This window comes from Anthonomus grandis, chromosome 8 (assembly GCF_022605725.1).
Source record: "Anthonomus grandis grandis chromosome 8, icAntGran1.3, whole genome shotgun sequence".
Taxonomy (NCBI): domain Eukaryota; kingdom Metazoa; phylum Arthropoda; class Insecta; order Coleoptera; family Curculionidae; genus Anthonomus; species Anthonomus grandis.
The window spans coordinates 31,101,094-31,165,972 of record NC_065553.1 but is presented as its reverse complement, the minus strand read 5'-3'; the positions used below and the strand labels follow the sequence as shown (position 1 = coordinate 31,165,972).

General features: G+C 32.1%; 1 protein-coding gene and 1 long non-coding RNA gene across 3 annotated transcripts; both read left to right on the top strand.

Annotated features, from left to right (window-relative positions):
• The first annotated feature begins 35,141 nt into the window (after positions 1 to 35,141).
• LOC126739945 (sorting nexin-12) lies at positions 35,142 to 63,659 on the top strand. Its single transcript, XM_050445779.1, has 3 exons — positions 35,142 to 35,530; positions 52,624 to 52,844; positions 63,474 to 63,659. The coding sequence occupies exons 1-3, from the start codon at positions 35,354 to 35,356 to the stop codon at positions 63,577 to 63,579; spliced, it is 504 nt and encodes a 167-aa protein (XP_050301736.1). The 5' UTR covers positions 35,142 to 35,353; the 3' UTR covers positions 63,580 to 63,659.
• On the top strand, positions 52,865 to 59,992 carry LOC126739946 (uncharacterized). Of its 2 annotated transcripts, XR_007661740.1 has the most exons (4): positions 52,865 to 58,299; positions 58,527 to 58,716; positions 58,797 to 58,886; positions 59,075 to 59,992. It is a non-coding gene; the product is annotated as an uncharacterized LOC126739946 (long non-coding RNA). The 2 variants fall into 2 exon arrangements; XR_007661739.1 differs by lacking the exon at positions 52,865 to 58,299 and having other exon boundaries at positions 58,319 to 58,716.
• Positions 63,660 to 64,879: the final 1,220 nt, after the last annotated feature.

The following is a 64,879-nucleotide window of genomic DNA, read 5'->3' as shown; positions in this document are numbered from 1 at the left end:
TGCCTAGACATTAAATGTTTGTACAGGGTTATTCACTATAAATAGACACCCCCTTATCTTTTTTTGACAAATTCGGGCAAAATATTTATTATAAAAGTTGTAGGAAATAATACATAGTTTTTACTGTATGTATTTTCTTTTATACAGGGTGTCCCAAAAAACCGTGACATGATTCGTCGTGGAAAAAGACGATTTCCACTTTCCTCTCTTAGTTTATTCTGTGATGCTAATTTGCCATTCGACCGGAACTAGACTTCCAATAGAAGTGACAGAAGCATGACAGAACCAGAAATTAGCATCACAGAATAGATAGTAGAAGTAAAAAGTAAGTTAGAAAAACAGAAACCGTTTTTCTCTAGGACGCACCATTTGGATTTTACAGCATTTCAAAGTAAAAAAAAAAAAACTTTTTCAAATGCCTAGATCTCCAAAGCAAATGAAAATCAGGACATAGTAATGATGAAAAAAGTAGTTGAAATAAACAGGGAATACAAAAATGTAATAATTAATATACAGGGTGTTCCACTTTGAAAATATGCCATCACGGTCTTTTGGAACACCCTGTAAAAGAAACTACGTATGTACATGCAAAAAAACTACGTATTGAAACCGAAATTGTCAAATAAAAAATAAGATAAGAGGGATGTCCATTTATAGTGAATAACCCTGTACCTACATATAACATCAAATTATATTTTAGTGACACATTTAGTACCATTTGGAAAAAAATGTTATTTTGAAGTTTCAGACTTTTAAGAAAAATATTATTCATTTATTATTTCATTATAAGATACCTCAATAGTTACCAATACTTGGAGAACCATAATTTAATTATTTATCGTCTCACACGTAAAAAAAAACACTTTTAATGCCTTAGCCTCTACTTCGGTCTTCGTTTCACCGCGGCATTGAATTCGTGATTTTTTTGCCTTGTTTAACAAATTAATTTCACATTGCCCACAAAATTCTTGCTTTTTCTTTCAAACGTCAGTGCCAACACCTTAAATCCACGTAATACTGACGACATTCCCACTAAAAGCCTATTCGATATATTTTTGTTTTATTTTCTTTTTAACTAGTTTTGCATCTCGACGACTGATCCAAGTTCATTTTAAATACAGATTGCAGAATATGCACAATACTTTTAAAAACAACAAAGTCGATGAATCTGTAAGCTTCTAAAACCTAACCTTAAATTTTTAGGTTACAAATTTCTTTTATTTATTTTACTATATACTTATCACAAATGCTTATTTATAAACCTACCTCGATTTGGGTTTCTGTGCTAAATTTAGTTCGAACACAACCATCTTCTTGATTATAATAGTCTACACTTCCTGGCAAATCCATTGTAGGAAAATATACCAATTCTTCAATTCTGTTGCTTCGTGGAATTAGCCAAACAAATACAATAATCGAATAATCATTTATATATCGGACGTGTGGTAGCGCATTCTTTATTCAATATCGTTCGTCCGATATAAAAGTGATATTCATTTTTCCGATTTTATCCGAAGTTGCGCTAAGGTACGTCCGATATGAATATGCCACCCGGTCATCAGTTTAACAAAACGGTTGTGGTAAAAGTAAAAAAGATTTTTTTAAGTTATTAATAAATAAGTAGTTAGTGTTATTACCGGTGTTTTATTCTAGTTTATTAATAACCCGGAACATCACAGTGGCGACGATGATTTTGACTGTTGTTTGTTATTTTTCTTTGAAAAATATAGTGTTTTAAAATACTTGCAAAGAAAAACGTTTGAAATTCCACGGGCAGTACTTGAGTGCGTTAGGGCAAAAGTTACAATAATTTAAACTATGGTGACAGAAAATGTAGGTCATTTACGCAAATTTGATCCAGCAAGTTTTGATTGGTCGACTTTCAGAACAAGAATAGAAAATTGTTTTGTAGCTAATGATATTAGATCCGAACATTTTAAGCTAAATGTCTCAGTATTCGCGGGACGTTATAAATTTTATACCGCTCGAAAATTAGTGCCTGAACGTGCTAAAGAGTGGGCAGCCAAGCTTCGAAATTTAGTTTCAGTGTGTGATTTCGAGGCAAGTGTTTTAAAAGTCGTATTAAGGGATCTTTTTATCATTGGATATGATCATGGCGCAACTCAAGATCGCTTACTCGAAGAGAAGAAGTGGACAACGCTATGGGAGAGTATAAATATAGCAGCGGGTAAGTCATCTGCACACTGCACAGCCTTTTATGGTGCACGATAGTCCAGGTACGTTATCTGAAAAGGAGGCAGAATTGCATTTTACTGAAAACAGGCCGGGTAAGTCCTTTCAACATTTTACTAACCCTGCCATGACTCAAAATTCGTGTGAGGGAATCAACAAAGCTAATCTACGTCAGTGCTTACTTTGTGGACGTAAAAATCACAAATCAGAATTTTATTCTTTTAGAGAGTGTTTTGCCATATTTGTGAAAAGAGGCATTAGTTCCTAGACATTTAGCTCTTAAAATAAATCACCTTAAATTAAATTATAAAAAGCCAAGCGTTACTCGAAGCAGTCAAAATTATTTGGAATCTGAAGAATATTCTTTATATAATCTGGATTTTAAATATAATCAATTTTTAAATGAATTACTTGATAATAAAAAAATTATTTCTAATTTGGACACAGGAGCAAGTTTTAGCATTATTTCTGAAAAAATATATCTAGAAAATTTTAGTAATAGGATTGTACAAAAAACTAATCATGTTTTTAACCGCTATAATGGAGATCAAATTATGCCTTTAGGTTTTATTAAATGCAATGTATTTTATGATAGTCAGGGACATGATTTGGTTTTTTATATAATTAGAAACGCAGCTGGACCTGTTAGGACGTGTTTTATTTAATGCTTTTAATTTAAAAATTTCTAATTTCAATTTTATTGATGTGCCATTTGATATTAATAAGTTAATGAAGCACTATTCTAACGCTTTTCCTCCTGGAATTGGAACTTTTACTAGAAGTGGTATATCAATCAAATTAAAAAATCAAGACGTATCCCCCAAGTTTTTTAGTACAACTCCAGTTGTACCGGTGCTTAAAAAATATGGCTTGATGATTTTGTGGTGATTTTAAAGTTACAACTAATCCAGTTATTAAGGTTGATCAGTGCCCACGAATCAATGAACGTTTTGTGAAATTACAGGGAGAGGTGGAATCCAGTAAGTTAAATTTATCTAGCGCATATCAGCAAATTTGCTTAGATAGCAGTTCAAAAAACCTAAACACGATTTCGACACATAAAAGACTGCACCAATTTAATAGAGCACCATTTGGTATAGCAAATTTGGTATTCCCTCAAAATTTCAGAAAATCATGAAATCTCTTTTTGAAGGCATAGAGGGGGTAGTTGTGTTCATCGATGACATTTTAATTACGGGAAAAGATCGTTTGCAACATTTGGAACGTTTAGGTGTACTGTTTTAAAAATATTGGATAGGGCAGGTCTAAAAATGTCTTTGGAAAAATGCCTGTTTTTTATGAAACAAGTTTCATATCTGGGATTTAATATCAATAAAGATGGTCTTACGACGTGTAAAGAAAAGATTGATGCTATTATAAATGCACCCATTCCAACAAATGAAACCCAATTAAAATCATTTTTGGGACTAATAAATTATTATGGCACTTTCGTTCCTAATTTGGCAACAGTGCTGTTACCACTTTACCAGCTTCTTAAAGACGATTTAAAATGGAATTGGACCAATGAATGTTTCTGAAATAAAAAACTTATGACTGATGCTCCAATATTAGTGTATTATAGGTCTAGTTTACCTCTAAAGTTGGTACCAGATGCCAGCGACTATGGGTTGGGTTGGGCGCGGTTACATTTCATGTTTTTCCAGACAACACTGAAAGACCTATTGCTTTTGCGTCGCAGACGTTATCTGCAACAGAAAAAAAAATAGTCAGGTGGAAAAAGACGGTTTAGCCAGAATTTTTGCCTTATGCAAATTCATTCAATACTTATATGGCCGTAAATTTACTCTTTTGACTGATTCGAAAGCACTCACTACAATTTTTCATCCGCAAAAAAATATACCCCAATTTTCAGCAAATCGCTTATGGAGGTGGGCTGTTATTTTAGCAAATTATCAGTGTGAGATTCAATTTGTGAAACCAGATGATAATTTAGCAGATACCCTACCACGTTTGCCTGTCGAAAGCATTGAAAAGTGGGAGGATATGGATATTAATTTTATTAATCATTTTTCAAATAATCCAGAATTTCCATTAAATTTCAAAATAATTAAAAGCGCATCGCGAAAAGATCCCCAAATTTTAGAAATATAAAAATTTGTGTTAAGAATAATAAATGGCCATCTAAGATAATAAACTGTTTAAGATCCTATTATCTCATAAGAAATGAAATAAGTGTAGAGGATGATTGTCTTTTAGGGAACAACCGCGTAATCATTCCAAGAGGTGGTAAAAATGAAATGCTTAGCACGGTCGTATTTTTGGTAGCCTGGACTTACTACAGATATTGAGAGGTTGGCAGGCAATTGTGAAAATTGTTCTTTGTATAAAAAAAAATTTCGTAACAAGGCTAAAATTTACCAGTGGCCATGGCCATCCCGGGTATGGGAGCGTGTACACATTGATTTCATGGGGCCATTTATGAATAAATATTTTTTTGTAATTATAGATGCCTATTCGAAATGGTTAGAAGTTTTTCCTTTTAAATCAATTATCGAAATTCTACGTTCAGTCTTTTCACGATTTGGATTACCTTAATTTTTGATGTCAGATATGCCAAAACATTTTATTCTAAAGAATTTTTCCAGTTTTTAAATAAGAATAATGTTCAACACTTAACATCTCTACCATATCATCCCTCCTCAAATGGAGCAGCTGAAAATGCTGTGAAACGATAAATCATTAAGTAATTTTTTATTTGATTTTCGTAACACTCCACATTGCACGACCGAAGAGACTCCTTCTTTTTTATGTTTAACAGAAAGATTAGAACAAGATTTGATACTCTACTCCCTGATAACTGAACAAATAATACTAAAAGTAGCAAAAACTAAAATATTAAGTAAAATACTAAAGTCAAAAACAAAGTTTTAAGCAATCAAGCTAAACAAACAAATCATGAAGGAGAGCGTTGTGTTGAATTTTCAATCAATGAACAAATTTTTGTTAGGGATTTTCGTTGTATAACAAAGTCCACCTGGATAAAAGGTTGTATTATACAATAAGTGGGAAAGAATATATATATTGTAAACATTCCAACCTTAGGTAATATTAAGTGGGAACGTCATTTAAACCAAATTAAAAAAGGTGCAATTTAGAGAATCCCAAATTTCAAAAAATTTAGGAAAAGATAGTGTAGGTGTTGGTGAGAATTTTTGTGTGGAAAATTCAGAGGAAGGATACACCTCTAGACTCTAATAGTGATCAAACAGTTAATATTAGTGAGGAAATTGAAATTATGGTGCATCCCAAGAGAATAATTAAACCTATAGAAAGATTTAGATTTTAAGGAAAAGGGTGAATTATATCTATATATACAAAGTTATAATTAGGTATATTATAAATTTAAGGTTAAATGAATATGTATTTTCTTTTGTAGGCGAGAAGAATTTAGTATCTTTCAGTTTAAATAAAATTAGTAATGCATCCAGCTAGCGTATTTACTACGACATACCGCGCATTGTAGCGAAAAAGGTTGCAGATTCTTACTAACGAGAACAGTTGTGCTCGGGTCATTAGTTTAACAAAACGTTTGTGGTAAAAGTAAAAAGGAGTTTATTAAGTTATTAATAAATAAGCAGTTAGTGTTATTACCAGTGTGTTATTCTAGTTAAATAATAATTCGGAATATTACAGGAACCAAAACAATTCAAAAACATTTGTACTATAAAACAGTTTTACACTTTTTCTACAGCAAAAAATGTTGTTGGGTAATATTGACACACATATGCCATATGCAAAAAATTATATTTCATCAGTAAACATGTTCAAAGTATAGGTATAAAAATAAAACACACAACTCTATAATTTTATGTAAATAAAAACATAGTATTTATAATCACCTAAAAATAAAAATACAAGATTTCAATTGTATTAGAATCAACACTGTTAATTTATAATGCAGAACAAATTGTAATCTCATAATAACAGTGCAAGTACTGCAATAAATAATGAATTGGTTAACATGCTGCAATTGAAAAGCTTATAGTATCATATTAAATTTTTTTCCTCTTGAGTTAAACATAGAAAAAATATTAACTGAAATGTAGTTTAATAATATAAAATAAAGCTTAAAACTCTCTTAAAAAATAGTAACAACAAATATAATTGTTACACTAATGCAGGAAAACAAAATATAAACTCTGAAAACCAAAACAGAATATACTTCAATATATCTCAAAACCATAAATATAAATAAATATAGGATTTATATAACTGACATAAGGTCTGCATAAAAGAAATTAAATAATTAAAATAAAAATATAAAATTTGTATAGAGTGTATGGCTTATTAATAAGTCGCTGGTATAGTCTGCATTGTTGGCAAGTTCTACATGAAATAATAAAAGATGGACCCGTAAAAGACACTACACATAGAAATTTGTTTGTTCAACTAGTTGCTTAACAACATTATAGTTTAAACTGATATAAGTTGGCTTGTTATTTGGCTATATTAGTACTACCTTTATCACAAATAGTTACACAGACCTTAATCCCAATCGACTACAAATCTCTAATGCAGTTAATTATTAGGGTTTTTTAAAACTTCTACCTTAACTGTATGTTGTGTAAAAAAATAGAACTATGCCAGTGTCCTATTATGTTTTTTAAGCCCTCAAATCATGAATACAAGAGCAGGATTTGCTTGGTCAACATTTTCACCCAGAGAACGCAAGTCTTTAAAGCTTGAAATTGTTTGATTGGATTTTACATAAAAAAGTCCAAGACTTAGAGATATTTCATTAAACATCAAGGCACAACAACAATTTAGTTAAATCATAGACTTTGCCTGATTTTAAGGTATTCTAATATTTATTTGATTTGTTGAGAGTATGAAGAGTTGAGTAGCTTGAAGAAATCTTGGAGACTGGAGTAGATAATAGAAAAAGTTAAATACTTGTAAAGCCATGGAGTGCATTTAAGAATTTAAAGCAGAAAGGCTTTGTCTTTCACTGACGATTGACGAGGTGGACGATTTGCATTTAGCAATTAAGAATTAATGAATTTTTAGTTACCTCATTAGGATTCTCTTCTAGAAACCGAAACCTTCCATGAATATAAAGAGACCTTAAAGAAGCCATATGTGCTTTTTAAACTCGGCTTAGATAACTTCCTCATGGCGGATTTATGGAGATTATATATTGATTTTCAATTTATAACAACAATTTTCTTTTCATGAGTTAAGCTATCTTTTGAAAGATCAGCCTTAGCAAGAATGCCTTTTCTATTCTCTAAGAGAAAAGAATATTTAAAAATAAAATTTTTGGAAAGATTTGGAAGAGCTTACTGATGATATTAATGGTGAACAATTTGAGTGGACATTATCTGACGAGATAGTTGAATTGGACATACCACTAGTGCATACATTCTCTGAACTTGCAACTTGAATTTTATTATTAACAAATTGGTCATCTAAAAATGATTTTCTTGATTTTGGGAAAAATTGAGAATAACTGTGTTCTAACAGAACCTGATATTTTAGCGGAGACCGCTGAATTTTATCAAAATCTAAGCCTTGAATTAAAGTTATAGCAATCCTTTAATGAACTGACCTACCTCCCTCCATCCATGATTTCTTTAAATTGGAGTTTATAAGAAATGTGAAAAAATACTTTTATAAGTTCCTAGACAATAACATAGACATTCTTACACAATATTTACATGATAGTTTTTCCGAGTCTTTTCTAGAACCCTGTGTCTAGAAAACTTATCTCACTCCACATTCTATGCCTTTTTATATTAGAAATTATGGTGAATACCAAAAAAACACAAATATATAGATTGTGGTTGTATACAAACTGATAGAAATTTTTCTGATATATCTGCAGCGTCCTCTTGCGTGGCAACGGAAACTATTGTAACTAACTTGACCGTTTGACGTACCTAATTGGACCAATCAAAAAGATTAAATAATATAATTAAAAGAAACCTTATGATTATATTATTTAATCGCAATATCCAAAGCAAACACCTGATAAAGGTTACTTTTTAAGTAGGTGTTAGTATCAGATATTGGTAGGATAAAATAAAACATTGTGCTCACATTTTGCATTGAATTTGCGGGATAGCACACCTTAAATGTGGTACATCTCAAGGGTCAGTGTTAGGTCTTATTTTATTTTTTTAGTTTGTTAGTGGTTTAGTTTGCCGATGATACTAAAATTCTGTGGCATAACAAAGATCGAACGGTAGTTAGATCTTTCATAGTAGAGGACCTTCACAAAATTAAAGAGTGGTGCATCTGCAATCTGCTTGTATTCAATGTTGATAAGACTTTTATTATGGGCTTTAAGTGTAATGTGGAGGGTTTTTTGTTTGATGAGCAGAGCCCACTACATGGTGGGGATTATTGTCGAATTCTCGGCCTCTTCACTGATGAGAGTTTAAGGTTTGATTTCCTGTTTGTTTGAAGTTTTGAGCCTCGCTGCTAAACTTTCTTCTGGATGTTTTGCAGTCAGGGTTGCCAGGCATGAGTTGAGAGGTTGTTTTCTGTTTGTTTCGCATTATTCGCACATTAATAGACTCTCATATCCGATATGGGTGCCATTTTGGGGTTTGTGCTTGAAGGGACTCCTTAACATCATTTTTACTATTCAGAAAAAAGCAATAAGATATCTGTGTGGTTTTGGTCTGAGAGTCTCTTGTTAACCTCTTTTTGTAACTGAAAGAATTTAAACGCTTTTCTCACACTTTATATTGGACCCTGCTACACTCATACATAAGACGGTTAGTCCACCATCCTACACCAGTCATAATACTCGTCAAGTAAACAACTTATCTCTTCCAATTCCCACCTCCTCACTTACGAGAAACTCTTATATTTATTAGTCGTAAAATATTTAATATGTTCCTTTTTCGATTAGGACTGTAAACTCTACAAGTCTACAGCATTGAAGAGTATTTTAACGACTTATTTTAATTATTAATTATATATCTGTTCATCAGATTCTTTTTTTACTATTCTTGTTTTATAGTAGTTGCCTTTTCTTTTCTTCTTTTTTAGTTTTTTTCTTTGATTATATAAAATATGCTCCTATGTACAATCAAAATCGATTCTTTATCCTGTATAACCAAATAACTACTAGTATTATAAATTCTAGGATTAGGAAGCTTTTAGCACAAGTTTGTAAACTTAGCAAATAAAGTATATTTTGACTTTGACTATCTGAATGAGTTAATGTACTGCGCAATAATCAGTTAACAATAGTGTACAACATATCATGGAAATAAAACAATGTTTTTCTTTAATACATTCATTACTTAATTTTCCTGAAAAATCATTACTTAAAATGATATACATAATATACAATAATTCATTAAAGCAGATATTATATAAATTAGAATTAATCTAAAAATGTTTAAAAGTATTTTGTTAGCACTGAAATATGCCAATCCAAACAGATTAGAAAATATTGAGAAGATTTTTGTGTTATTTTCTTATCATATATGTACAGTCATTACCATTAGGTTAATAATATCCCTATTTTACTAACACAAACAGATTCTAAAGAGGATAATAATATATTAATAAGAAATCTTTATTTATTCGCAAAAATACAATACATAAAATATTTATAAGTGAAATACCAAACTATATATACAAATAAAAGCCGACAAATTCAATTTTTTTTAGTGCAGATTCTAGTCTTTAACACTGTGACACGAAAAAAAATTTATAGAGTAAGTAGCTCAGATAGCAGACAATTAATGTAATGTTTTCGGATAACACTTAAGATAGACAATAGACAATAGAATTTTATTGCTTCTAAGGTATTACAATATTATACTTATAGCGTTGATTGAATATTTGGGAAGATACGCAATCCTGTGTTAAAAAGTGTACCCGGTCGACTATCGGATTGCCGTTCAGTTTCGTGCACCGTGTGGTGCTGCCGCGAAGCGTCAAATCTAGGAACGATTTATTTTAGCTGCGTGGACTGGCTTATGGCTTCTTTGAGTCAGGTTTTCAACGACGCTGGAATCTCCAGTTACGCGGCCGTGTTGGATATTTTTTTAAGACATGGGATGATGCCGCCAACTATGTTTTTATTATTTTTACAACACAGTGGTGTCATTTAGGTGGTGAAGTGATGAGTGATCTACTTAAGGGTGGAGACATTAAAAGTTAAATTTTATAAACAAATAATTACTTACTTAAATAAGTTTTTGAGACAAAAATTAATACAAAAATATATATAAAAAGCTATTTTTACAAAATTACCAACAAAGTTTAATACAAGTTATAATTCCAACAACAAACATTATGTTTTCTCCAATTTGTGTTCACTAGGTTTCACGTAAATATTATAAACAATAATTGGAATAATTCATAAGACTTAATACCTATGGTAATATAACTTCTTGATCAATAATTTTTTGTAATAAGTAGGTAACCTATTTTATCATATGATTCAATATCTGAAAAGTTGCGTAGTGAGATCTGTAAAGTAAGGGTTTTGAGTGAGGATGTTAATAGAAATAGAAAATAGGCCACATCTTAAGTTTTAAGCGACACAGGCAAATTCTCAATTACCATTTGTTACAACTATACTTAAAACTATAAAAAGATACCTAGTAACAACAAAAAAAAAACAAACATTTTGTTTAAAGACCCCGTATCACGGTTATACAGGACGTCAATAGAGGTGGTATAATTAGAGGAAAGTTGAGCAATATAGTTTCCTTTTATAATAAAATCCAAATACTTCCTTAATTTTGCAAAAAACTGAAATTTGGAAAAATTATTTTAATTTTTTTCTGGCGTTATTAAAAAATATACAACAAAAGTATTTATTAAATGAATAAACTATTGTGACCACTTTTTTTCGCCTTTGCGATGACACCATTAAATTTAAAATACGACGTTCTGTTTAAGAGCCATCATCAACTTTGTTTTTCTTTTTCGGCGCTATATTGACCATTTGCAGTTTTGAATAGCCCTTTTAATTACCTTTTTAATGAGGTATCTTGTATTTCGAATGAGGATTTAGGATCACCCCTATAATATTATATACCTATCTCTTTATCGGTGTTTAAAGTTTTAAAATAAAGAGCTGTTTAAAATTTTAAAATTTCAATACGGCGCCCATAAGAAAAACCAACCATTATAATGGAAAATGTATACAGGGTGACCCCTTTGGACAGGCTGAGATACATTCCTGGACAAAATTATCGCACCACTGAATATTTTGTCAAGAAAATTTAAATAAAAATAAATATCAGTTAAAACAGTTATATATCTTTTTTTATACAAAAAGCAGAACTAGAGAAAAACTATGTTTATGTTCTATCATGGAACATTCTGCTTGTGAGGAGTGGGAAAACATTCCTCAGGAAAGTTTTGAAAATTTAATACGAGGAATGTCGCGAAGACTTCAAGCGGTCATTGAGTCACAGTCAAGCAGCTAGAGGTGGCAATACACGATATTAAGAATTCATATGGGTCTATTGTTTTAATTTAGCATCAAAATTGAAGTTAGTGAAAATCGATTTCCTTGTATTGAATTAAGTTACTTAAATTTGGTTTTGTTAAATAAAAGATTTTTTTTTGTTAATAAATAAGTTAACAATGCTTATTATTCATTTTTTTTATCTTAATTAAAAAAAAAATCTGTAAAAATCAAGTGGCTCGATAATTTTGTCCAGGAGTTTATTTCTGGAGAACCTAAGTTGTTATTTATTTTAATGTATTGCTTTCTTGAGAATAAATAACGTTCAACGACTTCCAACACAATACCTTTCACTCCATAATGTTCAAGAACATAACTTTGTGTTAAAAACAATAAAAGGGTGAATTATCAATAAAATCCTGCTGATTATTCCGTGCATCCCTCGACTACTATCTAATTTTAATGATGATATATAATATAAGTTCCATGACTGACACTAGTTTTAAAAATATAGACAAGCTGGGACTTTGGTTTGCAAGAAATTAAAATTAGTTCAAGTAATAAATTTATATAGGTAATAAAAAGAATAGGTCCCATTATATTCCTTTAAGAAACGCAGATTTTAATTATTTCTGGGAAACTTGTTATTTACTTTAGTGTATTGCTTTCTTGAGCATAAATAAGTTTCAACGGGCACTTTTATTTCTTGCTCTAGTTCTGTACAGACATCCACAAAGTATTTGTTGCAAATGTTTGACATCACCAGAGGATCGTTAAAAAGTTGTGTTTAATTGAGGCAGTCAGTCCTCTTGTTATCCATTTCTTCACTCTCTTTTTAGTGTCTTTAAACACTTGTATTCTCTCAGATGCCTTCATAATTTTTGAAGTTTTTTAACATAATTGAATTTCTGTAACAGCGATCAATTTCAGCGAATCATTACTATTCCTAAATCCTCTCCATTATAGTATGTGCTATAACCTTTAATATTAAAATATTCAGAAGATGTTAATTGAAAACACTCAATACACAACTCACGGCAAAAATAAACACATCACAATAATTAAATGTTGCTTGTTGAAATAAAAGTAATAATTATCTTAGAGACTATACAATTAATAAATTTTTGCGAAATATCCAAAAACATTACATTAGAACACCTTGCCAAACTTTAAAACGGTTTTATTTGAATTATTCGATTAAAAAACAATGATTTTCAAAAATCCAAAATTACAAAACATGCATTCGTCATCATTAAATTAATTTTAAAAGAAGTAGATAAATAACCTTTAAACTTTTTGTTATCTTTCAAAACAGTTTGTCAAGCTATTAATCAACCGTGAAATTATATAAGTATTTAAGGTAATTATTAAAAGTATTTAAAGGAAGGAGTTGTAAAGGAAGTATTAACGAGAAATTTAAAAGATAGGTATAATTTGTTAAGATTTTTTGATATTGAAAAAAAACGAGCTCAGAGATTAATAGATTAAACCTCAGCTCCTAGGTATATAAAAAAAATCTATTATACCTTAAGTAAATTATTATATTTAAAACTTAAATGAATTTAGGATTGAACTTAAATTAAATTAAGTATAACGAAAGATATCATTAAAGATTTACGTTCATATTTCTTTTAAATACGTGAATAAGTCTATTTTCTTCATCTTTTCAATTTTTGAGCATGTGAGATAGTATTTTCTAAATTGATTTTTGCTATAAGTGACGTAATACCCAATAAAATAAGTAACTCATAACAGATCTGAGTAATAAAATACAGTAAAAACTATTTTTGCGTGATTACTTGATTGAAAATTAAGACTTTATTTCATTCATGGCACCCTATTTAAAATTAAAAAAAAAAATTATGATTATAATACAAAAAAGTAGCACATCGGGTATCATTGTTTTGTGAATATGATTTTTTATTGAAATACGTACTACCATACCAAGTGTCCCATATAAAATAAGAAAGTTAGTGTCACACATAAAATAACTAAATGTTTAAGTATGTTCTTATTAAAGATTGCTTTGCCTTTCCAAAATTTGGGAACAGCCGCCTTATGCAGCATCGTTCGTCTGCCCTAAAAACTCCTAAGCCTGTTCGTCCGCTCTCCAGACAATGAAATGATACACGAGATTTTTAAACGAGACCGGGACGCACTTCTTGTTGCGCCATCTATCCGCCAGCCGCTTTTAGTGATACGATTTTGCCCGTAAGGTTGAGAATAGACGCCACTAAAAAGCACCCGATTCCCGTCATCATTCGGCTATCTCCGACTGTCCCATTCGGATATTTAAATATGTGAATGGCGGGCAACCAACAAAAGAGCAATGTTTGCTGCTAGAAGCAACGGTTTCTGGCAATAAGAATAATTAATGTAAATAATAATTAATGGAATAATAATTGAATTAAAATAAAAAAAAGCGTTTCTGGAATAATAATAATTATTGATTCTTTAAATAAATTAAATATAAATAAAGGATGCAAACAAGAAAATTGAATTATTAATCTTATACATAATACCCTAATATAAGTATCAAAAAAATGCAGTTTGGTTGAACGATCCAATGGAATGGAAATTGAATTATTTTTTTTTAATAAATATTTTGAAAAATTTCTTTGGGCGGACATGGATTTATTTGATTTTGGATATTATTTAAAATTACTATAGTTTATTTTTGAGGAAGTGTTATTTGAAAAATTTATTTTTCTACTACCTTATAAGAAAATTTTTAATTTTATTTCCCTGCATAATTGAATTTTTTTATTTGACTATATCTTGCTTATTATTTTTTATGAAATTAATGTTTACATTAAATTGTGCTTATTAATAAGAATGAAAGTAGAAAATTGTGCACTGTAGGAGCAGTGTCATTTCCCCACTGTGGATGGTTTTGCTGGATCAAACTTCACCCACTTAAGGAAATTATGCACTTTGCTCCCGTTCGTTATACAAATAACTATTATTTTTTTAAGTTCTCTATATGTGGACATATCAAAAGGAAAAGCCCAACTTAAACAATAGGGTATTGTATATTTAAAAAAAATAAATAAATGGAAAACATAATTTATAAAATATTGTAGTATCGTACTTTAATTTTAATCTTAAATATATAAATGTTATTAATCTTTTTGAAATAAGTACCTATTTTTTTAAATAACTTTTATACCTAGGGAGAGAGGTAATTTTGGTAAGTGAAAACACAACGGATTTAATTAGTTATACTGTTATATAAATGTATCATATATTAACAATTTTTATTTTATAAATGCTGCAAAGACATGTATATGACTGATTTGAAAAGAAAGTTAATTATTTTATGCTAAAATACTAATTTACAATTCGCAGTTTCGATTAATACTCATAAGAAGAAACTGCAAGAAACTTAAAATATTTACTTCAAATATTTGCCTAAAACTTACATAAAAAAATATAATACACATATACATATATATATATAGTTAAACCTATAAAAATATACCTACTATTATATAAAAAAAAATACTGATAAATAGAAAAAATATACATTTAATTATTTTTATTTACTGCTCCTTCTTCTTCTTTGATGGAAAATAAACTTGTTTGTCCATTTTTCGTTTACTTGTATTTGTCTTATTTATCTGTTCCATCATTGATGTCAGTTGTCTCATGCACCTAGACATTTACAGGTATATGTTAATATATTTTATATAATTTTATAAAAAGATAACTTACTTATCATAAGTTTCATCATTTAAAGATCTTAAAAAGTTTGATACACTTTCAATTTCTCTTGTTGATTGCTTGTTCAATCGTTGTACTGCTACTTGTTGATTTTTAGTTGTCTTTTCATTAACAAATGTTTCAATTTCTAGACTATGGCTAGCTTCAATATTATTGAAAGAACATTGCCCGAGGAGTTCACCTAAAACAGAATCGCTTCCCTTCCTTTGCTCACATACCATAATGAACAATTGAAATTGCTACAAATTACCTCTAAAATCACTTCGATTGCAACAATATACTTTTTTAATCTTGTCTTCAATTTTCCTTGTGCGAACAAGTGCATAGTTTGTGCTTATTTTATGCTCTCTTAACCATTCCTCAAATTTTTCTTCGCTGGAAAAATGGAAAGTTGAGGACTCTATTTTGATATCATGACTTAACCTGTAAATGAGCTTCAAGTCTTTAATAAGTCTCACAAGAATACTTAGTCTCTTTGCATAAGGGACAAGAAATGTGTGACTTTGGGTTATCTGGGAGCTGCTGCTTATGAATAACTTTAATATGTTTGTTCAATGCTGAAATGGAAGAAAACATTTTACTGCATAAGTGGCACAAATTTTTGTTGGTAGTTTGGTCCTGATTCTGATAGTTTTGAGTAGGGCCGTCCATCTTTACAGCTAAAATCGCTGAATTGGAATTGATACAGCTTTTCAGGTATTATTTTAAAACACTATAAGCAACAATATGGTCATTATTTCACAAAGAAACAAATTCAGTATAATCGCAATAATTGATCAAATTAGTTGGAACTTTTTTACGTAAGTAAACAACTAACAAACGCGGGAACATTCGTGTCGTTATTCTTGTCATTCACGTCAAACGACCGAATTTTTCTCCGAACATACACGATCATCGCCATGAATCGGGTGCTTTTTATTGGCGTCTGAGAATATGGGAAGATACGCATCCCATATTCTCAATCAACGCTTAGAGCTATATCAGAGAAAAACAAACCACCGAGAAGGGACAAAGCCGGGACCGATTTTTTTTACGCATGTGCGAGCCTATTTGGTATACCTGTCTTATTGCCGGTCCCCTGCCAGCCGTCGGTTAGTCCGGTAATATCAGAGAAACACAAACCATGTGTGGTGGTTTTTTTTGGTGGTTCAGGTGGTTTGTTTTTCTCTGGTTATAAGGCCGACCATATTCCCACAGAAAATGCCTTTCGGTATGTTTGTGGCTATATTATGAAAAGAGCACTTGAAGTTCATATTAACTGTGATACCTGCACCAATTTCGGCAAAATGTGTGATGAAATTGATATAAATAGATTATTTCTTCATTTTAAGGCTTATAATTCCAGTATATGTAATTTTGGTTGCTTACAATCTCCGCCAGAAGGGTTTATTTCATAATATATATTTAAATTAAAGGAAATATTCAATTGTAATTTTGAGAAAATGTGCATAAACCAGGGAATAACTAACAATTTATTTAACATAATGAAAACTATTAATTATGAATACCCTTGTGCACATTTTCCAAAAACCTTTATCTTAAAATTTTTTATGGTTGAAAATAGGTTGAAAATATTGAAAATATTTTACACCATTAAATATAATAATAGGGTCTTAAAAACAAATAAAGATAAAAATGTTTGAAAACTAAAAATTTTGCGGAATGTATAAATGTACCTAGGTTTAATTTAATTATTGCCAATGTATTTTTGTGTTTCATTATACAATGAGCCAATATTATTTCCTCAAAAAATGAAAGTTTTTTTAGAAGATTTTTTGTTTTTTCATTATTTATCCTAAATGGTAATTTTTATAGTTAGCACTATACCGGGTGACACAGGAAAAAGGGAACACGCAATAACTTTTTTATTTTTCAAGATAAACAAATGAAATTTGGTATGTTAATAGAATGGTTATAAAGGCATATTTTGACGTATTCAATTGTTTTTTTATCACTTCCGATTGAACCGGAAATGACAAGAACTTTCTTATTTTAAATGGGACACCCAGTATATTTTTTCATACATTTGTTTATCTTGAAAAATAAAAAAGTTGTTGCGTGTTCCCTTTTTCCTGTGTCACCCGGTATAGTTTAGGTAACTTCACTATACCAACAGTAAAATAATGTAATAGTTTTCATTTCAAATTCCCAATAAAATTTTTAATCTATTAATTGTCGTATTTCTCTCCGTGTACGGAACTATTAAATTGCCAAAACGATTTTTCTCCGTTACTTTATATGTAGCGCTAGTCATTTAAGCCCGCTCAAGGGCACCAAAATTGGACCCCAGAAAATCAACGGTAAATGCGGGTTTTGTCGCTTCTCGGTGGTTTGTTTTTCTCTGGCTATATTTGTGTTCTGTGGCTTAGAGTATGGAAACCCGTTTACGCTACAGGAGATATCATAACGCGCCGGCAGTGAAGCCTAAATGTACACCAAACGACACAGCCAGTGGCGTTTCTTAGGGGTGGGAACAAATAAAGGAAAAATTGTTTTTTTTTTTTGGTTCATTTATTAAAGAATGTTGATAGAATTAATTATTTACCCCCTCACTATTCGAACCTATCTAATTTTTTAGTATGGTTAATATACATTTTAATTTTTATGTGAAGAAAAATTAGTTACTAAAACAACAATTTCCCATGAAAAAATAAAAAACCAAATCTTTTATTGTATTTTTATTATTCAGGATAGGTACCTACCTAAATATTATGAGTTAAGGTCTCGGTTAAGGTATACAAAACATATATGTACTTATCAAATTAGTTTACAAAAGGTATAAATGTAATAGTGAAATAAACTTTGAACATTAAATAATTATTGTCCCGAAAATAATATTAATTTTGTAAATTTGTTTCGAATATTATTATCAAATTGGCTCTACTTTTTGGCAATAAAATGCAGCCTTGCTTTTAAATATTTATCGACTATAGCCTCAATTAAGAAATATATATGATTAGAAGGCATTTCCAAAACATGTTCATTTAGGCATATAAAATATTGCTCAAAATAAATGCAATTAAGCATAATTTTATTTTTTTAAATGTTAATAAAACCTTTTTTTGTTAAATCCATTTCATTCAGAGCATTCAAAAAATTCTGGGTCGTTTTACATATTGAGATCACATCCTTGGATGGGTAGGTCAGGCCATGATTTTTTTTTTATTAAAGAATTTAAAAAATTTAATCTGTCTTCAGTTAAGGCATCAATACAGCTGACACATTTTACAGTGGTTTGCAGTTTTCTCACAACGAATCCTGCAATATATGTTATAATTTGGAGTGAACACTCACTTATAACCGTTGTATTCATTATATAATCATGTTCACTCCAAACATCTCGTAAAGATTTCTCTTCGAGAATTTCTGATGATATACTGAGCCTATTTTCTGGAGATATAATATTATTTTCAGGAATTTTACAACGACTTGATCTATATAAAATTGGAATAACCTCTAAAGAAACGCAATTTCCTAGACCACCCGGTCGAATTTCACTCCGCACTAATAGCCGCTTATAAGCAGCGGTAAACTGCCTAGACGAAGGATTGTTATTCCATCCCCCTTTCGATCGTATACTTGAAAAAAAAGTTCAACATGGTGTTGACTTATTTTGTATATAGGGAAATAACATTTTTTTATTTTCCACTATTAATTTCTAAAGCCCAAGAGCACTTTTCAATGACACAATTAGCCCTACAAATCCCGTGTTAAGTCTTGACTTCACAACTAATTCTCCACTTTCGAATTTTAACTTTGAAATATTAATAAATTCTCTTATTTCACTAACATTATCCTTACACAAAGCATTTTTAAACCTATTTTCTCTTATGGAACGGCTATTTAAAGCGTCAAAAATTTGGTTCATAATTCTAATAAATTTTACAGTAGCTTCACAACCTTCAAATTCCTTTAATTTTAAATTGTGTAAACAGTAGGAAAGAGAGTCTGCAATGGATTTACTTAATACTTGCACCGCTAGAGGCACCTTAATTTTTTGGTTAAAAAATTTAACATGAGCTTTGCGGACCTTCGTTTTCTTGTAAATCTTGTAAATTTTGAATATATTTCCATCTTATAACGTTTCCTTCCTCGTTAATTAGATTATGCCTTGTATCCCCAAAAGTGTTCCTTACCAATTTAATCATGTGGCACGGGTCATAAAATCCAAAATATTTTTCACCTCTTAGTTCGAAAAATGGTTGTGTTCTCGGAATTACTGTCACTTCCTAAAATATTTGCCATTGCGATATTTGAATTTGTCCCATCAAATGTTACTGATATTACCCGCGCACCCGTTTCAGAAATTAAGCGAATAGCTTGTGTAACAAGATTCGCTTTTTGACGGCCATTTACTTCATTAGCAAAAACATATCCTATTGGAATTTTCCAATTTGCGTTAACACTATTAGCCATTATAACCAAAACCTCTTTAGCAATGTCGTTACTTTCAGTTTGTGAATTGGGACCAAAATCAACGTATCCATGAAATTTCTTTCCGTCCCACTCTACATTTTTACGAATTGATATTTCATCAATCGCAAGAGCCAACAAAACGGGGTGTCTGGAGTTTTTTTGGTATTGCTCTATTATGTTAAGGGATTCTTTTGTAAATCCAAGTTCATCGCTAACATTACTAAACCATTTGGCTATTGTCGACTGGTGAGGGAGGCAGGTTTGAAACTTTTCTCTTACGTAATCATATGCCTTAGGCGAAAAGAAACTCAAAGTTATGGCAAACTGTCTCAATTCAGGAGAATATTTTCTTTTTTTGTCCTTTTTCTGGATTGCTAGTAGTTTCCATATATTTGGCATGTGTTGAAATAAAAGTGAGTGGTCCTCTGATAATAAGTTTTGCGATTGTAACTCTTTGACCAGACTCTGTAGAGAACATTTTTTTTTAAATCGTCTTAATTTTGCCTCATCACTCTTATTTTTTTTGTTTTTACAACATTTTTATTCTTTTTATCAAATAACTTACGCTTAAGGGTAAGGGCTTCTTTTTGGTTAATTGGTAAATCAGTAGAACATAATTCCTCTTCAGTTGTAACAGTTCTACTGGTAGATGGTGTGTCCAAGCAAGATAATCTCTTTTTCTGCAACAAAGAATCATGATAACTAAAATTTTCTTATTTGTACTTTTCAATCAATAATGATGACTCTTACCTCTGCACGTATCTCTCGAAGAGTCCTTATTGTTGGCCTAGATTTCGGCTGAAGATATTTCGGAAACTCCTTATATACTGTAGTTACCGTTAACGTCTTGTAAAACCAAATGTCTTCAAAATGTTTAGAGCAGATTCTATGGAATTTTGTTGGGCTAAAATTAAGAATCCTCATATTTATAACCCAACAATTAAGTCTTGTTGGATCACGTAAAGGAAATCTGCAATTAACAATAAGAAGTATAATAATATTTTTTTCATCGTGAAAAAGTATACGTATAGGTATGTATATGTATATACTTTTATTTGAATAAATATAAACAAGTCAAGCAACAATGTCAAGCCACGCCACAACACGCTTAAAAACTCACAAGGTATAAAAATTCATATTACATATTCATACAATATTCTTTTTACTATACATAATCGAGTTTAAAGACATTTAGAATTTTAAAAATATAAACTGAGCTATTAATTATCTTTTACTGGTGCGCCACGGGCGCGACGTCATTATTTTACGCTTTTTTCCAGGAGTTCCTACTTTTAAATAAGGAATTCTTTTTGAATATGACATAAAATAATGTTAAATATTTATCTTTATACTGCTATTTAAATCATATTTAAGACATAGAAGATACCGCACCTGATACCGCAGTAAACACCTGATACCGCAGTAAACATCTGCGGGGGTTTAGCAACCTGTCAGGCGCGTCTCCAGGTGGCGGATAGGAGAACGGCCGGAAAACCAGAAATGGTTCCGGTTAACGGTGACTATAAGGGAAGCCAACGGGCCTACACCCGTCCGAGCCAACTGAAGGTCATCGTCGCGGACCAGCTATACACCGTAAACCATCCATTCGGCGCAACTACTCCCATGATCCTAAAAGGGAGCGTGGGGTACGTGCTGATGAACGGCACGGGGGTCTGGGCTTAACCACCCGGACCGCGTAGTGAGAACACTATAAAATCTCCCAATTCCTAGGGTATGGCGCGCGCCAAAGGATGCAAGACTGGGGGGAAGCCCAGTCACTAGCGGCCAACCCTGGGGAACAAGGCGCACCCCATTGTATACAGCCTTACCCCTGCATGCGGGGCTCTGCAGGGGTGGACCACCCTTTCCCTAGCTACTCGTGGGAACATCTATGATGGACCAAGATAACCAAAAAACCAAAGAAGGGGGCCAAGAGCAACGAAAGTGCTCGACATGAGGAAGGACCAGGACGACAAGGGTTGCCTGGTAACGCTCCTCATGGACGAGAAATCCTGGGCCAAAGTAAGGGAAGCGAATCAATCGCTATACCTCAACTTTGGCAGCATAAAAATCAGACTCCTGGCCGGCAGCCAAGGGAAAGAGAAAAGGGACCAGGCAACCTCTACGGAAACAGAGGGATTGCCGGGAACCTCTTCTTCCTAAAATCGCTCTCCGCAATGGGTGCGAGGCTGATACAAATAAACCTCAAACCAAAATGCATAGCCGACAACAATATTCAGATAGCCCTGATTCAGGAACCTTATACTTATAGGGGCCAGATAAGGGGACTAGGAAACCTCAACGGGAGACTAGTGTCAGACCCAAAAGAGGGACCTAACCTAAGAAGCTGTATCTTTATAAGAAAAGATATAGAGGCCACACCGCTGTGGGAGTTTTGTGACAGGGACACAGCGGCGGTCAAAGTACAAATCAAAACAGCGGAGAGGAGCTACGAGACAATAATAGTATCAGCATACTTTCCGCACGATCAACAAGGGGAACCACCTCCGACAACAGTTCGGAGGTTGACAGACCATCAAAGATTGGAAAACCATATAATAGGCTGTGACGCCAATGCTCACCACACCTGGGGAAGCACTGGAACAAACAAACGAGGCGAATCATTATTAAATTACTGTGCTGCCTCCGGTCTAAATATACTTAATGTGGGGGAGGAACCGACCTTCGTCAACATACTCAGCAGAGAAGTAATTGATCTAACCATTGGCAAGGGACGCATCTGCGACCTCGTTAAAAAATGGCATGTATCTGACGAACCAAGTTTGTCGGATCACAGGTACATAAGATTCGATCTAGAATCTATGGATACAAATCCGGAGACCTACAGGAACGCCAGGAAAACGGACTGGGACCTCTTCAATGAGATACTAGGACGTGAACTGGAGAACTGTCCAACGGAGGCAAAAGACAATGTAGAGCTCGAAGTGCTGACAGAGTCAGTCACTGAGGCTATTAAAGTTGCTTTTGAAAATTCATGTCCACTAAGCAAACCGCGTCAAGCAGGGAACACCTCATGGTGGAACCAAGAATTGGGCGAGCTAAGGAAGACAGTAAGAAAGCTTTTTAACAGAGCCAAAAGAACTGGCGAGTGGAATCTATACAGACAACACTTAACCAGGTACAATGATGCTATAAAAAGAGCAAAGAAAGAAGGGTGGAGGAAGCTATGCCGGGACCTAACAGAGACACCAGCATATGCTAGACTCGACAAGGCAATATCCAAAGGACCACGACAAACCCTAGGCTCTTGTCTAAAACCCGATGGAGAATATACGACAACCGAGGAAGAAACGCTTGGCTTAGTGCTGAACACGCACTTTCCGGGATCGAAAATTCTCCACCAACCAGAACATACCCAGGGACCCAACTCCTATCATTCCGAACAGGGGCAAAAGGGAACACTGGGAACTAGCAAAAAAGGTAGTAACCTACGAGAAGGTTAAATGGGCGATAAATTCCTTCAAACCATTTAAATCTCCCGGAATGGATGGCATAATGCCAGTCATGTCTTACATCATTCCTCCTAAAAACAGAGGAAAAGCTCATAGAAAGGCATATCAGGGACAATGTATTACGGGTCAACCCTCTACATCGACACCAGTATGCCTACCAAACAGGTAAATCTTGCGAATCAACGATTCACGAGATAACCCAGAGGGTCGAACAATCTCTGAACAACAAAGAGATCGCCCTAGGAGCTTTCTTAGACATTGAAGGAGCATTCGACAATACATCATATGACTCAATCAACCGTGCGATAGCAGCACGAGGAATACATCCCATGATTGGCGGCTGGATAACCCAAATGCTAAATCATAGGAAAGTAGCAGCAAATCTCAACAGCACAACGGTTAAGGCCAAAGTGTGCAGGGGAACACCGCAAGGGGGCGTACTGTCACCGCTGCTGTGGAACCTTGTATCGGACAGCTTACTGACACGACTGGAGAGGCAGCTTATCCTCGCTATAGGATATGCTGACGATATAGTCATCCTTACTTAAAAAATGCAAAGAGCCCTGACTATTGTCGAGCACTGGTGTGAGGAAGAACAACTAAGGGTAAATCCCACAAAAACTACTCTGGTTTCCTTTACCAAAAGAAGGAAACTAGAGCCCATTAGAAACATAAAATTTTATGAAGAAAATCTGCGACTTGAAGACGAGGTCAAATATCTAGGTATAACCCTGGTTAAAAAACTCAGCTTCAAGAAACATGTAATCCAGGCTACAAATAAAGCCACGAAAACTCTTATGTACTGTAAGAGAACGTTCGGTAGATCATGGGGACTGTCACCAAAAATGGTACATTGGATGTACACGACAATGGTTAGACCCATCATTACATACGCAGCACCTATATGGTGGCATGCGGCAGAAAAGAGGACTGTAATACAGATACTCAACAAAACACAACGAATAACATGTGGCATAACAGGAGCGATGTCAACAACGCCGACTGCTGCCCTAGAGAACCTGATAGGACTAAGCCCGCTACACTTAGTGGTACGGGCTGAAGCTATAACGGGGGCGAAAAGACTGCTGTCAAATGGCGCAACAATCCTATCGAAAGATGGGCACAATGCCTTATTTGACAAGATACAGGACCTTGGGCGCCTGGCCCTAAGAACAGACAGAACCAAGGTCACATACATAGGCAAACCTTTTGTCATCAAAGAGAAAAGGGGACTACTGGACGCAGAAGCGGACAGGCTCAGACAAAGAGGTTACTCAGTATGGCACACGGCAACCAAACGATCTAAGATCGAGGTAGCTGTGGGCATGGTGGAGGACGAACAACAGGGCAGACAACTTATGCTAAACCTGGGCCTCGAAACAACAAATTTACAGGCAAGCATAATAGGAATACAAACCTGTGTCCAACTGATGAGAGAAGGGCTGCCAAGAGGCAAAACCTTCGCAATTTTCACAGGAGAGCAGGCTGCAACACTTGCACTACAATAGTTCGAGACTAAGTCAAGGACTGTGCAAAGTTGCTGGGAGGATCTCAGGAACCTCGCCGAAGCGCAAAATAGGCCAGAGATAATCCTAGCAGAAAATATGGGCAACAATAAGGCTGCAAGAAGGGCTATCCAACTTGCAACCCAGGGAGCCAGCAACAGCCTGGTAGGCCCTGAACCAACATGTTGTGTCAGCGATAAGACCTGGAAGAGGGAAATCGGCAACTGGCTAACAAACCAGAACAAATTCTACTGGGAGCAGCTGCCAAAGATGGAACAATCCAAACAACTTATAGGCAGCTCACCCTTCAAGAAGGGTGAGAACATACTGGGCCTTTCCAGACAACAACTGCGAAGGGTCGCAGGGCTATTTACAGGCCATGCACCCAGCAAGAAACACCTGCATACGCTAGAGAAATCAGTTACCTCGCTATGTAGGGGATGCAATGAGGAGGACGAAACAACTCTTCACATACTGTGCTTCTGTGAAGCATTTAATCAAACCAGGGCAACATTCCTGGGGGAAGAGAAACCCTCACCAGAGGGTATAAGAAATCTACCACTGGGCACAATCCTGGACTTCCTTGAAGCTACAGAATTGAACCTGTGGGACTAAACATATGGGACACAATAGGACTGCTTCTTAGCAGACCGCAGTGTAGGGAGCCACAAGGCACCACCCAGCGGTGGAGTTTTAGTGGGTATAGGATGAAACAGACTCGACACTGAGTCCCACACTACTGGGGGCGGCGCCGCGTAACCAGTGTTCATAAAGAATTTCTCCACAGACCCAAAAAAAAAAAAAAAAAAAAAGGCAGAGATATTACGACATTACTGAGTAATTTAAAGATATTTCTGTAAATTAATGTATAAATATTTTTTATTTACCTGTGGAATGTAACACCAGCTTCTTTATTTCGCCAATCACTCTTACATCCAAAAGCCACACACTTAACCATTATTATGATGATTAGCTCTTTTCAACTAGCCCAAGTTTAATAAAATCGGCTGAGGCGTTTTTAGTATATAGGGTGTGTTTTAAGCCAACTTTTGAATACCCCCCACCACTTTATTTTTAGAGATACAGCAAAACTATTCAAATAAAAAAGGTTCGGATTAGTCTCTACTTTAATAATCAGCTATTTTTTTGTTAGGTTAATTCAGCAAAATTTACAGAAACATCAGTTTTCTAGATTCAAGATTGCAGTTGCGCCCCCTAGCGGCCATTTTAGAAACTTGAAAATATTTTCCAGGTCATTCTCTTAGCCATTTTAGTAATAAATTTTTTTATTGCAAGCTTCTACGATGAATAGTTTCCCAGATACAGTACCTCGCATTCTTATTTGGCCACCTTGTACAGCCCTATGTTCCTTAAATGAAATATATTGTAAGAACTTATGCTGTACTCTTCCAATAGCTTGAATATTGTAATGGGGGCGCCAAACACATGAATAATGATGAAAGTCTGAGTGTACAAGAGAGCAGAACAATAATTTGATATATGTATGGTAACAAATGTAACTACATATATGTTCCAATGGACTACATGCATGCACTTTTTTATTGTTCTCTTGAATCTTACTTATCCTAATACCATGGAAATGGTAGTTTTCATTTAAATGTTTGCTTGTTTAATTATTAAACTTAGTAGAAAACAAAGATTATTGAAAACCCATTATTTGTTTTTTCTTATATCCTTTCCAACAATTCTAATCTTTGGCACATATGCTTTAATTTAGAATATGGTTTATAACAATGCAATAAAGATGATCAGGTGATGAATAAGACATGAAATGATGTAAATAAAAAGAATGCACTTTCTTGTTTCAATACCAAAACAAAAATATAAAATAAGTTTTGCTATTTGAATGAAAATTTAAAAGGTAAAATTAGTACCTAATTTTGGAGATTGTGATAGAGAAGCTCTATTGGTAAATGTTTTAAACAATTAGAAGGAATAGGGGAGAGGTATAGAAAAAATGTAGATGTTTCAAAATTTTTATTTGGCAATTTTATCTGCGTGGCAACTAGTTTCGCGACCTAATGAATATTATAGTCTTTAGAGTAAACACTCAACTATCTTGCGGTCATAAGTTGAAGATATAAAATTAAGGCTTTTTAAATTTAAGAAGTGTATTTTGGTAAAAATAAAAGTTTAGCTGCTGATAAGGAAATAATAAGTTAAAACCTTTTTCTCTCTGGACAAAAATATACCTAAAAAATCTTCTTTTACAAAGTAGTTTACAAATAAATACTGTTAATATTTAGCATTTGTGTAATATATCTTTTATTCATAATCAAAATTCATAACATCATTGGTCTCTAAATAATACCAGTTTTGACAATCTCTTTCTGATTTTATCTCCCGAAATTGTTTCATTGATATGATTCGCAATACTGTTAATTCTTATAGAACTATAAGTTTTAATAATAGAATTAATTAATTTTTTTTCATGACAATTTTCGTATACTGCATGATCAAATATGCATGGTCTGCCAAAGTTGGAAATAAATTTGGATTTAATAAAAAGTTTGGCGATTCCTTCATTAATAAGTTAATTAAAGTATCCTTTGGTAAAAGCCTTCCAGTAAGTTTCATCGCATTCTGAATCTTTCTTTCAATCCTTCCGCAAATATATAAAACACTATTAGAAGGGTAAGAAAGTCCACCTCTAGTTTTCCTGGCAATAAAGTTAAAATAGATGTTTTGCTCATCTTCACATGAAACCAGAGCATTAATACAAGTTAAGCAAGTGATTATTTTTTTTTTTAACTTTGCGACAACAAATCCTGATATGTATGCAATTACATTATCAGAAAATTCATCAAAATTTGTAGGTAATATTAATTTTTCCTCTTCCTCTATATTGTAGACTCTTTCATATACTTTTCTCTCAACAAACACTTCTTTATATTCTCTGGCGATACAGATAAGATGTTGGTATTATCTAGTATCAAACAGTATCATGTTTTATGTTAATATGTATGAGCATTCTTCTATATATATGATAAAACTCTAAAGAACTAGGGTTGTTATTAGGTCCATTTCTTGATCTAAAAGCCACAAATAGAAAGAAATTCATAAATGCCTAAAAAATATTTCTTACCTAATTCCATTAAAAAATAGTTCTAAGTGGTCTTGGCTGAACTTATATGTTAAAATATATTTTAAGAATTGCTTTTTCCTACATTCAGAATCATAAATATACAATGACTTTGTTGATATAATAAGTCCTAAAATAGGAACTCTCTTTTTTGTTTTGTAGATAAATACTCCATTGGTTTTAAGTTCTTTAAGATATTCGACAATCTCTAAAATCTTAGTCCTCCAATAATGTTCATTTTCAACTCTCTGGAGTATCAACCAAGTCTAGATCCTTACAAAGAAATTCAAGTGCGTCAGCTACACTAGCACTAAGTGTTTGGGCAGCCAACTGTACCTAAAACAAAAAAAGACTAAATTCGATTTTTAATAGGAATAATTTGCAAATGAAATTATATTTATCCATTTTTACAGACTTAAAAAATCGTTTTTTGACATTTTTTAACACTCCCCCAAAAAAAAATGCATTACTAAAATGTTTCCTTAATTTAGCTTTTTTCTATCTTTCCTATTTTTAGAGCAATAACTATAATTACAATTTCATAAAATTGGTGCAAAATACAGGAAGTGTAGAATTAAGAATTTAAAAAGAATGTAGGCAATGTCAGTGGTGCTAAAAAACATTTTGTTTTTTGATTTGTCTTCCTACCCTGTTCTTTATTAACATATACCAATTTTAGTGTGTCAGGTTTCAGACCTGTATGACTTGCATATTTTTCTAATACTCAAAATGCGAAAATCTATACAATTAGAACTAAACAAAAAAGAATAGATTTAACACAGGTTCTCTGTATGAAACTAAGTCATAATCGCTAAAATGCCTAGTTTATTTTCCAAGTGTATATGTATTCTATCAATTAACATCCCCTTTTAGACGGAGCTAGAATGCTCACATAACTTTGGCATAAAGTTTCACATTGTACTTTATTTTTTCAGTATTGAAAACCTGTGCAAATTAATGGAAAAACGTGGTGGATTGACAGCGTCTATCTTAATAAAAAAAAGAAGTAGAAAGATGAAAAAATTTGAATCAAACATGGAACTTACTTAGCATATGACTACAATAATTTATTTTCACTGATATGCCCCACAGAATGTTCTTATTTTTTTTTAACATGTACGTTTCTTATTTTTATTCTTATTCTTTTTTTGCACCCAGTAATTTTTGAAGCAATTTTTTTTAATTTGTATCAAAACACTTAATTCCTAAAGAACAAACTCTCAAGAAAAAAAATAGACATAAATCAAATCATAAATTTACGAAATAAATTACTTTTAAATGGAAGCAAAATTTTAGTGATGCATATAGTTTTTTGGATGAGGGTACTGTGCAATATCAGGTTACATAAGAATGATAATTAAGATTATATTTGACAAATGTGAAACACTCTTCAGTCCAGATCTTACCTTTATTATTGCTTTTTTCCACTCTATGTGTTTCTTTCGTAATTTATTTGCTAGGTAGAGCCCCTTTTCTTCTTGTAGTTCATATAATCTTGTAATATATTCCCATTTTATTTCTTTTCCATCCTTTAGTGTCCAAGCTTTGCTCATTGCCCAATTATTGCGGATTAAATTCAACATGTGACATACATCAAAAATTATATAAACTGGGGAATGATCTACAGGGTTTTCAAAATATATTTTTAAGCTATTAGGATTTTTCACACTACAGCCAAGTTTCTTCATTTTAAAATGAACCTGTGGCCCATCACATGTAATAGCAAGAATTCTGATGCCTGTTTTACCTATTTGGTGTAAAGCTTCTTTAATTAGGTTGACTTTTTCATCTCCACTTAACCCATTAATGAAAAAATACCCAATAGGTATTTTAGTATGGTAATTTACCCCAACCACCATCAGAACTAAAGCTTGTGATGCTTCTTCCTGGTCATCATTAGACATACTAGCTCCTATATCAACATAGCCCCAAATTCTTTGAGTATGTCTTCGCAAAGAGATTTCTTTTTTTATAGACATCTCATCCATCATTAAGCACCCTAATAGAGGAAGACAATTTTTTGATTGAAATGAGTTTGATGCAATTTTTAAAGCGATAAGGGAAGGTTGCGTAAATCCTGGGGTACAATCCACCTTTGCTGACCAAGATCTAATTGTGGAAGGTGCTGGCAAAACCAAGTCAAAAGTTTTTTTAAAATAATTATATGCCTTAGATCTGTAAAACTGGAGAGTCATAGCAAAACTTCTTAACACCTCAGGGTACTTTGTTCTAGTAACTTTTTTTTTCTTATTCTTTCTAGAACTATTTTCAATAATTCTTTTCATCAATTGAAGTGACACACTTGAAAATGTTGACTCCAAGACCTCAATGGCATTATTCGTTAATGAATTTTTTTTTTTTTATTAAGACAACTTGTTTAAGAGACTTGATGGCCAGCTTGCATCTTTTATTTGTTCTTCTAACGACTTGATATCTTGCTTTTAAAGTTTTTAAATTTTTCCTTAAGACTATTATTTCCTTTTTGTCATGTTCTGGTGTTAAACTGAAAAATTTTAAATGTATCCATTAATATTAGTATCAAGTGTTCAATTTATCTTAATCAACATTTTGATCCACCCACTGTAACTTTCTTCTTTTTAGTAATTTTCATCTTATTCTGAATTTTATTCCAAAACAAGCAGAGTAGTTGGTAGCCAAGTTTTTTCCAAGTTATTAGTCAAACAGCAGACTAACAACTTTTGACATATAAAACCAACCTATGTTTTTTTAAATGGCCCCTATGTATTATATATGCATTTATTAGAATATGTTTTTCTGATTATAATGACATACCAGTCTTTATATCTTAATCCACAAGATGCTTAAGGCATATTACTTTTTTTTACAGATGCTAAACTTGCTAAATACCATCTTAATGATAAAAGTTATTACAACAACTTAACGAACAACATTATTTACGTCAATGTCAGTTAGAGCACCCAAAAATGAAGGTCCATAAATTTTCCAATAAATCACATACAGGTGGATGAAAATATAAAGTGTGTTGCATTTTAATAGATATAAGACTTTTAAGTCAAAAAGTTGTCATTTGTGTCACCGAATACTTGGAAAAAACTTGGCTACCATTCATTCTGGTTTTTATTTTACCTTAATAACTTAAAAAACAAAAAAGCTGCAGAGAATCGAAATGTTATCAAGATAAATTAAACACATTGTAGGTGTACATACGACATCAAACTAAAAATGTTCCTTTGCTTACATTTTCAATTAATTTACTTCGAAATATAAATGCACTTACCTATAATTATGGAGAGCTTTTACAAATTTAAATTTTGCAGATGTTACTGAAGCAGTACTAGAAGAATCGGACACTGTACTTCCACAAGGGCTTTTTTCCAAAATGCAGTAGTATGGGCGTTTTAATCTAATATTAAAAAGCAAATAAGCATTGTAATAGTTTTTTTTTTCAATTAGTATTGTATAATTTACCTATTGGGTTTTACTTCAGATTCGCCACCTTTTTGTATTCCCAAGCCCAAGCATACAGCATTTGTATCTGAATCTGGCCAGTTTTCTTTTCGAATGTCCTCAAAATTACTAACATAATGTCTTTTCATAAATTCAGTGAAACAATCTTCAGTGTTCATGCGAGTTTTAATATTGATTAGATTTTTTGATGGAATGGTACCTATTTTCAGTATCCTCTTTTTCTTAATAGGTTTGTAATCATTTATTGAGAAATGATCAGAGCACACTCTCTGGTAAGCAAGATTACTGGTGGTGTCCTTTCTGCCAATTACTGTCAACCATTGGTTTCTAAGTTGCTCATCTTTTGGAAATCTATAGATACATTTATATAATAAATCATAATTGCAAGACAATATTTTTGCAATTAAAATTAAAAAGTGTGTCTACATATTATGCACTATGGAAAAAACTGGATTATAGATAAAAGTAATATTGTACATAATTACATAAAGAATGAAAGATGAAAAATTAAAGTCAGATGCTCGGTCAGATGTAATACTAAACACAACAAACACTAAGAAAATATTTAGGTTTTTTTTTTAAAAATTGGTAGTAGCTGGATGAAAATGGAAATGCATAAGAAGAGATTTTTTTAAGTGAGGATGGACTAATTTTAAGTAAATAGGACCTGAATTAAGAGGAACAGTTTTATTATTGATTACTTTTGTTGCTTAAATCCGAAATTTGCTTACTTAGTTAAAACAAACAATGGAATTATTTTTTCCCTTGATTTAGAGCTAAAACACACGGAGCTGTTTGGGAGCGTTTTGTGCCGAGTCGGCAGCCGACTCGGAGCATCGTTTATGGGCTTTGTGTGTTTCAAAACAGACGAGAAACTTTCAGAGTCGGCGGCAGCGCGTACCCTCGCATCAACCATGTGCCGAACGTGTTTTTATTACTTCAGTCGGCGGATCATTTATGGGTATTCAGTGCTGCGAAAGACACGCAGAGCGTTTTTCGAGCTGTTTGAAAAGGCAATGTTGTCAGTGTGTAAGTTAATTATTAGTAAAAATGGAATTATCCATGCTCGATACCGAGAAACTCATTAATGAGATACAGTTAAGACCCGCGATTTGGAATATGTGTCCTTTCCTTTATTATAGGGTGTATCCAAAACCGCCGCTTTCTTTTCTTTTTAATTGTTTGTGATAATACATTTGCAGTTAATAAAAAAAGAAACTCTTCATCACTACTACTACTGTCGGATGAACTCATTTCGAATGTCTTCGCTATACATCTGACAACAGCGAACTGATTTTTTTTTTCCACAACACGCGCGAGACCAGCGTTAGCGGCCGACTCGGCCCACACCGCTCACAAACAGCTCCGTGTGTTTCGAAGCAGTCGGCTGCCGATCGGCGGCCGACTCGGCACAAAACGCTCCCAAACATCTCCGTGTGTTTTAGCTCTATAATTTGTAGTACTATGATATTAAAAATATTTTTAATTTTATTTAGTTTTTTTAAACCAATTTTTGTTTTCAATTTTCATTTTATTCAACTACATAGATTACTGTCTGTATTAAACAATATCATAATAATGTATACAACTAAATAAAAGGCACTAAAAAGACCTAAAAATTGCCTTTTTAATGAGCAGGCGATTACTTAAAGATTAACAGACATGATTATAATATATAAAATTAAATTATACTTACAGATGATAAGATACGGCGCTTCCACAAAACTTAGTGGAGTTCCTACAATTAGACACAAAAGACTTCATAATTTTCGATCACATGATTTTTTTTTTTATTCAATGTGAAATGAAAGTGAAGAAAGTACACGAGTCCACGAGTCACGACTACATTATCTTCGTGACTCGTGACAGAACAGATCCCATGTCAAACGTTAGCGTCGTAAGCCGTCAACTTCATTACCTTATATTTTTTGTGACCAACATCAAAAGGACACAACCACTATAAAAATGGCGGCCCCCAGGTAGTGGTCATTTTTGGTTATGATGGCCATATGCATTGGCAATCCAGGTATATTTATAAGTTCGTGGGCCTAACCCACAGACTACAGGGTTAGGCCAGTATTGCACTCAGTTATAGGACTAATCAGGAAATGCAATAAGTAACTATAGTGCTGCCATCTATTATCAAAGAGAGAAAGGTGGCTTGGGCACTGTTGCCTTAAAGATCGCGCTATATGGAATATAAATGTGCATAAAACGCAAAATGTCAATTTTGTGGGTTAGGCCACTGTTGCGCTGATAGACTCATTTGATAAATATGATGGGAATTTTTTTCATTTCAAAGTAATATCACTGTAATCACAATGATTTAAATAATTTTCAAATTGTCTTTGGAAACTACTCAGCAAGTAAGCTGCCTCAAAATATTTATGGAATAATTACTTCTTATGGCGACTATGATGATGCCATGGGATTTTATCAAAACAATGCCTAAACAGTTATACAAAAATTAAAATAAACACACATATTTTGTAGGATTATTTGTAATATATATTATATTTTGATTTTAATTGTTGTTAAATAAAAGTTTATGTGTTATTCATATGGTTTTTTTTTTAATTCACATACTTTGAGTTATTCATCGCTAGAAATCTTTATCATATACCCACCTGATATTTTCTGATCCACATATTTTAATTTCCTACGTAATGTATAATTGGATATTTAAATAAACTTCAAACGTTCATTGAAAATTATTATATTATAAAAATTATAAATTATAGATACCTATCATAGGAATATAACATGTAAGAGGTCTTTCACACTAAATTTTAATATAATACCATAAAAACATCTTTAAAACAAGCTAAAATACCTAACAAAAAATACAAACTTTGAAGTATGTATATTATTATTATGCCATAATTTTTGGATTGTTTAATGTGTTTTGTATATACCGTACTCACTCATGCACTTGTACTTATTTACTAAGTAATGCAGCAGCTCCACCGTACTACGTTCCCTATTACCCACGTTTAAACTTCAACTAAAGAAAAAGAACCCTAAAAGTACTTAGTGTCCTGATGATGACTGGTTTTTGTTTTTTTTAATTTCTGACCCCATCCGACAACTATCTCCAGTAATAATGGATATTGCTTTCATAAGAAAATGATTTCATTATGATAGCGATAGAGATATGAAATAAGGTACTACATAGATATCTATAAAAATTAAATTTCGCAACTATTTATAAATTACCTATTTTCATATTCTTAAAAATCTTGATCACACTGTAAATATATATAAAAAAATCATTTATTTACTAATTTATAACAGCTTCAAATATTTCTTTAATGAGCGTCTTTTATATTCATATGGCATTTCTTTTTCCATCTAAAATATAAATGCCTACCTAACAAAACAAATATCTATCTATATTAGCAAATATATAGGTAAGAGATGCCAAATCTGGCTGTTCAACTATATGCATTGAAAAATTCGTATTATGAATTTTGACGGTACGCAAGAAACACCTCCGTGGTGCCGGAATGCTCTCATTGGCAGGGCATATTCGTCTTTTAACGTATGCTCACGACATGCCGCTAGCGCTAGATCACCAGATCAAAAATGTATTAATTGGATTAAAAAATATATTTTATTAGTAGTCTTTTTATTTAGGCGTCTTCTTGTCTTTAATGCAATGGGATTTCTTATTAAATGTAATTTGATTTTACCGCCTTAATTATATTAAATATCAGGTCTTTCTACCATTTTTCATTGCTCAAATACGCCACACCTAAACGTCAAACTGTAAAATGAGTTGTCACACTTTGAACAGCTTACGTTACCAAGCGAGAAGGCTCTATCAGATCTGTCATTAGAATTTCTGTCAGCTTGTATGCAACCATCTTTCTCCATATTTTTGTGTTTTGTGGTAATCCGTGTAGGTGACGTTTGCTATACAAATATTGGGGGGTGTTTTCCAAAAAAATCCAGCTTTTTTGTTTTTTTCTCTGTAAGCTAACTTTGTTTTTTAACTATTTCAGTGATGTTAGATCATTGACCGCTCTAGTCATAATAATTCACAGTAGTTTCTCATTAAATTGGTAATAAAGTTTTCTCCATAATGATGGCTGAATCAGATACAACTGCAGAAGCCATAAAAAGGTTAAATGTAAAAAAGCAGACTTTGGATGATGCATATGCAGCTCCAGCCAATTTTTTAGAAATCGATGTTGTTAACCCTGTGACAACAATTGGAGTGGGCAAGAAGAGATTTACAGATTATGAAGTCAAAATGAGGGTAAGTTAAACTTATGATTATCTATTCTGAATTGAATAATTTGAAAAGCACACAGGTCAAAAAATTTATATTAGAAAAGAGTTTTGCCACTGCCAAAGACATATCAATTCCAAGATTAAGTTTGTTACATTATTTTAATATTAACATAAATTTAATTTTTAAGTAACTTTTATTATCTTGTAATAATAAAATAATTTAAAAAGAGTGCAAAAAATTTTAGTGTTTTGCCTCTTGATAACTTGAAGGCATCAAGTGCACTCAAGCTGAGGAGACAATAAATGGGGACAGCCAAAGGTACACAGTAAAATGTTCAATCTGAAGCCTATTCACAGGCATAGGGTAGGTATAAATAATATTTAGAAATTATTTTACCTACTTACCCTACACAAGCTCTTGTCGCCTAGAAATTGGCAAAGCATTTTTCTGTATTGGCCATTGCTATTTGAGGAGGTAACAATCAAACCGTGTTTTGTCACACTAATCAGAATTTTGGTAAAAGCGGGAAAACATTTTATTTACCTGAATTGTATCAGTAGCAATTAGTTTATTGTCTTAATACATTCTACACTGCATTATTAAGTTATATTTAAAGAACTGCTGATAATTTTTTAAATAAAGTAGTTGAAAAGGCTAATTAAAAAATGGACAAATTGGTTTTTGAATGAAATAAATGGACAAAATTTGTTTTGAATGCTATACAGTTTATTTGTAATAAAAATAGAATAATGTATTAGTTAAATGAGAAACTTAAAAAAAGTTAAATTTTTACTGTCACATCCTTTTCCGAGCAATCACAGATTATCTCATCTTTATCCACACTTGCTGAAGGAGTGTTAAAAAGGATTTTTTTATACCAGTTAAACTGCTCATCACCCAGATTTGTCCAATCTCCATACATTGCCTTTAAAAGATTGTTGACGTCTTTCTTTTTGTCCTCACTAATTGCATGATTAAGAGGAAGTTCCTTAAGCTTCATATGTCTTATTTTACCAGTATTGATTCCTCTTTTTACCAGTGATAGAAACTCTTCATTTTCAGACTCAAAACAAAAGTTCTGCAGTCCTCTAATCACTACATTAAAGCCTTTCTTGGTTTCTTTTCGCTGAATTTGAATTCTTTTCATATCACTGATCATTGGTAAATCTTTATAGTACATGCTTAATTTTTGGTTATTTTGGTTTGGTTATATTATAACAAATTTATTTTTTTTTTTAACTTAATTATACTCAATAATAATAGTTAACAGTCATTGTTTTTAACATACACCTAGATGTTGTAATGTGTGTTAATGACTTTGTATGTAACAATTTCCAATCTTTTCCAATAACCTTTACAACTCCAACTTTACGGAAGACCTCGTGATAGTTTTCTTTGGTTAAAATAGTGGTCTTTATCTTTAGTTGCAATTTTGCCCAAAGACTCTATCTGGTGGAATAAAGCTGTGTCCAGGAACTGGATAAAAGCACTCTATATCATCAAGAGTTTTGTTTTGCCCCAAAAATAACATTAATGTACGTAAAACAATATTATTTTTATTTTGACCCATACTCCCGTTGCTAAATAATCTAAGCTTTCTTTTGCCATTGAAGTCTTTATTTTGCAAGTAGTCATACAATGCTGAAGAAATTTCTGCACTCCCTTTGGCTGCTTCTTCTTCCGTCCATGTATATAAGTGGACATCCTTAGATTGTAGGTCTACAATGCAAAAATTGTAAAGTCCAATTTGCCGCAAATAAAAGGCTTCCTGTATTGCAGTCTTTGGAAGAGGCTAAATTTGCTGTAAATCAAAACAAAGACTAATAGTGTCAGGTACATTTCATGATAGATGTTCTCTAAAAGCTTTTGCTTTAAGCTTGTGGACTCTTTTTTCAATCATATATTTGGTTTTCTCAGCTGCAAGATTATTGCGAGCTGCATTTTTAATTTTAAAACTCATAAGTAAACAATAACTGCAAATGTCTGAAGCAGGAGACTTAAACCCTATATTAAAGTTATTCACAAACACTCTACGGAACATAGATTCATGCACTTTTAAATTATCGGGGACACTACTATTATAAATAGCATGCAGTTTTTAATACTACTTAGCTGACAACTGAGATAAATGCATTTTGATTTTTGACGGCTGTAGTGGCTTTCAGTTTCTTTTAATTTTGCGATAAATTTTCGTACATTGTCTCTTTTTCCAAGACTTTTATGGCTTTTGCGGTCACCACCACGCTTATCTTCGATTGCACTTCCTCTGTGAAGTTTCTCATATTTTTTACTCTTGTTCTCCCTATTTTAGTAATACTTTTTAGAACAATTTTTGGCAAACGGGGATAGTAATGGTACTAGTTTTTAAAAAATATAAAACATTGCAATTATGGCAACCACCAGATCTTTATTTCTTATTTTGGTCATCTGGTCTAGGTCAGCGTCTCTTAACTGGGACCGTGCGTAGAAGCGAAGCCACTATAGTGCCTTGTTGTTTCTCTGGAACAGAGTAAAGTAGAAGCGAAGCCACTATAGTGCCTTGTCGTTTCTCTGGAACAGAGTAAAGTCTTTCTCGAACTTCCTTTACAATTTGTGGATTCACATTGTGACAAGATGATTTTTTATTTAAATGTAGGCATGACATAAAAACATTACATCCTTTTGGAGCGGAATATTTTTCCTTTTTTTTTGAGCTCTCACTCCTCCGGTCGCCGTCCGTTTTCGTCTTCCTGAACTTGCCTCACCAATAATAACATCTGCCCCATCATTGTCCTCTCCATAAAACATAAGAATTTCACTTTGATTTGGTTGTACTCTGTAATATAAAATTTTTATTTGTAATACAAAAAATACCTAAAAATTGCAGGCACCATACATAAAAATGGTTTATTAAAGTAGTACTTATATTGATGTACAAGGCTCTGGATTTTCATTTGCAGCGCGTGTTGGATTAATATGTTCTCTACTTGTGTCCATGCTGCAATGTGTAAATATAATATTTAAAAACAAAATGGTTATGTATAATAACATAACAGATTTAAAATCCTAAGCATTACACAGGGTATTTGATGCATCGTTTGCCAAATTTGAATAGGCGTTAGAAGGTACCCTTCTCTACCCCCCAAGTTACTAAAGAGCATTCTTTGCTCTAAATGCTGTTTAGCTCTAAATGCTGACTTTTTTTCTTTTTCCAAAAAAAAAATCTAAAAGTACCTGTAAAAAAATGCATATAGCAAATAATGCCTTTTAGGGGCTTGGGAGATAGAAAAGGCTCCCTTCTCTATGCTGCTTAAATTTGCCAAATGATTATGGTGTTTGCACCAAACACCATGTATAAAAATTTTGTTTTTGTTTATTTCATTATTAAATTTTTTAATAATGAAATAAACACACAGGGAAGATCTCTACTTACGTTATTTAGCAAGAGTTTATGAGCTGATAATTTGAAACCTTTTGAACACAAACATACACAAAAACTTGTTATTAAATTGGTTTAGCTTACAAACACAAACAACATAAACCTCTTTGCACGACACGTGGAAATGTAATAACATTGTGCCAGCATGTTCATACAGAACGCGTTTTGTCCATCGTCCAAGATGGCGTTCGATCTCCTGATTGGTTGGTTGAACAAAACACGGCTTGAGTGAAAACTGACGAAGGAGAAAACATCTTTTGCCCAGTATGGCAGTTTTTAATTGCCATTTATATGGGAGCTATATTGTTTTGATCGATTTATTTGATTGATTTATTATCTAAAATAGTAATGCAAGATGTATGAAATTGTCTTGCACTTATAACTCCAAAATGATAAAAATGTGACAAAACACGTTTTGATTGTTACCTCCTTATTTATTCTCTTGTTCTTAGCTTGGGAGCACTCTACATATACACACTGAGAGAAATTTTTTGCTATGGTAGCAAAACAAATATTTACCACAAATAAAAACTATCTAAATAGGTGACAGCAAAAGTACTGTGCTATGAATAAAAAAAACTTTTTTTTGAAATAAGTTTTAGTGCTTACTTAAATACCAATTTTTTAGTTTTTTAATCTGTACTTACTTAATGGTTAAAAAAATACAATTTTCTAACTGACAAAAGTTGTTTTTAGCTAGAAAAGAGATTTTTTGATAATTTTTCTTTTAAAAAATAATTTCTTGAACATTTTCATAAAACTTATATTACTAATAATTTTATTGTTTAAATAAACCTAAATTTTAAACTATATGATTTCAATATATCAATTGCTCAAAATATCAAGTGCAAAAAATTGTCTTTCAGTTTTATTTGATGCAGGTTATAATATTGATGTTTCCACTTTCCAAAATGTTCATGAAGAGTTCTTCAATAGATTATTTTACTGACTTGAAGTTAAGTTGATGTTAGTGAAATAGTTAGATTTCTGTATTATCCAAAATTTAAATATTTTAAATGGAAATAAAATTGCAAAAAATAAGATTTTTAAAGGCTGCCATTTTCCTATGGGTAAAAGTAAGGTTAAAAGTAATATTCTAGGACCATAAAGCATTCAGTGGGAGCTTTCAAACAATGTATTGTATGATCCCCCTTTTAATTTAATTTTATTTTTTCACAGTGGCGAGATGTCATTTTGAAGTTTTGCAACATGAGGTAGGGACCAAAAATTGTATTTAGGTTGCTAATGATGTGTGCCAAATGATAAAAGATAATGATCAAAAGATAAGAGTGGGAGGGGAGGGGGGGACAATTAAGAGCCAAACTATATAGTCCCAATGTATCATGTATAATAATTTTTTCTTAGTACAAAGCACATATTATGCATAACATATTGTTCTTTTTCAAGAAAGTCAATTAAAATGTTAATACACAAATAAAGTTAATACTTAAGTACAAGAAATTTCATATTATATCTGATCATATCCATATATACAGGGTCACAATTATATTAAACTTACAAGAAAAAAATTCTGAACAATTTTTATAATATGGGAGCAGGAAATAAATTCACGTAGTACCTAACTGGTTTTCACTTATTCCTTCACCGACAGTCACTTATCTGCCTTAATTTCTTCCTCTGGAGGCATCTAAAATCTGTTTTTAATACACATAATCTTGCTCAAAGGAGCAACTGAAAATAGAGTCTATTATTGTCCTAAAAACAATGGAAATGATTTTGAACATATCTTAATTAAGAATTGTAGAAAATACAATTTTAACTTAAGTAACCTTTGATTTAATAAACAAAAAAACTACTGCATCCAGGGTAGGTTTGTAACTCCCGGTCAGGTGAAGTAATGAATTAAATTCCCATCCAGGATGGTTCAGGTACTTGTAAATGTGAATATTTTGTGATATGAGGTGAGAATAAGTTACAACAAGCATGTAGCAAAAATGGTTTTTGATTCAGCCAAATTGTTTGGTTTTATTTATAACTGACTGATCAATATTATTGAGCGCATTCAGCTTAAGTTTATTATGAAGTATCTTTGGTTTAGAGAGGAAGGTGTCTTTCCATCAAGAGGTTTAGATAATCAATTATACTTAAATAAATTTAATATTACAGCCTGAGTAAAAAGAAGATAAATTCTTCCCATAAAATTCTTATATAACCTTATTCATAACAAGATTGGGTGCCCCAATGGTGGACTTACTTTTCTGATACCAGGAATAAATTCTAGCTTATTTTTATGTAAATCCTGCTAGGACTAATATTATGTTTAAATCCCCTATTAATATAATGTGTCAGAAATATAATATTAATAAGTTACATGAACGGTGTGATATTTTTATTGACAGTTTAAGATCCATTAGGTATAAATTAGATGGGTTTTGGAGGGTCTTTTTGGTATACATTGGTAAAGTAGCAGATAAATTCAATAAAAATTATATGGACCGTTTTTGAAAAAATGCCCGAACCCGTCGATTTTAATATTGGGTTTAGGGTTTTTCTACATGGAAATTTAATATACAAGGTGACTCAAAAAAAAAGATATGACATCATCAATGCGTTTTTAAATGGAAACAGCAATTTTTTAATGCAGAATCAATAAGAACTCATTCTTTTACAAAAGATGGTACAAATGAATAGTGGTTTCATGAGCAGTTTTGAACAAAAAATGATGATAAAATGTAAAATTAAAGAAATACCAAATAAGTTTTTTACGTGTTGTTGTCAGTGTCAACAAGTGAATGTATTTTGGTGCAAGTATTTGAAGTATTTTTACATTTGCAAATGGTGTTTATTCTTTTTGAGAGGAAAGCAGCGTCATCTTGCGTTTTATTAGTTACTACACTTTATTACCTACTGTTATTGTATGAAATATGACTAAATTATCCTACTACCTGATTGGTTGACAATTACCCAAAGCATATTTATTTATGGAATCCATTTACAATAATGTTACATAGCATACGCATACAAACATATATATATATATACAGTTGCAAAGTTATCTATAAATCAATGAAAGGTATAGATGAATTAATTAATTAAAGACCCTATGAAATAATATTTTGTAACAGCCCCTTAAAAGATGTAATCTTAGAGTCACAAAAGCTTATCTGTCTCCACAGGCCATTAGCACTTTGAGCCATTCATTAATACCATAATTGTTAAGGTGGAATGGGACTGAAAATATTTCTGATTGTCTATTCAATCTGGAAGGCACCTTAAGTTTAAAAAGAGACAATAACTCAGAACAACCTATAGTAGCATCTAAAACCTTATGCATAAATGATAAGTCGAGTAATGTTCTTTGTGACTCTAATGTGGGTAAGTTCAGGTTATCCCTGACCCACTGATAGCAACACTCCTGTCTCCTGTAACCACATCTAAAAGCAGCCACCCTTAAAAATTTATTTTGAGTCTTGAATCTGCTCAATGTAGCAGTTTATGAAGGGAACCACATAATTGAGCCATACTCCAAGATGGGCCTAACAAGGTAGCAATCTAAACTAAACAAAGATAAATCAGTTTTAGAACGCTGGATAAAACCCAGCATTTTCATTGCCCTACCGGCCAGCTGATTGATGTGATGCTTAAAAGACAACCTGGAGTCAATAATAGTCCTAAAGAAAAAAAATGAAAACTCTTAAGTCTCGGTCTCAAAATATAATATATATTTCGAGACCGAGAATTAAAGTTTTCATTTTTTTCTCCAGTTACGTAGGTCTCTTTGAGACAATGGACGAGTTCTTTCAAATAGTCCTAAGTCAGAAACCTCGTTTTGACACCAATTGCTGCATTGTTAATTTTTATAAAGAAAAGCAATAAGGTTTCTTTGCTTAGAAAAAGTAATCCTTTGGCACTTATTGATATTAAGGGACATTCTATTCAAGTGGCACCAATCAAAAAAAAAAAATTAAGGTCTTTTTGCAGGAGCACAGAATCATAAAGGGATGTGATAAGCCTAAATCATCAGCAGATCAGTAGATCTGCCTTTTATAAATCCAAATTGATCAGGATTAAATAAATATTTAAAACTACACGCGATCCTACAACTGACCAGGCAGTCAAGCAGCTTTGGCTACTCAGATTGGTTCACACACAGACAGCCTGATAATTGGAAATTTCATTTCTACTACCAGAGTTAAAAATGGGTTTTAGAAAACCTCTTTTCCAGAGAGTGGGATGAGAAACAGTACCCAGAGATTTGTTCAAAATTAACAGTATCGTTTTCGTAAGAACACAAACACATTTCTTTATGAAGAATGCCGGAATCCCATCTGGTCCAGTGCAGAGCTTATTCTTAGAGGAAGTAATAACCTCATAAACATCCTGCGTTGACAAAGTTAAAGTGCTCAGATGAATTGATTTATCAAAATCAAAAGATGGTATGTCATTGACTTGTTCATCCGAGTAGACGGATGAAAAGTATTCATCCGTTCGTAACATATATATCCATATATGTTCGGGATACTCAAAAAGCTAACTAAAGATGATGAGCTTAACGTTCTGTTAATGGTCCAAGATAATCCCAAAGCCACAATCAAAGGCATGTCTTCTAATAAAAAAAGGCATTTATTTCCAACAGGTTTGTTACCCAATCACAGGAAAGAATAAAAAAAAGAAACAATAAAAATATGTTGAAGTTTGTACTTCAGCACATGCAAAGTAGGAAAGAAAATCACAAAATATGTATAAAAATGGAAAATAAAAATGCTCAACATTCTATGTACTTAAATAGACTATATACATACTTGAAAGACTCTGCATCTCCTATGTACTTTATACTTTCTATTATGGACCTTAAAATGTCAACAAAAATATCGCATTGTTCATGTAAATTAATATTAATAAAGTTCTGACATATTATAATAATAGGTGATTTATACAAAATATTAGTCCTAGTGGGATTTACATAAAATAATCTAAGATGCCTAGAATTCTTGCTACTTGAAAATTTAATCTAGCCGAAAGAATGGGACAGTCATTAGAGAGGTATTCCCATAGGTATAGGAGATCCGTAATCTAATTTTGAGCATATGTAAGAGATGAAAAGTAGTTTTAAAGTATTAATATTTTCAAAATGCCAACAGTTTCGATAAATAAAACCCAACGATTTGGCAGAGTCAGAAACTATTTTTGCTACATGCTTGGGGAAATTTAATTTCGCATCATAAGTAATTCCCAGATCGATTGCCTCATCCACTTTGGCTAACACAACAGTATTTGCTCTATAGTCAAAATATATCTATAATCAAAAAAATTTATTAACGTTTAAATATAGTCTATTGACCTTGCACCAATTTCCAACTTTATTAAGATTTACCTGAAGGAATTCGCAACCGTCTTCAGTGTCTATTTTTATAAACAATTTTATATCATCCGCAAACAGTAAACTCTGACAAGACAGTAATTTGGCAAGATCGTTTATAAATAATAAAAAAAGAAGCGGGCCCTAGTTTGATCCTTGCGGATCTCCCGAGCACACTTCATATACAGGAGACTGAAAGCCTTCATATTTCACAAATTGTTTACGACATCGTAAATAAGATTTTATTAAAGCGACTAAATCCTTAGAAAAACCAAAAAATTTTAGCTTCCGAAGAAGTACAAAGTGGTCAATTTGGTCAAAAGGTTTGCAGAAATCAAGGTATATTACATCAATCTGACTTATCCAAATGCTGACACAAATAATCATTTAGGCAAGCCAGGTGTACTGTAGAGGAGCGATTTTTAAGGAAGCCGAATTGAGTAGGTGCTATGTCTAATTTGACATGGGCATATATTCTATTATAAAAAACTATTTCAGAAAGTTTGGAGAAATTACATAAGATATAGCTCTGTAATTTTGAATGTCGTTTTCGGTCCCTTTTTGAATATCGGGTCTTTGCAGTCTTCCATTTATCGGAAAATACTGTTGAAGACAAAATAGAAAGAAAGAAGAAAATGTGCTATATTACGTAAGACAACAAAATCTTGTGTACAAGCATCCTAAAAACTAAAAAAATCCAAATTCACTTTAAATTTCAAATTTCAAACAAACATAACATCTAAAACACTTTACCATAAAATTTACACACATTACCAAAATTAATCGTAACAAAACAGATTGAGAAAAAAAAGCATCTTTTTGATAAATTTCATTAAAAAATAAGTAAAGCTGTCAATAAAACAGAATTTAGAAGAAGTAAATTATATTATTTAACAGGAAACAAAACTAAAATACTAAAATGATGTCAGAGCACAGGTTAAAAGGTATCATTAAATAAATCGTCAAGGCTATAATATGCCCTGGATAATAAAAGTGATTTTAATTCCTTTTTGAATCTCTTAACTTCTAAAATTTGTCTGATACATAGAGGAACATGGTTGTAAATTTTTTTGCAAAGGTATATAAGAGTTCTTGGTGAGGGAGGATGTAGGGATTGGTAAGGGAAAATCGTTAACCTGGCGAGTCATATGACCAGTGTTAGAGGGAGGTTTAGGACATTTATGAATAAGAGTAGGTGTTTCTAAGATAAAAAGAGAAAAAAGAGTTAGGATTTTTTGAGATATAAAGAGAGGTTTACAAGAATCTCTTAACCCAGCAGAACATACCTATGTTCTGTTAGTTACCTATCTAAGTTAGATACCTATCTAACTGCCTTTTTTTGAATCACAAAAATTATGTTTAATAATCCCTTGTTGCTTAAACCCCAAAAAGGCAAGCCATAACGAAGGTGGGACTCAATAAGAGAAAAGTACACTGAACGTGCAACTACCCCTCCCAGCTCATGCCCCGCCATTCTTACTGCAAAGCATCCAGAGGATAATTTTGATGCAAGATTTAGGATATGATCTTCGAAGCGAAGGCGACCATCAATGGTAATACCAAGGAACTTACAGCTTTCTTTGTTTTGCAAGGGGGAGTTTTCACTAAACATAAGGCCCTGAACGTCACACTTAAATCCCATAATAAAGGTTTTGCCCACATTAAATACAAGCCTGTTTGCAGCACACCACTCCGATAAAATCTTAAGATCCTTAAAAACCTGGGCTCTAACATTATCAGAATCTCTATGATTCCATAAAATGGTGGTATCATCAGCAAACTGAACCACTTTGCCCTGCAGTTTTAATGAACCCAAATCATTTACATAGAGCAAAAATAATAGTGGTCCTAACACTGAACCCTGAGGTACTCCAGTTTTAAGGGATCTGGAATCGGATAAACATCCAGATACTGTAACTCTTTGGGTATGATTAGACAGATAGGATTCCAGCCATTGCAATGCCACACCTCTAAAGCCATAATTATTGAGCTTAGACAGCAGTATTCCATGATCTACACAATCAAATGCCTTGAATAAATCGCAAAACACTGCCGCCGCGGACTCTCCAAGCCGAAAACAGCGTCATGAGTCCCTTTTCCCGTTTGAAATCCAAACTGATTTGCAGATAAAATGCAATTATGTTGCAAAAAAGATAAAATTCTGATTTTTGCAATGTTTTTCAACTATCTTGGAGAGGGTAGATAATATAGAAATTGGACGGAAATTACAAGGCTCACTCACATCTCCACCCTTATAAAGAGGGATAACCACTGCCTCCTTCAAACATGCTGGAAAGATGCCATTATGAAAGGAATTGTTTATGGCAGAAGCTAAGGTATTCAATGCTGAGTCAGGCAAAAGGAGTAGTAATTTTAATGATATTCCATCAGCTCCAGCTGATTTATGGTTTTTTAAGCTTTTAATTGCATCTCTAACATCAGTAAGGCTAACAGGATAAAAGAAAAAAGAATTTTGAACTGACACTTGTTGAATATAATGCAAAGGATCAATATTAGTATTCATATCCTTGAGCAATAAATGAGGAATATTACAGTAATAATCATTTAAACTATTTGGTCTTACTTCTGGTTCTGAAACTTTCTTGTGAGAATGCCTGAAGTCATTTATAATTGACCAACATTCTCTCTGCCTATTTGAGGACATATTCAACCGGTCACTATAATATTTAACCTTAGCTGCTTTTATCGTCTTTCTATATAGACTACGATATTTCTGATGATAAAGAATAATGTTTGCATTAGTTGTAAACTTGCACAGCTTAGCCAAAAAACGGAGGTTTTTAGCTGAAGTTCTGAGGCCTGCTGTGACCCATGGTTTTCTATTTTTCATTTTAAGCCTCTTTTTAGAAAAACACTGATTGATCTTGTCACATAGCACATGAAATAACAAAGTAAACGGGTCAGGAGCCATTTCAACTGCATTCCAATTAACCAAAGCTGCAGTAGAAGAAAAAGCATTAAAATTTGCTCTGCTGAAAATTCTTCCTATATAATGAGATGAAGGAAATACAGTGTTGCATGGAATCCTAGCGAGAATGGCTTCATGGTCAGAAATACCAGATGAGAGTACTCTACATGACACATCATTTAAATTTGTACACAAATAATCAATAGTAGTTGCAGATGAGGATGTTATACGTGTGGGTGAAAGAACATGTAGAGTCATAAGATTCCAATATACTTAAAAGGGATGTATGATATGATGGCAAGCTTACATCAGTGAAGTTAATATTAAAGTCACCAGCCAATATAACTATGGAGTGTAGAGACAATTGGGATAATAGAGAATCAAGTTTGTCCAGGAACATACCAATATCTCCTGTAGGTGGTCTATAAACACAAAAAACATATAAATTAAATCGCTTACAAAAACAAAGGGAGAATTCAAAAACCTTCTCCAACAGAAAGCTATCATACTTATTAATTTTACAGAAAAAAGCTTCAATTGTTTGTTTAACTAAAATAGCTGTTCCTCCATGTATGGAGTGTTGCCGACAAAAAATTGATATAGGAATATATTCAGATATTAAGAAACATTCGTTAGGCTTTAACCAGTGCTCAGTTAGTAATACAATATCAGTAAAATCACATGAATCAAGTAAAAGATGAAGCTCGTCCATTTTATTTCTTAGAGACTGTATATTTAAAATAAAACTACTGAAACTTTTCGCATGCTTATTTTCAATGTTATTTATAGAATGTGAGTGAGCTTCATCTTCTGTGTATTTATCTATAAAAAAGAATCCCTATCACAGTCAGTATCTAGAAGTCCAGATTGATTACTTGGTTTTATTGTGGACACATTTTTTGATGAAATGCTACTTTTGAAATGTTTTAAAATATGGGTATACAGTAATGATGCCAAATCTGATCCAAAGTTGCTGGCATGATTAGACTCTAAAATTCTATTTAGATTAATATTATTTGCGTGAAATATTCTATAGAGAGCCTTATTGCTATTATAAATTACATTATGGTTTGGATACATGTAAGGGCTTGTCATCACTAAACTATTGCTGTGTAAATGTATAAATTTTTTTAAAATATCGAATGATGAGCAAATACCATTTAGCATTAAAATCAACATATCATTTTCTGTAAATTCCTTAACCATAGATGATGCAGTATAAATCAGTTCATTGTACCAAAGTTGTACCAATTGTACAATAAAATTAAATATGTGCCCTGACAGAACTCGAATACAATCTTTAACGACAAGACTTGGTACTCCATCGGTACCGGAGGTCAACTTACTTTTTAATTTATTAGAGGCGGTGACAATTTCATCTTCCGAAAAATTATGAGAGCAAGAGGTATTTGGACTTTTTTCAAAATGATCTTTTCCCCGCTCCGATAACTTTGTATTCGGATTTGGAAGAACCCGACATGCATCAACGTGATCTTTTTTTTCAGCAAGATGGAGCCCCGCCACACTATTTACCCGTTCGCAATTATCTAGATGAAGTTTTTCCAAATCGTTGGATAGGTAGACGAGGGTTCATTGAATGCCACCATTGAGCCACCCAGATCGCCAGATTTAACTCCCCTCAATTACTTTTTATGGGGATACTTAAAAAGTAAAGTGTATATCACTAAACCAGCAAGTTTAGAAGATAAAAAAAAATATACTTCAGGAAATTAGAAATATATCATTGACAACGTTCAAAAAGAATTTTTTAATTGCTTTGGTTATTGTCAGGTTGTTAACGGTGCTCAATTCGAACATATAATTTAGATAGGTACTTAGAACATTAAAATGTTAGAATTAGTAAACAACTACTTTTTTTGAGTTCCAACATGTGCACAGGAGCAAGGGGAGTGTTTTGTTTACAAACATATTCATCGATTCTCTGTTGTCAAGTTTACACGCATTTTCAAAAAAAAAAATTTACAGCTATTTAGCAACACTTATGATAATGTTAATTTAACTTTTGATTGTAGATTGAAGATTTTGGATTAAAAATAAAAAGTAGAAATAGATATATGTTATTCTAAGCGCAAAAATAACATCTTCAAAGCAAAAAAAATTAACATTTTTATTCCTAAAACCGGTTCTAAAAAAATTGAGAAGGTAACACCGCAGGCAAAAGCTGATGTCACCTTGACAAACGACTTTGTGTTTAAATTTGCCATTTGTGAAGTTCTGTGTGTTTTCTTTATTTTTTGGTTGAAAAAAGACGCGTTTGAGTGTTTTTGTGAACTTTTGCCGTTTGTCCCACACCATGGAGATTTAGGCCTTTTTTTCACAATAAAATATTGGCATAACATCATATCAAGGGCCAACCATTGTCATAAAAGTAGAATAAAAAAACTTACAATAAAAACGTAGAATAAAAATCTATAATAAATATAAAATATTTGATTTCCATAAAAAAAAAATTTATTGGATAAGTACTTTTACTCTAATGAAGTACGTAAAAAAACGTAAAAAGAGTTCATAAACGGTAATATTGTTTATAATTTAAAGCATAATCTATTAATAATAAGTATTTAGCATGTAAATATTTTTTGCGACGTCGCTGGTAAAGATGGTAAAGACTTGCGTCGTTTCAATCAACAATGCGATCGAGCGGTGTTGCGATGTTGCCTTTTTCTCTAATATACATTATCTACATCCATTTAACTTTGAATGTTGACGTCCTTATAGAGTATCTTATCATATTTTTTCAAAAAAAAAGGTTCATATTTTATTAAAGAGGAATAGTATTGTTTTGCGCTGGTCAAAATAAGTGACAAATTTTTACATATTATTATTTTTATAATAATAATATATTTTTATAATAATAAAGTGTCTTTTTTTGCCATTTCTATACGAGCATTTGACATCATTGCATCAGAGATGTTGCAAGCAAACAAACTGCCCATAGTTCCATAGCAATGCTAATTCTAGTCTTTCAATGTTCTAAGAACAGGTGTTTTTTTTAATTTTACATTTTATCATCATTTTTCGCTCAAAATTGCTTTGTATCCACTATTCATTTGTACCATATCCTTGGTAAAAAAATGCTTTCTTTCTGATTCTGCATTAAAAAATGGTGGTTTCCATTTAAAAAACATATTGGTGACTTCATATCTTTTTTTGAGTCACCCTGTATATTTAATTTCCACATAGGAAATTCCTAAACCAAATATTAAAATTGACGGGTTTGGGCATTTTTGTTAGAAATGGTCCATTTTATTTTTATTGAATTTATCCGCTACTTTAGAGATGCATTGTATACATAGTCTACTTTGGTACATAGGATGTTATTCACATTGATTTTATCTAGTACTTCAGCATACTTTTAATGTCTCTGTTTTCTTTTGTCTATCTAACTCTTTTCTGTAAATGGGTAACAAATTTGTTGGGAATAAATGCTTCATTTTATGTGAGTTTTGATAGTATCTATAATATGCTAATAAAATGAAAACAGAAACAAATCCTTCTTATGGGATACATATCTATTGGAGAGATATGATTTTATTAATAAAACTGCATTATTATCAAATTTTTGGAGCTAGTTTGTTGAATGCTATGGATTCCAATATCAAATGCTTTAGTAAGATCCGGGAAGGATGTATATGAATCTGGAGAATCTTAGGAAAAACAAACCAGAACTAAAACATTACTTGTTAGATGGCTTATTGCCAAACTGGTCCTAGGAAAATCGTCCTGGCAAATAGATTGTTGGATTTAAAATATAAATTTGTTTGATATTTGATAACACACTGAAATACCTTGGATAGAATTGTTAGTAGGGGATATAGAAAGATAAATTCTGCAACCAGTCCTTTTTCTTTAGACACTGGAATTGCTTTAGCCAACTTCAAGACTTCAGAAACACATTCCTTCCATTCAGTTTCCAGATAAATGGATAGGGCGAAGGGGGCCTATAGAATGGCCTGCTAGATCTCCTGATATAACGCCGTTAGACTTTTTTCTATGGGGTCATTTGAAATCTATTGTGTTTACTCCCCAACCTGAAAGTTTGGATGAACTTCGTCAACGCATCATCGACAGCTGCCATGATATCCCACAACATGTTTTTGAAAATGTCCGTCAGGAATTTGAACATCGCCTATATCATTGTTTGGCCAAAAACGGGCAACATTTTGAACACTTATTGAAATAAAAACTGATATTCATGTTTTTGTTTTCTATCTGAATGAATTAAGATAAACAAAGATTTTTTTAATTTTCTCGAAAATGAATCGACCGATATAAAAAAATCAAACGTCAAAATAAAAGACTTGGAAAGACCTTTTAAACAAGCTATTACTATCGAGTAATATACCCCTTGCCATGTAAAATTTTTAAGGTGATGACCCTGGGGGGCAGAGGGTGAAAGGGGGTGAAGTAATTTTAGGTTAGAAAGTTGTCCCCCTTGACAAACCTTTTGCCGTATTTCGGCGTTTTTTTTTTAAACAGTGGCTTTCGATAAATCCGTGGTGGGAAGTTTTCGAATGAACACCCTGTATACAAATCGCTTCTCACATTTTATTATTGTCTACTAAATTAATATTGCAGATAGGAGAATAATGCATTAGAAAAGGAAGTATAACTAAACAGTGTACTATTGTGTTTCGTCAGTTACGTTAAAATTGTGGGATAGTACGAGCGTCGGAACGATATCTGGTAGAGATACAGTCTTTTCTTTGTTATTCCTTAGTAGTTGGGTATACTTCTTTTTCTAATCTCCTATCTGTAATATTAATTTGCCAATACTACATATTTCGTTTAGTTGGTCTAAACAACAAATTAGAAGCTTAATTTTATGTTTTAATATTTTCATTTTCTAATGTTTATATCTAAATGTTTTTTTCCAAGTATTGAACATTTTAACTTTTGCCCCATGAACAACGTTGTAAGCGAAACCGCATCATCTTAGAATGAATGCGAGAGTGAGACCTGAATGAATAGTACATATCAGAAATAGTATTTTTTAAACCTTCAAATTTTATTAAAAAACAGGTGTAATTACTTTCCCGGAAATGTCTTATTCATTTAAGTAATGGCCCATGTGTTTGATATTGTTATCCTTAAAATTTAACCAGAAATCTCTATGTGAACTAAAGGGTACTAAATTTATAAATAATTTATTCATTCTGTTCCCGGTCCTTCAGATTTTAAACACATATTCGGTAAAGTGATTTAACAGATTTACCAAAGCTGAAGTGAAGGCTGTTTCTGTTCAGAATAAAATGGATATTTTATATATAATCAGATGTAATAATCCCGAAGTGCGTAATATTTAGGCGGGTTTATTTATAAAAAAGTTTAGAATCTGCCTTTGATGCCAAAAGTATGGCCGATAAAAACAATTTTTTCTTGTTAATGTTCGATTAATAATAATTAATTATTATCGTTTTTTTTTCTAGACCAACTTACCAGTTTTCAAAGTAAAAGAATCCAGTGTTCGACGCCGATACAGTGACTTTGAGTGGCTGAGAAATGAGCTAGAGAGGGATAGTAAAATCGTTGTTCCATCTTTGCCTGGAAAAGCTTGGAAAAGACAGCTACCATTTAGAGGTGACGATGGTATATTCGAGGAAGCTTTTATTGAGGATAGGAGAAAAGGATTGGAAGTTTTTATAAACAAGTAAGATAATTTATGTCTATTATGTATTTATATTAATGTCTACACCATTTGCAATAAATTACGCAATTAAGAATGGCTTTCAGCTGTATCTTGGGAAGTATTAGTCGTCTGGCCTAGAGACACAAAATTCTACCTAAAGAAATCGCTCGATTTTTTTTAAGTTCCTAAAGTAGCGCAACTTCTATGGTTAATAAGAAAATGAGAATTAAACTATTTTTTATATGGCACTAAGATTTTTCCTGTAATTTATCATTTCCCCTGGAAATATTTTTTTGCCTCAGGCCCTATGGCTAATTCTTGATATACAACAGGGCAACTCCATTCATATTGGAATGCCCGTTATTTTTTTTTTTAACTTTAGAACTAATTTATTTAACTCAATTACTCAGTTATATTATAATTTATCGATTTGAATGTGTATCTGCTGCCACTAGCGCAGCACAATATTGCACTACTTTTAATTCATATATAAGGTAATGAAGATCAACCAGGATTTAATTATGAGAAATATTTTTTTAAGAGAGTTGCAAAGTTCTATTTTTTTTGAAAAAAAGTTCCACATATGCTTCGACAAGTGTATAATGTACAGGGTGTATCACGGTCGATGGTAAGTTCGACGTTTACGGAAAACGGAACGTTGGATTTTAAAAATTTGGTATCTTTATCTGTTAGTATTTTTTGATCTGGAATAACTTTCCGGAGTATTTTTTTATAATATAGGATAATATAATTTTTGTGGTATAGGATAATACTATACCTAGCTCTAACGGTTTTTGAGTTAATAATTTTTAAGTTTAATGATTGTTTTTTGTTCAAAACATATCTCTACTTAAATATTTTTTAAACTTTCTCTGCATTCGTAAAAACTAAAATTCTGAGTGTGGTATCTCAAGATCTTATATATTGACATATTGTACAGGTTGTTCCATTTTGGCTACTTTTGCAGGATATCTACGTTTTTTAGAGATAGAGAGTTGCGGTTTTCGCGACACTGTGCTACTTTTTCATAAAACTAAAGATGCTGTTAACAAAATTTTCATAGCTAACCCTAAATACAACTAATCAACTTACAAAAAAGTACAAAAACTATGAGAATGATTAGCGTATTCACATTTTTGTAATACTGCTCCCCTCTCAAGTTTGATCGTTCGATGTTAACACAACAGCCGGACGATGTTAACACTCTTCGTCTGGTACACCACGTCGTTGATTTTGGTGACCCTTGAGATTGACCTTCCCAATCCTTCTAGAGCTTTGATGACTTGTCGTTCGTCCTCCATTGATTGTATAAACACACACTGCCCCCGGCATTAAAATGAGTAGAGTTCTCCTTCATGTCATAACGTGATTTTATTTTGTTACTCTCTAGGTGAAGTTTATCCTGTGCTTGTTCGTGAACAATTTGCAAACGCTCTTGTAGATAGTAGATGTTCTCTCAAAAGTTTTAGCCTTGTCTCCCAGTCATAATGTCTAAAGGTAATTGAACAATATCATCACCGAATAAAAGTTTTGCCTGACTTTTTTCAGTAGACTTGTGGATACAAGAACGATACGCCAATAGAAATGGTTGTATATAGGTATCCCAGATGCTTTGCTTAGAGTTTACCACAATTCTCAAATACAGCTACACAAATCTCAGATTTCCAGCAACATACGTGTAATACTTGTTGGAATACTTGACACCCGTCCAATTGGAAATACATGGTCCGTCTTACTTCCAATGACAAATCTTCCATTAAAATAGGCAAGGAATTTGTTAAAAAATGCAAAAAAACATTACTGGTTAATGTGCCATCAAAAAAATAAGAACCAATAATTTTCATTCCGATAATCATTCCGGCCGAGCGCTAGATGGCGGTACATAAGTTTGGACTCGGTGCGTAAAAGACTTTAATTCGCTATAACTTTAAAACAAGCAAAGATATCATCGTGCGGTTTTCACAGTATTTTTGCAAATTTTATCTACTTTTTAAATATGATGTCAAAAATATACCATTCAATTTGAATTTTTGGAGCAAAATGAAAAAAACTGGAATTATTACAAATTGCACCCTCTGGCGGTTTTATTGGGAACTATAGGGTAGTGATGAGATCAGACTTTTAAAGCAGCTACATTTATCTTGCGAATAAATTTTAAATTGCTCAAATCGAATAAGTGGTTTAGAATTTACACCGATTTTAATGATTCCACTTTCAATAGCTTCCCCCACCCCTACTATCGTTCGTACGTCAATAATTCATAAGCCAAAATTATAGCAAATTATCTAGGCTTACTAAAAATAATATCAAAAGTATAAGTTAATGTTTAAGTTTTCGGAGAAAAAGACGTTTCTTTTATTTAAGTTTTAGTTGCGCCCTCTTGCAGTGAAATACGGAACTTAAAAATAATTTCCAGATTTTTCTCATGGCCACTTTTATAATAATAAAAAAAAATCCATTGCTGCCAGATGTACAGATCCTGAGATACAGCCGCTTACCTCGCTTATTTGGCCACCCTGTACATATGTTCTATGTCGAAAAACGCCTTAGACAAGGAAAATGGTTGGATCGGTAATGCCTATATTTACAATGTTAACGAAGTGAGCCGAATTTTTCTCGCATTATGGTGACACGCTTACTTGTTTTTGAGTGTATTTTAAGAGATTCTTGGTTTTTTTTAAGTCAAATTTTTGGTTAAATCTATACTTTTTGGATATTACATCAAACTGGGATGTTCAGTGTTTTGATTTAAATTTCGTAGGAAAAATAATTGCCAGATAACATTTTTGCAGATTTGGTGGCAAGCAGCTCGTTTCAGGTGCGTGATTACAGGTCCACTCATTTTCCTTGTCTAAGAAAAATGCTTAGTTTTTGAAAAACAGGGTGTCAAAGTAAAAGTTTATTTTTAATTATTTTTGAATAGAATTTATTGTTTTAAAATATTTACGTTTATATAATGGGTAAGTTGTCTGACTGACCACGAACAAATCCCTGCTCCATTGTAATTAGTCAACGAGCAAAATACGTCAATAATAAAAGTTAAACGTCAAAATGTCAACAAACAAAATCACCCTGTCAAAATAACGCCTGGGCACTAGGCTGTGGCTGACTGGCTAGCGAGCGGTCTATAATACACCGTCGCGTTGCGTCGGCGTTTATGACGTAGCGCGTAATTGGGACGGAATCTCGGGAGGTATAAAAAACCCCAGACTAGCAGCCTTATAACTTATGCTTATGCAAATACTTACCCTAAAAACTTGAAATAAACGTCATTGTTCTTATAAACTTATGTTGTATTTATTTTTGGGAAAATATATATATATTTTTTTTAATTTTCCAAGCCCATTCCAACATTGCTTGCATCTGTATCATTCACCTGAAAAGTTTCGCATAGTTTAAAATTGGAGGTGTGCTCTTTCTCACTTTTCGCTTTTCTGCTAACTAAATAACATTTTGTACTCCGTGGCTTATGTAGAGGTTTAATAAGGTTAGCAGACTTTCTTACAAATCCTCTAAAATATCTACTATGATCCAGAAAACTTCTTCACTGGTCTTTTTCAGTTGGTCGTGGCCAATTTTCTTTTATTTGCCGAGGTATTCTTTTTGAAATAAACAACATTTTTTGATCATATCCTTTCAAATTTACCATTCAAACCAAAACAGTAATTTTCGGTTACAATCAGGTTTTTCTGGTTACTGATAGATTAGTTTTTCTGATAGAATTACGGCAGAGAACCCACATATATTTAGAGAATCGCATACCCAGTACCTCCAGAAAATTAATAATTAATGTTTGGGCTGGTATATTAAGGAGATAGCAAACATGCATGCTGAAATGTTACATAGGTCCATCGAACCACTAATAGTGCGGGAATCAGAAATTCAGAGGGACATACACGAAAATAAGAAGAACGCTTCTTAGTACAATTCCATCAGGATGGAGGACATTCTCATTATGTAGTTTCCGTTTGGTAATGGTCGTATGATCATTATCCTACCCAGTAAATTGAAAGAAGGGGTCTTATTTAATGGTCACCTAAATGCCCAGACTTCTTTTTGTGGGGTCTAGGGTCACCTAATAAAACCTGTGGTTTCTAAAACGCAACCTGAGTCACTAGACGAACCCTCAGCATAGAATAATTCAGAAATACCGTCAAGAATTTGAAAGTATACTTCATACAACACAAAAAGCATTGCACGTCATCGTCTGTCTCGTGGCTTACTTGAGAGCGCAGTTGCCGGATTGTAATAAATGTAGGTATCTAAATGTTATGATAAATAGGAAATTATAAGTATTAATAATTATTATTGACGTTATAATTTTGTTTTATTTGATTTTCTGATTATCTGTTTTATTAGCCTAAATTCATCTGATCTCACCTACTACCTGATCATCAAGTAAAACACTTATAAAATATTGTTTATAATTAATAAGTTTTAAATTATTAAAGTATAATAAATATTAATACCCGCCTTAGTTTAAAGAATAAATGCTTAATAATTTTGCCTAAATTTTAAGCTTTTTTTTTTCACTTTTTTTTTAGGGCAAAGAAACTAAAATAATATACCGGGTGGTGCGTCGCCGAGCGGAACATAGAAAATCCCATGTAAATTTCAAGGGGATTAATTATTGGCTTCCCTGTACATTTTACAGAAAAAATGTAAGATAACTTTCTGAAGAGACCAATCTGGCAAACCCTCGTGCAAAGTTTCAAAAAATTGTAATAAGCGAATCTTGAATTATTAAATTAAATGTAATTGCAAAGTTACCAAATTTTCGGTTCAGGTAAAACCAGCCACCAGCAAACAATTTGTATAATATAAGGCTTTGTCAAATCTGATATACAGCCGAATACAAGAAATGTTTTTTTTTCGTTTTATCAATCTCACAACCATACATTCAAAGTAAGAAGTTAACATTACTTTTTTATCTAAACTTTTATTTTAATATAACGATGAAGTTAAATCAATAACAATTATTATTATCGATTATTAAAAAATAATTTTATCATACTTAGAATTTATTTAAATTAATAGCAGTATCTGAAATATTTTCAATTTATTTTCCCATCAAGCCTATCTGGTCCATTTTAACCATTAAACCCATTGTTAGTAAATTCGAGTCCAAAGACATTCGAGTGCAATAAATAATTGTAAATGTTTAACCAAAGTTTACAGAATAGAATACAAGTTGGGTCACTCCGGTCGGCCGTCAAAATCCACCCCGCAGTTTCCCGTCTGGCCGGTGCACCAGGTCTGGTGCACATTTATTTATCGATGTATACCGAGCGCGCCAAGCTCATTTCAGTTTTACTCACATTTCGGTGTATAGGGTGGAGTTCAAAAAAATAGTTGTGGATTTTATTGATTATGTGGAGAATAAAATGTCTAATCGAAATATTTGTTCAGTGGATGGTTGTGAAAGTCGAACTACAGATTAGATATCGTTTTTTAGGTGCCCTAAAGATGAAGGAAGGTATGTATCAAATATAGATTATATTAAATAAGTTTTAATTATCTTTATATTACTTTAACTCAACCTTCTATTTAATCCTTTACAAGGGATTAATATTAGTAAATGAATATTGCAAATGTAATGATTATTTATTTAATTACCCAACTAACATTTAAAATAACTCGTATAAAAAAAATAATAAAAAATTATAACATATTATGCAGTCTTAAATGAAACAAAAATTTTAGGGTCAAGCTTGGAAAAATGCCCTAGGATTTATAGGATCCCATAGATACGCGGATAATACTCCAACGCAATGTTATAACCGTATTAGAATTTGTAGTTTGCATTTTAATGATGACAGTTTTACAAATTCCTCGAAAACCCGAATGCATCATTCGTATGCTATCTCATCGATTGGAGTACCTACCCAAAAAGGTGTGTTTTTTTATAAATTCAAATCTAATTAAATAATTTTTTATTGATTTTAAATTAAAATAATATAGGACATATTGTAGACGATGCACATTTTCCTAAAGCCAGTGTTGATGCCATTGTTCAGAAAGAACAGTTCAAAGTAAATGAGCCAAAGCAGCCGTTACTAAAAGGTAAGATATTTATTTAAATTAAAATACCTATAATATACTAATACGTATAAATAGTCGTTATGTTTTTGTAACATACCAAAATAAAAAGATTGCGCCTTAAAAATCCATCGTAGATTTGATTATAAACGACATAAATTAGTTAAGTTTTTCATATAAATTGAATACATAATCTAAACTAGCAAAATTAGTTGCAGGAATCCAAACGTCGATAACTCGAATATTATTGCTGAATAAGGACTCAAAAGGACGCAGGTATACCAATGAATTTAAACAGTTTGCTCTAAGTGTGTTTTTCCTGGGTACAAAAGCTTACAAAAAAATGTCCACAGTTTATCCTCTACCATCAAGATCTACATTAAACCGTTTTACGCAACAATGGGTAATAAATCCAGGTTTTAACGAGTTTGTTTTTAAAGTAATTGAATGTAGAGTAAAAATACATCTGCACCTGTTATTCATTTAAAAGATATTTTATTTAAAACTGTCCGAAGGATACGCAAAACCGGTTTAAATATTTTTGGGGTTGTATCAGACCAGGGTACTAATTTTCAAAAACTAGCTAAAAGTTCTTAAAAGGTTTTTGCGTTAGGATATTTAGATAATGTCGAAACAGCTAATAGTATAGATGATGGCGCTAAAGCCCTATTAAATGTAAATCCCGATTTTATTAATAGTTGCAATAATATATAATTGCATTCTCCCACTAAATATATTCCTCTTCGAGTTTTTACCAACGAATATGTACATTTAAAAAGCGCAGAAGGAAATGCTTTAGTATATGTAGCATATTTATTTAAAAAATGTCTCTCACGTCACTCTTGTGATATATGCAATAATTTTGCAACTTCCCAAAATGCCCTGTTTAATGAAGAGTTATTTTATTGTAAATTAAAAGCATATGAAAATAATACCCTATTTAGTGGTCTAACCATACCTCCAAAAGACATTATTGAGTACATAATAAAATTAGAAAGTATTTTTATCGCTGAATTTAATAAATTATCAGCGCAAGAAGCAATTGGCTATAATCTTAAAAAACTGTTTTCTAACATGACCTTTAAGCATTCCTGTAATTAATTTCCCATTGACTATTTTTTAAGTTTATACATAAGGGTGTGTATTTATTATACATTAAAATTTATAAATGTCGATATTAAAAAAGAAAAATCTAAAAAAAAAGGTAAAGATGTTTATGTAAGCAAGCAACATATTAAAACATTTGTAAATACTCGTAGTATGATATGATACTTATGTATCATACTAAATAATTATTTTATATAAGTTGATGTGTGTTTCGTATTTAGGTTAAAAAATATGTTTAGAATGAAGTTATTATCAATAAAATGGTCAGCCTCTCCGTCCATTTATAATGTACCTACTTATTTTAATAAAACTTTAACCAGTCTTTGTAATTATTATCTTTGTTTTATTTACAATAATAACCTATATACCTAGTTTTATATCCTACAATCCCAAATATGTTCATGACCAAATAGGTACAAACAGGTAAATTGATGCAAATATGTACTCGTGTATTAGTATTAGGAGCCTATGGAATTTCCAGCGTTCCCCTACACCAAGGTAAACACCATCAATCGCCAAGTTTTGGCTTTTATTTCCCCGGTCTCCATACTCATTTTATAGTTCACACCTGCAGAAGCCGCGTCTTTGTACGATGATTTTCAAAGAGCTGGCGCCGAGTGAACCAACTTGTATTCTATTCTGTAAACTTTGGTTTAACTCAGAAGATCGAAAATAGATCCGAAAAAAGAGAGAACAGAACTCTTATTATTTTACTAAGCGTGGAAAAATAAAATAAAATACAATATCTTTTTTTTAAATAATAGAGAACATTTGATTAATTGATGTTTTCATGTAGAAAACATCAATTAATCAAATGTTCAAACAACGCCCCATTAACAGCTAAACAATATCCTAACCGATCATAAAATTTATTTCTAACGTTACTAAGTTGATATTGGGAAATTTTATTACATTCTAACGAAATAGCGTTTTGTAACTGTTTTAGATCTCAAATTTTACACTTTTTAAATGACCCCACAAAAAGAAGTCATTCGGTAAAAGATCAGGTGACCGGGCTGGCCAAAATATCCGGTACCGTGGACCAATAATATTGCCGTTAAAAGCATTTTCCAACCACTCTCTAACCATACGGGCATTATAGGCTGGGCAACCATCCATTTGGTACCAGATCATGTGATCTTCCTGAACAACTTCTTCCAAGGCGGGTCCAATTTGATTTTGAAATAAATCCAAATAGGTTTCAGCTGTTAGGTTATAGTCCATAAAAAAGGGTCCAATGATATGGTGTCCGATATTTCCCTCGAATACATTTGTTTTTTGGGGATATTGTGTCCGAGTATGAACAAAGCGATGTTCATTTTCTTGGCTCCAATACCGGCAATTCTGAACATTTGGTTCATTGTTGAGGTTAAATGTACATTCATCGGTAAAACAAATATTTCTTAAAAAAATCCTATCATTATTTGCTCTTTCTATCATTTCAAAACAAAATGCCATTCTTCGCTCTTCATCTCCTTCCTGCAGCTCTTGATGTTTTTCGAATTTATACGAATAATATAAGTGCGCAATACCGTTGTATGATGTTTATTTACCTCTTGCCCAAGAATCCTCGTACTAACCATCTTGTTTTCCTCCACACTCAGTAGAATATTAAGATCTCTGTGCTCTCTTTCTTCGCCTCTATTTTCGATATCCTGAGTTGAACATTTACAATTATTTATTACGGTACCTTTGGACTCGAACTTATTGACAATACGATTAATTGTTAAAATGGACGGAATGGGCTTGGTGGGGAAATAAACTGAAAACATTTCAGATACTGCTCTAAAACTGTTTCCCGCATAAGGCCACTTAATTATGGTTATTTTTTCGTCGAGTGAATAATTCATACTTGTTTTCAAATATCGACTGTCACTGATTTATTGATACTTTTCCTCACGTCAGTGACAATATTCATTTTACTGGTGCCCGTTTGGTTTTACCCGAACCGAAAATTTGCTAATTTTGCAATTAAATTTAATTGAATAATTCAAGATTCGCTTATTAAAAATTCTTTGAAACTTTGCACAAGGGTTTGCCAGATTGGTCTCTTCCAAAAGTTATCTTAAATTTTTTCTATAAAATGTACAGGGAACCCATTAATTGACCCCCTTAAAATTTACATCGGTTTTCCTATGTTCCGCTCGGCGACGCAACACCCGGTATAATAATACGAAAATTATATTTTTTGTTTAGTAGGTATTAGTACTGATCTGATTCTGCCTCGGAACTTCTAGAATCACTATTATTATTTCCAATATGAATTATAAGAGGAAGAAGATCTTGTCGATCCATTATTTGCTCCCTCTCGTACCATTTTAAAATTTCCCGTATTTGTGACTGTATTTTTCCATATATCAGGTGTTACGGTTTGTAGTGCTTCATGGCACATGTTTAAGCAGTCTTGGTGTGAATTTCCATCCCTGCCAATGTGTTTATTGTAATAGGATTTTGATATGGCCGATATATAGGGTGTTAGTAAATAAGTACGACAAACTTCAGGGGGTGATTCTGCATGGAAAAATAATGACAGTTTTGCTATATAAACGTATGTTTATAAATGTAAATGCTTCGTTTTCCAAGATACGGGGTTTTAAATAATCATCAAAAATTGACGATTTATTTGTTGCTCTGAAACCGGTCGAGATATGCAAATGATATTTGGAGGGTTTTAAGAGGTAGTTATCGCGCATTTTTTGACAAGCAATTGAGAATTTAAATTTTTTTTCGCTAAATGATAACTTTAAGAATATGAGCCTATTGAAGTTCAGGAAATCGATTAAATCCTTTCTTCTATCTAGTGAATAGTTACTACCTGCTATGTGTATTGTATTTCTTTAAATTGTTGTTTTAGATATGTGACTCACGAATATCGGTCACTTTTAGCTAATTATATTATTTACCTGCTTAATATTTTATTTTATAAATATTATTATTGCATATTAGATTTAATTTAATTTTAATATTTCCCTTTTTTTAATATGTTTCTCTATTCTTTTTCTTTTCAATTCTTTTTCTCTATTCTTTCTCTTTTCTATGTTGTTGTCAAGCATATATGTTTACAAGAATAAAAACATTTATTATTATTATTATTATTATTATTATTATTATTATTCTTTATAGAACTATGGCACTAACAATTTATACACTAAATGCGATGATGTTCCAGATTCTTAAAGGTCTGAATAACATTTTTTTGCTTGCAAACTGAAATGTGGGCTCTGTTTTCTTTCAATCTGCCGTAAATAAGTTTCTTAGTGATGATTTTATTTCAAAATATATTTAAACAAATTAAAAAGTAGCTAAAAATAAAAAATTACGCAAGCCTTACACTTTGCTAGGAAAAAATGCTTTAATACAAATAAACCACTGAAATCCGAAAAGATTTATAATTTACGGAATATATTTGAGTTAATTTTTTTTTCATAAATTTAAAGAGTAACTCTATATTGTTAACTCATATTTTAAACAATTTTTTTTTAATTACAACTATATTCATTCTAGAATTGCCGGTCATCCGCTTGCCCAAAACGAACGATGTCTTCATATGTTCCTACAGGACCCTATTATCGACAAAAATTACGTACCGGGCAAAATTCGCAATACATAACCTGTATTTTACTACTATTGTCTTGATTAAGTAAGTTACTGTTATGATGCTACGGTTTTATTAAATGAATATTATAAATATTACGATATTTTAATTTTACTGAAAATTAAATCTGCTAATATAGAAGAGTTTTGTGAAACATACTTGAGAATAATTTAAGTCAAACGGCATCTGATTTTTTTTGTTGCATATATATAAAATAATTATTTATACCTAACAAGTGTCTAAGTGATCCTTTATTTGAAAAGGGAATTTAAAACAGGTGTAACATAAAAAAAATTTCCTACTACCGAAGAAAACATAAAAAGACAACAGAAAAAGAAAATCAAAAATACCAAAATTATTTACGCACTAGTGCGTTAAAAGTCTTTTAAAGTAAAAAGTATAAATTTATAAACCCTGGGAAATGTATAAAGTGAGTACTTTACGTAGGGTAGTAGAAAAAAAACCATTATAATTGCTATCTTTATCTAATTTCAATATAATCCCAATATGCTTTTCGGTAGATTTTATTTTGGTTGTATTAAAATATTGTTATATTTAAGAAATTGTACGTAATATAGTATTTCGTTTAAGTCATTTTGGATCTGTCTAATGTATATTTTTTCATTTTTAAGAACAGATAATTTCACTGTTTTAGCCTGTATGTAGCTACATAGGATTCGAGTTAATAATGTTATTAGAAAAGAAATTTAAAAAATGGTAAATGTCGAGCACTATTTTTATTGTTATTATTACTGTTATATCATAGGTTTATACTCTTTAATTCCCATTTTGTATGTATAATATTATTTATATTATTTAGGAATAAAATATGATATACAATACGAAAATAAATTTTTCAATATTCAATTGTTGGATTTGTGATTTTTTTATGTCGAATTCATTAAACATATAGTAATAGCTTAATCAGAACTGTTTGCTACAACTTATTAATATCTAACGGAATTTGAAAATTAAGCAATAAATTATTAAATTCAGTTTTAAATAACGGCATAGTAAATCTATACTTTTATTTCTACTACTCAACCATATCCAAGTGGCCGATGCAATGCGCAGACGAAAGAGTCAGTGTGAAACAGGGACAGAAAAACAATAAACTTAATACAAAATTTTAATTTTCCAAGTTTTGACTGGCACGCGGTCTATTTTAGCCATGAAATTTTAAAATTTGCATATTTTTTAATATTTTAATATAAATATAACATCTGTTATAGTAATTTAAATTAAATTATTGCAGCCGATTGTTTTTAAATTGCTTGGTATTACGTTCTTAATATAAAACATTCACAATAAACAG

What these genes read in the sequence shown, in the direction of transcription:
- LOC126739945 (XM_050445779.1), top strand. Translation starts at nt 35,354, where the DNA reads ATGATGGCTGAATCAGATACAACTGCAGAAGCCATAAAAAGGTTAAAT. An exon ending in ATTATGAAGTCAAAATGAGG is followed by an intron (nt 35,531 to 52,623) that starts GTAAGTTAAACT and finishes TTTTTTTTCTAG; the next exon opens with ACCAACTTACCAGTTTTCAA. An exon ending in TTGGAAGTTTTTATAAACAA is followed by an intron (nt 52,845 to 63,473) that starts GTAAGATAATTT and finishes TATTCATTCTAG; the next exon opens with AATTGCCGGTCATCCGCTTG.